Source organism: Porites lutea, chromosome 9 (assembly GCF_958299795.1).
Source record: "Porites lutea chromosome 9, jaPorLute2.1, whole genome shotgun sequence".
Lineage (NCBI taxonomy): Eukaryota > Metazoa > Cnidaria > Anthozoa > Scleractinia > Poritidae > Porites > Porites lutea.
The window spans coordinates 20,954,236-21,026,324 of NC_133209.1; the positions used below are offsets into that span (position 1 = coordinate 20,954,236).

The 72,089-nt window shown below is 38.1% G+C and overlaps 4 protein-coding genes and 3 long non-coding RNA genes across 8 annotated transcripts; 2 read left to right on the top strand and 5 right to left on the bottom strand.

Moving 5' to 3' along the window:
• Positions 1 to 11,770: 11,770 nt before the first annotated feature.
• On the top strand, positions 11,771 to 12,745 carry LOC140949025 (substance-P receptor-like). The gene has a single exon (XM_073398280.1). It carries the CDS (start codon positions 11,771 to 11,773, stop codon positions 12,743 to 12,745), a length of 975 nt encoding a protein of 324 aa, XP_073254381.1.
• A 1,823-nt stretch (positions 12,746 to 14,568) lies between these two features.
• On the bottom strand, positions 14,569 to 15,348 carry LOC140949026 (uncharacterized). Its single transcript, XM_073398281.1, has one exon. The coding sequence runs from the start codon at positions 15,346 to 15,348 to the stop codon at positions 14,569 to 14,571; it is 780 nt and encodes a 259-aa protein (XP_073254382.1).
• A 4,964-nt stretch (positions 15,349 to 20,312) lies between these two features.
• LOC140949027 (QRFP-like peptide receptor) lies at positions 20,313 to 21,455 on the bottom strand. Its single transcript, XM_073398282.1, has one exon. The coding sequence runs from the start codon at positions 21,453 to 21,455 to the stop codon at positions 20,313 to 20,315; it is 1,143 nt and encodes a 380-aa protein (XP_073254383.1).
• Positions 21,456 to 26,274: 4,819 nt separating this feature from the next.
• Positions 26,275 to 27,392, top strand: LOC140948734 (neuropeptide receptor 22-like). Its single transcript, XM_073397999.1, has one exon. It carries the CDS (start codon positions 26,385 to 26,387, stop codon positions 27,297 to 27,299), a length of 915 nt encoding a protein of 304 aa, XP_073254100.1. The 5' UTR covers positions 26,275 to 26,384; the 3' UTR covers positions 27,300 to 27,392.
• A 5,874-nt stretch (positions 27,393 to 33,266) lies between these two features.
• LOC140948660 (uncharacterized) lies at positions 33,267 to 37,360 on the bottom strand. Of its 2 annotated transcripts, none has more exons than XR_012167068.1 (3): positions 37,194 to 37,360; positions 35,245 to 35,434; positions 33,267 to 33,460 (listed from the first exon to the last, which is right to left on the bottom strand). It is a non-coding gene; the product is annotated as an uncharacterized lncRNA (long non-coding RNA). The 2 variants fall into 2 exon arrangements; XR_012167069.1 differs by having other exon boundaries at positions 35,245 to 35,488.
• A 4,652-nt stretch (positions 37,361 to 42,012) lies between these two features.
• Positions 42,013 to 45,093, bottom strand: LOC140947205 (uncharacterized). Its single transcript, XR_012166928.1, has 2 exons — positions 44,889 to 45,093; positions 42,013 to 42,186 (listed from the first exon to the last, which is right to left on the bottom strand). It is a non-coding gene; the product is annotated as an uncharacterized lncRNA (long non-coding RNA).
• Positions 45,094 to 61,532: 16,439 nt separating this feature from the next.
• LOC140948599 (uncharacterized) lies at positions 61,533 to 62,589 on the bottom strand. The gene is made up of 2 exons (XR_012167060.1): positions 62,259 to 62,589; positions 61,533 to 61,752 (listed from the first exon to the last, which is right to left on the bottom strand). It is a non-coding gene; the product is annotated as an uncharacterized lncRNA (long non-coding RNA).
• Between the last annotated feature and the right edge of the window lie 9,500 nt (positions 62,590 to 72,089).

Here is a 72,089-nt window from a genome sequence, read left to right on the forward strand (position 1 = left end):
GGACGTGTAAGTCATCCCAACATAAGTTGAGTGTCGGCTTTCGGGAATATATCGGATTTTCTTTTTAATTTTGTGCTCTTCTTTAAACCCAAAAAGCAATAAACAATATTAGTATCAGTAGACGAGAAGAAAAAGTGTATATCACTCCTCATACGTATACTTTATTTAAGCTTGAAAAGTTATTTGTATTTGAATAAGTTCTCAATTTTGTTCTTGAGTCTAGAACTGAATGACTTGAAACGATAACAAAATAAACAGGGATTACCTCCTTTAACCTCTATGGGTTAACAAACACAGTTGCTGTTCTTATGCATGTCCTAATAAATAATCATTTTTTTAGTCAACAACCTTTTACTTTGTGCAAAAATGGATTGTGATTTTAACATGTTACGGATCATACAGTTAAGCAAGGCTTTGTGTTCCCAAGTAAAAGGAAAAAGGACTAGTTGTTGTTGCTGTTGTTGTTTTATTTTTTTATTTACATTGTTTTTTCGTGGTAAGATGATACCTGCAGTTTTAAATTATTCTGGAAAATAGAAGAAAAAAGCAAAGTTAACGCTCTTCTCTCATGGTTTCTTCCGGTCTGAGATTTTCACAGCCCATCATTCTTGCCGCTTCACAAACCAGTAAAACGCCGTTAAGAATCTTGTCCTGAAAAATAGCCAAAGCAATGATTAGTTTATAAATATGTCATTTTAAAATTACTTTAAGATTTATAACTTCAAACTCGGGGTGGATTCATTTGCAACATACCCGTGTTTTTAGGCTTAAAAACAATAAAAACATTCCAGGGGGAAAATTCGACAGCTATACGCGTATGTTGCAAATGAATCAACCCTCGGTTAAGGAATAAATTATTTCCCATGATAGGCAAGCTACCCAAAGTACAGTTTAGGGGAAGCCCAAGAGGGATTAAATCAAGGTAACTCGATGGTCCGTCAAGGAATGGCGAGGTGTAGATATTATGATTATGGTAATGGTAATGATACTAAATTAAGCACTCGACGGATTTTAAGTTTTGAGAAAAGACGTTCGAAAAAAAGATGACATTTTCAAGTGATTGTACCCTTAACATCTTTCTATTTTTGATAGCCAAACGTATAATGTTCAAGTATAATATGATGATTCAGTGTAGTAAAAACAAAAGTTGCATTTGTCGTTGGTTTTCTCTTCCTTTTAGTGTGATTTGTTGCTCTTTTGTTTGTTTGTTTGTTTTTAACCGTACATTAGTCTTTTTAAGGTGGGTCTGCCCTGCCCGAGTTGAGGTAATGAAAAATTTTGAAGGCCCTTGGAGGCGAAAACCACCAAACCTTTTTTTCCTGAGTTTAGTATTTTTCTCTTCATTTTGAATAAAAGTCCAGTTTTTATACGAAAATGAAAACAAATGTGGCAAACATGATCAAGCCTGTATTGCAGGTTTTCACATGACGTCACCAAAATTCAAACTAAAGGAACTATCGATCGTGCTGAATCTTTACTTTCTTGAAGTATTAGATCAGCTAACAACTAATATTTATACCAATATTCACTTCGAAAGGGTTCTTTTGTACGCTTGAAATTTCGAAACTTTTGCGTGACGCGGGCGGCCAAAAGAGCTGTCACCTAGGTTAAAAAAGTGACTTATTTTGGGTGATTTTACTATCGGAACAGTTCTTGTACCAGAAAAATTGTTACTTTAATGTTCCTCGATAGTTGAATTCACATTTTCATAGCAAAACTCAGTGGCAGATGTTTCTGTTAGTTCCGGCCGCCATGTTCAGGTGCCCATACGGATAGACACCAACCAGCTGGCGTCTCCTCAAAAATCTCTACAAATTTGGGTTAAACATTTCTCCTGATATCTCGCATATGAAAAATTGCGCTGACCAGAGTCTTGGCGAGAGTCTTAATATATTTACGTCCTTCCATTTCCCAGATTCTGGACTATTAAACGGTTTTGATTTTTATGTGAAGTGGCGTGACACTGAAAACAAGCAATTGAAAATTATATTCTACTGCCAATCAAGTTGCATAAAGTGAAAACCGTAATCCTCATTATTGTTACCAAATGTATTATTATTAGTAGTATTCATTATTATTATTATTATTATTATTATTATTATTATTATTACTATTATTATTATTATTATTATTATTATTATTTATCCGATCTCTTTATCAAGTAAATTCAAATTCATTGTCAGCTTTTTCTAGCCTGCCTTCAGACGCGTCCTCATAATGTTTCTTTTGTTTCCCAAGTCACCAGCTTTTTCCCCTTGAGTACCATCACCGAATGAAGCCTCATCAAAGCGACATGTTATTTTTCTCTGTAATCTTACCTCCTTCACAAAACCAATCCCAAAGTCATTCAGGCATTCTAAAACTGGCAGACTATTCACCCTTTTGGAAAATCTGCACTACCAGTCGGGTTCTATCTAGGATATTTGAGAGGTAGAAGCTTCCCCCAAAATGCCCAGCTTCCCCCCTCCCCAAAAATATTGTAAAGGCTTGCGGTGATGCGGTTTTGTTCGATGTTCGATGTTTGGTGCGGTATTACGATTTCACAAAACCAAGGGGTTTGCCGTATTTAAAAATTTTCGGGTAATTTCAATGCGGTTTGCGGTTTTCTTATGTTATTCTGTGCGGTTTTGCCGTATTCGTACCCCCCCCCCCCCCCCCTTACGTCCCCCGCTCATATTCCTTTCAAAAAATTTCCCGGTAATGCCCCCGAACCCCCCCTAGGAAGCTCGTGGCCTTCGGCCACTCGGGACTTCTCCCCCAAAGGATAAATCCTAGATACCGACAACCCTGACCAGTAGTCTTTTCAGTATCCGTACCTTTTGCATGATATCACCTCTCTTCCTTTTACCCTGGTTGTTGCCGTGGATATAAGGCCCCGTATACCCATAAATCACCTGTGTGCTCCACAAGAAAATCAAAGCGCATAGTAGTATTGAACAGGTCTTGCCTTGCATCTTAGCTTGTGCTCAAGCGTTTTTACAAATTAAAAGTGCTTTGGTATTAATTTGGGTTCTTCCTTTTTATAAGAGGTGCGTTCCATGTCGGGAAGTTGTATCTAATTGACACGTACATAACGTCTCACTTGCTAATAAAAATGATAATATTAGGGAGTTGTAACACTCGCGCCCTATTCGTTTTGTTTACTGAAGAAACTATTGCCTCTAATCGTGAAGTAATTTCTTTTCTTGTTCCAAGCAGCACTATGAACTGTGGCAGTCAAAGTACATTTTGGTTTTACTAAAAATCAATTTGCTTTCAAAAACAAGATACAAATGAAAGCCGGCCTTGCTAGCAAGCTACAAAGAGCATCCTGTTGCAACAAATGAACTCTGTAATAGCGTCCGCTCTAATAGGAAAATCTTAATTTTGTGAGAGTCTGGTAATTTCGTTTTCCAATTGATTGTTCAAATAAGGTTATTGGTGTTTGTTTTAGATATAGACTGTAGCGGAATAAAATCCGCCTCTTCGGATAATCGATTATGTGAAATTCCCGTAAAATAAAGAAGATGAATGAATAAAATTTTTTAAGAACCTCTTTTTTGCATTCTATCACCCTAACAAAACGTAATGTTTAATGGAAAAAAAAAAACAATGGCAAAAATAAAATGGCAAGAAGACTGATAAAACCAGAGAAAATGAATATAACGTAACGGGTGAAAGGGGTATAAGTACATTATTAGCCTTTAAACATTCATTCACTTCGTTACCTGTCACCGGTAAACATGTAGGAAGTAGGATATCCTAATTTTAATTGTACTCTCAAAGTATAATTAAAACACATATTGGTTTTTCCGCCTTTTGCGACGTCTGCAATATAAGAATTCTTTGTAATTCGACTTTATCAAAAAGCTCATTTGTACATTGTGATTCCGTCCTGTAACATTGCGGAAATAATGTTATTTTGTGTATTTTATTGCAATAATCGCTGCTGCCCAGATCCTACCCGACTAAGGCGTTTACTTCTTGGCTGATGTATATTGTAATAATTGCATTCTAGATTGAATAGAAACCGAGGAGGATGATGATTCCAAACAATATTTACATAGCACAGGACAAAAAGGCAGAAAAATATATATCAATAAAGGTAAAACAAAACAGGCACCAAAAACAAAAATCGTCTGCGTCTTCGGGGGTCATAGTTGGCAGAGATTTAGAAGAAACTATTGAGAGGCCGCATAAATCCTGGTCATAAGAAAATGTTGAAATCTTCAAAAAGGATAAATTCAAGATATATAATTTTGCTGTTTTGCTATTGCTGCTGTTGTTGTTTTCTTTTTTCTCTTTCTTTTTAACCCTTGAGTCGGTTTTTTTTAGAACACAGCAGTATTATTAAGACATGCAAGCAGCAAGCAATAAAGGTCTTAATGTCAACATTTACAAGCTTCATCTCACCGTAAAATTGTCAGGTTAAGATGTATTTTAGTGCGCTTCTTCTGTGGGGCTGCATGTCTTTATTTGTTTTTAATCAGGTGTCAGTTTTTGCTTTTTCACTTTTGTTCGTTTTTTCGTGATTTTTGCCCCCCTTCCCATTGTCGTTGTTCAATTTAACCCCCACTCCCCGCCCCCCACCATTCAGTGTCTAATAAAGACACCCATCCTAATCGGTAGTTATTCACCATTTTCACATATACCATAATTTGCATAACCATTGTTTCCAATTTCTCCTGGGTATTACGGTCGTCCCAAGAGAAATTGAAGACAATGGTTATGCAATTGTTTTTGGAGGGATAAACAAGGTGTGTTATGGTCTATGTGAAAATGGTGGATTGGCCGCGGTAATGTAACCGAGACAGTGATTGAAGTTCTGCAAGTGAATGTTTTCGATCACAGCGATCCACACTCTATGTAAAACTGAAAATTTAAAAATCAATTATCCTGCTAGTCCGCATGCTCTAGCATATTTTCGTAAACATGCAGTAACCGGTAACAGGTAATTAATCACATGGTTTTGATTGCAATTCGGGATAGTCTATTTGCGGGTGTTGAAACGCTGCAATATGTATTCTACTTACAGCTATCATTCAAAACTTAAGAAAATGAGTAAGGGTTGACATCAACTTCAGGCTCCGCGAATCATAGCATATGGTTGTAAAACAGATATATCCCAGGAAGTATAAAATTACTAGAAAATGAATATTGACCAACAATGGGTTCATCTCTTGGAAGTATTTCGATGATACCATTTGTCAGTGATGTTGACAAAGGATCGGACAAGATTTAAGAATAGGGAGCTTTAAGCAACGACCACGACGACTTCAGAAGAAACGTCGCTATTGGACCGGCGCTTAACTTGTCAAATAAGAACGATTTTTGTTTCTGGAGTTGATTCTTTAAGGACTTTATCAAGGTTCAAAATGAGATCCCTAATGATTATCCCTACGGATAATCTGGAAATGAACAAAGGGGACCCGCGCAAAAAAACAGGGATCTAATAAACGAGCTGACATCACGCAAATGTGGAAAAAGTCGAAACATCTCCTCAATTTCTAATTTTTTTTTTTTTTAGCAAAAGAACTGCGAAAAACCTGTTTCCGGCGCTTATCCGCAAAATCTTTATGGGTAGATCTGTGTATTATATATACTAACTACTAAGACAAAGAGCAATTAACTGTCCCCCTTTTTCACACGTTTATCAAACATCTCCGCTATTAAGATTGACGATAATGCTATAAATTCTGCACCCGAAATGGCGCAAGCTTTCAACAATGTTTTCACAACTATCGACCCTGACTTAATGGTAAGATACACAAAACAAGTGTCGAATCGGAGTCTTACCTTCGTGCCACTGACAAAGTTGTTTTTTTTTCCCTAAAAGCCCCAAACGTTACAACGATTTGCATTTTGTCGAGTGAAATAAACGAAAGGAAGGCCTCTGGGCTGTGTTACAAAAGTAAATGCGCTCTTTCTATGAATAATCTTTTGGCTTTTAGAAATTGTGACTCTACGTAAATATACAAACTGAAAAGATAAATCATCTTTTATTTAACTAATTTTTATTACGATGGAATATGGACTGCTGATGTTTTGATATATTAACAGTTATCTCTTTTGGAATCAGCAGAATCAGCTTTAATGCTCAGACATCTTTTCCCCAACTTTGATATTGGTTTAATTAATTTCTATCTTTAGTGTTAATTGAACGTTAATGAGTAAAACCTATAATCAGATAAGTTAAAAGGGATAAACTATAAAAACAGCAAAAGTCTGTGATTAATCGGATGAAGAAGAATACGAATAGTGAGAACTAGAGGATAAAAAGCAGACAAGGAACCGAGACAGATAAGAGAAGAAAAGTGAAGGGACAGAGAAGCTATCAGGCAATAAGAAACTCAGTTAAGGAAACTGTAAGTCTATTACTTAAAAATAAATCCTATTGTCATGTATTGCCCTTCCGAGAACGGCTCCATCACCACGAGTCAAGCAAAACCTCTATTGCTTATCACTTGTGGAAAGGTCGTTTATAGTGGTGCAGAACAGTTTGGTACGATCCTGGTATCTCTCGCCTCGTCGCCTCCAACGAGCGATGAAAGCTCCTTATTTATCCGTAGAAGAGTTTTGGTACGAACCCGGTCCTCTTTGCCCGACCGAGTAATCCAGCTTCCGCAAGAATTCTATACCGTCTCTCCAGTTGCTGAAATCAGATCTATTTGGTTCAGTCGTCCTTTTTGTTTGTTCTCCATTCTCCTTCACAAAAATCAGAAGTTATGGCTTTTTTTTTTTCTGCTTGAACTACAGACTGGTAAATAGCACGAAAAAGGACAGGACCAGGTGCCCATTGTTACAGAGAGACATGCCACCTTCCATGAGCTTTTAAGAGAATGACTTTTAATCCCTGCTATATTTATGTGTTGGTTAACAAGTTATATCTTAGTATGCTTATTTTAAGGCCAATCTTTTAATCAACTAACTTTAAGAATTTATAGCCTGCGAACGGCAGACGTTTCTCCTCGCTCATCGCCGCTGAGGGAAGTTTCTCGAGGAGGAAGCACGTAATTTAATCTTAGGTTATAACGCAAACTTAATATATAGATTTAGCCAGGGCTAAAAGCGAGGCTCCATTAATATATTTATAATTTAAATTAAACAATAAACTTGTATTCGAATTCCACAATTCAGTTAACTTTAAAGCACATTTATGTGACTTTTGAGGGAAAGGATACCTGATTTTAGAGAAAAATAATTTGCGAACAGCCCAAGAGTGAACCAAATCTTACATCGAATTGATAGCCTGATATGTACACCCAAAAACTGGTAATCATCTTCGATCACATTTAAGAGCCATAATGGCTTTTGATCACCGTAGATTAATTAGGCCTGGAAAAAAAGATCAGGCCAACTTTTTTGCGTTCTACAAGTTTACTTTGCAAAATCTTGCCAACAAATCTGGATGCGTGTAAACCAACCTTTTATACCATTTATACATCACATCTAAGGTGAAACAGTAGTATGAGGCACTGTTTTTATCATACCGACAGACCTCGGACAGAAAGCAGTATTTCATAATACAAATTGCACTCATTCAATATTCATAAACTGTTAAAAAAATTTCCAAAATCACCTATACAGTATGTGGTCCTTGGTCCTCGTCTAAAAGTCATTAACTTGAATATCTTACCCGAATCTTCACGTAACGAGCTGAAATACTCCCTGAAGATAGCTTTTATGTTCCCCTCGGTAATCCTGAAGTTTCAAGTCCCAGACATAAATATTTTGCTTGGAATTCGAAAAAAGGCGACCGTTTTCGATGGTCCTTGGTCCGCTTCTCAGGCAAGCAGCACGAAAAAAACGTAAAAATGTTATAGTTTCCACACGAAAACGTGATTTTCACAATTATAATTCATGTTTTTGTTTTCTTTTCTTGATGCAATGAAGCTAAAGTTTTTTTCGGAAGATGTTGTGAGAAGATAAAATAATCTGCTTTTCTCTCAAAGACTTCAGACAAAAGTCTCCTCGAGCGTCTCCCACACGAGCGTCGACGAGCGGTTTTCAGCGCGGTCGAAAATAATTACCAAAAACTCTGCATGTATTCGAAGTATTAAAAAAAGAGAACTTGTAGACATGTATAGGGACGATTTTCAAAACATTCTCCGAAAACAAAAGCCGTCGCTTTTTATTTTGCGAAGTTTTATTCAACCAAGGTGATAGGTCGCGGACCAAGGACCGCTATGCGAAATTTGGTGATATTTTTCAAGAGTCAATAAAACAAAAAAAAAATCAGAGTGTACAGCAATATGCTTCCAACAGCAGAAATAAGTTGATCTAAAAACCTGTTCTGCAAAAAGGCACGTCTTCCCGTTGCGTTTTATTTAATTGCAGGCTAAATAAACATGACCATGCAATTTACTGTGCCTAAAAAATCCGAACTTCATGAAAGACAAATAGACCTTGTCACGGTTTTCGACGCCATCTTGACGAGTAGGCAAACGCGTGAGAAATTACAGTGTTTGTATGAGAATCTAATGTCGAATAATTTCCTTAAAACGGCTGTTCTGAACAAAATATTAATTGTAAACTAAAGCTACAAAGCAAAGGATTGTCCAAAAAAATTTAGGGGCGTACCTGTGCTTAAATTTCTCCAGAGGCTTTCTTTAGATTTTCCATATATTCGTCTGTAATTTTCCCGGGACTTTCTTACAGACAAATGTATAGAAAATTTTAAAAAGTGGTTCTAGGTCTTCTAGTGCATGTAACGCCCTCAAACTTTTTCGAGAGAATCCTTAGGAGTAAAGCTTTAGTTTACAAATCATATTTTTTTCAGAACAGCCGTTCTACGGAAATTATTCGACATTAGATTCTCATACAATCACTGTAATTTCTCACGCGTTTGCCTACTAGTCAAAATGGCGTCGAAAACCGTGACAAGGTCTATCAGGGGCACCCAACGGCAATTTTCGGGAAAATATCTGTTCGGAAGACGATTTGAGATCTAGAATTTTCGGAGCATTTGTTGTAAAATTTCTTGCTTGCCTGCCTCTCCTAGGATTTTCGAACATCTACAAGATGGTAGAATTACCCATTTTTAACGGATTTTGACCCTAAAAAAGGCCACCTAGAATTTTCGGGAGCGTTTTCCTGGCTGAAAGTTTCTAAAAGATAAGTTTTTATCCCTATAATTTTCGGATCACTAGACTTTCAGCTAGGAATTCCGAACAGATGAAAAGTTTTTAGGGGATAAAAATATGCCTATATCTACCGTTTGAATACTAAAATACGCTCAACAATGCTTTGTTAAGTGGTTTTGAACTATATCCTCGTTGGGTGCCCCTGGTCTATTAACCTACCTGTCAACAAACTTTAATTTCGCATCTTCACCCACAGCAAGAAGGCCGAAACTTCGTCATAGGAAAGAATGCTAATCAGTAAATCACGATATCTTTCATTATTCAGCTTATTTTTTTCTCGACGAAATATTTTATCATTTTCGGAAAGGTCGCAGACCAAGGGCATCGCGTACTTGCGCGGACCAAGGACCACATACTGTACGGACATCCGGTTCTCACTTTTAATTTTGTAGTGCGAGCTGTGGTGAGTGTTTGAATGGACATTAACAGAGTTACGCTCCAACATAAGAAAGAATTTATTATGTTTTTATTTTTTATTTAACTGTTTAACGCGCGGTATTTTGAGTACTTCTGCAAGCGATGTTCACTGAACGACTGAAAACAATCGGCACAGCGATTAAAATTACAAGAGAGACAACCAAGAATCAATAAAAGAAATATAATTCGGAGAAACATGTACAGAGACAACAATTTTCATGCAGGAAGACAAGTATTAAAGTATCGCTAAAAATCTTGAGTCTTCAAGCTACAAGCTTAAGTTTATGTTTTAAACCGGCTTCCCGGTGTTTGCTGTTTTCAAAGACGAACTCGAGGCAAGAAAATCGCTCAAAGCTTTCTTTTCCGACCAGAATTATAACTAAATATTCTTTGGAACGTTTTCTTTCTATTTGCGGTGAGAAATTGTCTAAAAGCTTTTTAAAGTTCTGTAAGCTTATATCAAACCTGATACTCGTTCAGATTATTGTCTCAAATCTTACAAACGTGCATAAACTAAATACCCGCATAAACTACGCTCGACTTCATTAAATTAGATACAAAAAACAAACATCAAATACAATAATTTCTCTTGCTTACTATTCGAGATGCAGCTCCCGAAAGGTATCAAATATTAACATCCTATATTAAAGATGTGGACTTGCCAAGACACGCCTGAGACACCCCTCCCTTCCTTTTGATAGTCTACCCTACCCCACCCGTACAGTCTGTAGACGCGTACGTATGTACGCTCGGTCATTCACGTGACAACCAAACGAAAAGAGGTTGACCATATTCCACGAGTTTGGGCTCTGTCCCACGCGCGCTTCACGCGCGCGGGAGCCCCGCTATTAGTTTATTATTTCAATAATTATGTCTTTTAAAGACACGTTGTCTTGGTAAGATCAGCTCATAAGTCGACAAAACGATTTCTTTAATAATACACTGAAAAATTACGAAGACCAATCGGAACCATTTTCAGGACGTGAATCGCAAGATATTTATTGCTGGCTTGAGAAATTCGAGAATCAACTTAAGTCCCGCGGTCGCAAACTAGATTCGGCATGTTTGGCCTTCAGTTGAGCTTGTAATTTAACAGGCCTCGCGAAGACCTTTTATTTTTCTCTCGAACCGGAGACAAGAAATGATTTTGACCTCTTATCTACGGCGTTGAAAAGTCGATTTTTCTCAGACGATTTGAAATGGCGCTTAAAGCAGTCGCTCATTTCGAGACAACAGGGTCTCAATGAATCTTTGGATTCTTATATCGAATTTATCGATACCACTTGTCGACGACTAGGTGTGTCTCAAGTAGATCAGTTTTACTATTTTGTTAACGGGTGGCATGCAGACATTGATGGGTCAAACGAAAGATTATCTCACAGCAGTTGATTTAGCACGCTACACGGAATCAGTTGACCGCACTATTGCAGATAACCATAGCAGCTTTCAACTTTGTAACTTGTTACGTGACGATTTGTGTCAGGAAATACATGGCGGAATAGAATCTTTATGGGAAAGTTTTTGCCCAAACTTAGGAAGTCGTGATAGGAATCATCAGTCTTCTACGTAATCGTATCGTCGTCGTTATACTGGTGGATTCACACCTCAGGGCCCCATCTGCTTCAAATGAGTAGTTGGCCACAAAGCCCGTAATTGTACTAGTCGGCCACATCGTTACTACACTTCCGAACCTCGACGAAAAACGCCCAATCATCATGATACTAGAAGTTTTTACACACCCTAAAAGTTTGGATACCGCCGAAATAACCTCAACAGAAAAGAAAATATTACAGGCACTTTGAAAATACAAACAATGTAGCTAAGTATTGTTTCTTGCGCGTATGAGATGTTAATTCGCAGAAACACTCCTAAAGCCTTCTTTCCACACGAATATTGGCAATTGTGAGTTCAAGTTTCAAACCACCGTGATTCATTTGTCGTCTAGCTAGTGAAATTCACCAGATGCATACCTCTGTGATCTTTCAAAATGTTATTAGTTTGCAAGTAATGTTTAATGGAGAATAGCGATAGACTGAAGATTTTGAATACGAATTTTTTTACTAACAAAAATCCTTTTTTTATTTTTTTCTTGCTATGAAATAAAGTCGCCCCCCGGCAATTGCCAGTTTTGTAAGTCGTGGGTGCAACATCGAGGAACTCTCATTCTGCCACTAGAACTTTCATTTGACAAGGCCATCTCCAAATCGAGAGGCTGTCTGCCGCAATAAAAAATGGTTAACAATAGTACAGCGAAGAATGAATCAAAACCCGGGGCAATATGTGCTTTTCTTGAAGATACATCTGCCCAAGTAAATTTGAAGGCCTTCGCTTATTGTTTAATAACGATCGGCTCTTTACTTGGAAATTCGCTGGTAATTTTGGTCATTCTCAAGAATCGCAAAATGCGATCTCCTATAAACTACCTGATAATAAACATGGCGTCTTCGGACATTTTATTCATTGCATTTGTCATACCACGTTTGATCGTGGCTCTCTACTCGGGCCCTTTCAGGTGGTTTGTGAGTGGAATGTTCGGCTCCCTCCTGTGCAAATTGGATTATTTTGTCCCGGATATCGCAACAGCCGTTTCAATACTTAGCCTGGTGGCCATTGCCTTCGACAGATTCTACGGAGTGGTTTATCCCATGAAATCTGGTCTTATCAGCCGTGGTAAAATATGCGGTTTGGTTTTAGCTTGCACGTGGTTCATAGCTGCCTTGTTACATCTGCCTTACTTTTACGTGTACAAACTCTCTAATGACTCCTTATGCCGATACAGCTGGGGTCCTAACGTGGATAGCATACAAGCGTCGAAGGCGTATTTTGTGGTACTGTCAGTGACCTTGTTTTTCTTCCCAGCCACAATAATCATAATTGTTTACGGTATTATCGTCATTTCCCTTTGGAGAAAGAAATTCCCCGGCATCCAGTCATTAAAAGATAAAAAGAGAATTTCCAAACGCAATCGGAGGGTTTTGAAGATGGTTGTCGCTGTTGTGGTGGTGTTTATAAGCTGCTGGCTGCCTGTAAACGTTTCGATTTACCTATCTCTATTCCATTGGGGATTTTCTCCGCCTTGCTACATCAGCACATTGTTTTTCTGGGTACTCTTACTGGCATATTCTAACGTGTGTATAACACCATTTTTATATTTCATTTTTAATGAAAACTTCCGTCAAGGATTTAGGCATGTATTTTTTCATTGAAGAAGCAGGTTATTTCCGACGAAACCGCCGTTCGACCCGACGTGGAACTCGTTCATATGCTGTCAGTCACACCTCTTTGAAAACACAAGACGGAAGAAAGAAACTGTAAACTGAGGAAAAGACTATAAAAAGAAAAAAAAAAAGAAAATATTTTCATACAAATGAAGCAAGCTGGCTATACTTCGCAAAACTACTAAGAAATCTTTACTAACAGATATGCCAAGTCAGTTGAAAAAACCGCATTTTTTATTAGAAATTGGCACCGTTATGGTGTCCTGAGCAAAGTGCTTTCGGATTCAGTTTCAGTAAGTGCTATATGTTTATTATGTATTTCTATAAGAACGCGAAAGTGAGGAAAAAGACAAATCGGTCAAAACATACTGACTAACTGACTCATGCAGCCAAGCCTAATAATTGAGCTTAAACTTAAATTGATTTTCAACTCAACTTACTAGTTCAGTGTTAGTATAACTATTGGCTTATTATTATCCGAAATATTTCTTTTTTAAGACCGACTTTAATTTATCGCAACATCAATTCATGCTAAAGAGGCAATTGCCATATGATTGTTCTCAGCTACACCGCAATTGCTAAAAAAAGGGCGCTATGTTGTAGGAAACCCTTGCTTTAAAGTTTAGTGAATCACGTGAAAGCTGGAAGCATGAATTTTCAATTTCTTACTGAATTTTCTAGGGGTCTAGAGGCTTCATCAAACAAAGCAAAAGTTACATATTTCACTTTATGTTTGGTGTGAAAAATGTACATGTGTTGGTGATTGAAGGAAAAGAAAATGACAATGATTTTAATTAGAATATTTAATTTTATGTAACTTAAAGAACTCTTACATTAATTGCTTAATTTTTAAATACAATTTAGCTATGTCAGCGTATTTTTTTTTTTTTTATTGTAAATAACTTAGATATATATACTTTTTACTCAAATATTGTAACGTAAGATGTGTATTTTTTTATCTTGTGTGGAAATAAAGACTACAATAAGACTAATGTACTATACTAGGTATACTTATGCGTGACAAACTCTTGCGTGCGCTTGGTCCTACAGGTAGGAGGCGTGGAGCGGCTAATGCCAGATCTAAGATTATAATTATGCACCACCTCCTCCTGTTTGGGGAGCATAAAATGCAAGGGGTGATTCTGATTTCGGAGTCTATCAATATAAACCTGGCATAGATGGGCGCGTCTGTCACTTAGAGCTGTTAAATTAAGGGCATTTAATGCCTCGTTGTAACTCATTAATATCCTTTCCAGTCAAGCGTTTAATATGATTCCTCCAATTCTTACTAGATGAGTGATCAAGCTCGAGATCCGCAACTTTATTCCTATAGTAAAGACGCTTAGCAGACTTAATTTCTTTCTGGACGTTATTCCTCCACATCTTATAGGTGCTAGAGTCCTTGCCATGCTTAATAAAGGCCTCTTGCCGCTTTTTAATGGATGACTTTAACCTCTTTGTTATCCAGGGTCTATCTGAACTATTGATTTTAACAGTTCTCCATGGCAATAAAAGCTCAATAGCCGGCCTTTTAACTCGGAAGAAAAAAGCTGGAATTTTTCCTTACACGAGGCCGCTTCAAGAACATGGGTCCGGTCCTTCTCTAACATCCATCTACCAAAGGGTCGCCAGGCGCTTTCTCTCATATCTCTGACCCGCACTTTTCTATTAGAAAGCTTTTGTCGTAGCCGCGATTAGCAAGGTAATCTGTAAGTTCGTAAGTTTGTCTGGGTTAGAGCAAATGCGACGGAGGCGAAGTGCAAGGCTAAAAGGAATAGCGTGTTTGGTATGTTGAGAGTGGCAGGATGACACTAGTAAATACTGGTGTTTGTCAGTAGGTTTAGTATAAGATCTGTCTCTATAGAGCCATCCTTGACTGAAACCATGACATCAAGGAATGGTATGTTACTAGGTGAATGTGAACAAGTGAACTTGATGGTGGAGTGTAAGTTATTAAGATAATCAACAAATACTTTCAGTTTCTCTGGACCTGCAGTCCAGATCATGAAAATATCGTCGATAAATCTAAGCCACAAGTATGGTTGATGGGGGAAGTTAAGGAGAGCGTCGCGTTCAAATTTACCAAGAAACAAATCAGCGTAGGAAGGAGCCATACGCGTGCCCATACCCGTGCCGTGTTTTTGAAGGTAGTGTTTGGAATTAAATGTGTAGTTATTCATGGTGAGGATTATTCGAATGAGGTCGCAAATGGTTTCCGTAGGGATATGTTTATTAGTGCGTTTTTGAAGGAAAAAACGACAAGCATCAATTCCTTCATTATGTGGGATGTTAGTATACAGTGACGTGACATCAAGCGAGACAAGCAAGGCATTATCAGCAAGAATGTCAATGGCGGTTATTTTGTTAAGAAAATCAGTGGTATCTTTGACGTATGACGGTATAGTGCAGACCAAGGGTTTGGGATGAAAATCAACAAACTGTGAAATGCATTCAATACGGTGATTGCTGGAAGAGACTATGGGCCTACTGGGATTATTGAGTTTATGGATTTTAGGGAGAATATAGAAACGTCCCGGTTTGGGATCCTTATGTAACAGGTATTGTTTGTTTTTTTTTGTCGATAAGTTCATCGTTGAGTATTCGTTTGACGTATTCTTGGGTATAGGTGAGCCGCTGTAGGTTTAAAATCCTGACCCTAAAATACATAGACTCGAGCGAAATTATCAGATACCCTGTTTCGGACAGAGAGGTCAAAACCCATACCCTGTACAGCGGCACATCCCCGTATAGGCCATATTTATAGGAGTGCCCTCCCCCCCGTGGCCCCCGGGAATGACAGCAGAGTCTGTATCCCAGACCCCACCTCCGGAAGAGTCGCAGCTAGCGCCCCTCTGCAAAAACTTTGCTCACGAGGCTACGCAGGCTAATTATGAACGGGGGGGGGGGGGGGTAATCCCTTAGGTATGTGCCGCCCCATCGGGTAGGGTTTTTGCGCCGTTTTGGTCGGAAAACGGTTGGCCTGCGTAGCAGGCGTCGAGAGAGGATAGGGAGGAAAGGAAAAAGGGAGAGGGATTGGGGAGAGAGGGCTTTTCTCCCTCCCCCTCCCCTTTTTGGGTCTGCCACGCAGCTTAGAAAACGAGCTAGTATACACTTTGCCCATTTTGGTCTGGAATCGGGTATGGTTTGAAACGTATTTATCGTTTCAATTCCGAATGAGTAAGAAAGAAAGAGGAATATGCGAATTCTAAATGGATTCTTCGTTTTCGCTGTCACGCAATAAACATGGCGTAAGAAAATAAATTGAAACTGTTCAGTGGAAGAAGCCAAGAAAGTGAATGTTGTTAAAGACTAATATCTGAACAGTTCGTCCAAATCTCAGGTCTTTGTGCCACACAGTTTCTGAGTTATTTGCCGAAACATTTCACGCACCTTGCTTTGTAGGGCTTTGTATGGAGACGCCTTATTGGTGGACAGAAACTGTCCACCAATATGGCCGCCGGAAATCAACAAAATCATCTGGAGTTCACTTTTTCTACGAAAGCTTTTCCTTTTCACTCGAGAGCTAGCATACGTACGCATAAACACATCTTTTAATACTTGAAATGGTTAAACTGCTGAAAATCAAGAGGACAGACTAAATGAAACATGCTTCGGGGCTGGAAACTTGTACAAAGATTTATTTCTTATTTGTCTTCAACCTAGTGTAAATAAGAATACGTAAAACCTCGCTTTTTCGACTTTGTAATCTGATGACGTCACTGTGAAAACCATCAATTTGAAGATTTTTTTTTAATGCGTTCTAATCTAAGTAATGAGAACATAATTTCTGCCTAAGGGCCAGGTCTCAAACAGGTATGGATTTTAGAGGTCTGGTCTGAAAACGGGTGTGGAAAATTATGTTTTTTGGTTTGAAATAGGGTTTGGATTTGGAGAACTGGGTGGCACACCCCCACCAAGAATTCCCAGGAGAACCCACCCCGCATGCATGTTTTTATCGATTCATAGCATCGAGAATAATAGCCGCAACTGATTTACATATAAAGGGATGAATGGTTTCTTTAATAAAGGAACAAGACGTCAAGTAGAGCACAGATTAGGTCAATGATAAAAACAACAGGCAGTGAAAGGATCTCAGCGTGTTGCTACTGTCACAGTTTACCTTTCTGTCCAGATTAGATCAATACCTTTTCATTAACATTTAAAGACGGTAATGAAAATAAATTATTCATAGGATCTTCATACACGTAGGACTCACTTAATATGTCATATTATAAAAATGCCCTGCAACTGCACGGTGTCAATATGCAAGAGTAACGTTGAATCTAAAACATAGAGAGATGACCGAACAAGATTCTTGGAATGGGAAATAATGAGCTCAAGGTAAAATTTTGCTTTTAAGTTTATTAGCAGAAAGGACGAGTTTATTCTACCAGATACCAGATACTATCTGGATTCTATCTAAGGTCATGATATTCGATTGTTTAGATGCATCCAAGCAAACAGTTTTGATCAAATTTACTCGTCCACGCTGAACGAGTAAATTTTTTTTTGTAGTACACTTCGTCCATGAAGAAAAGCAGACTTATTAAAGTGCATTTAAAAAAAAGAATAACAATCCTGTTTTGGCCACAACTCTACCTCGGTTTTAGTTGATTACGGTTTCCATGCGCTGTCATTTTTGCTTGAATAGCCTGTGTTTTATATCTCCGTCCCATTTTCGTAGCTTTTTACTCATGTAGGTACGAAGGACGCGACTGCAGGCAGCAGGTCTTGTAGCAAGCGTGGATGTTGTGGTGAATAGATTGCCCGGGATAGACTTCCGGGGATAGACTGCTTCAGTGCAGTCGGCCTTTTCTCTTAAAACCAGACTAGTTCTTATCTCAGCCAGCCTGACTGAAAACAACGATGAAGGATCTTAACGTAAGGGATTAGTACTAGTCGGATCATTGTGGGTCGCGACTTCGCTGGCTTGGCGCTCGCGGACTTGGGTTCGCGGAGTACTTTACATCTGAGAGACCGATCACAGTCTATGTCTTGAATTATTTATAGATCCAGGCCGATAAAGCCCCAGGCACAAAGTTAAAATCATTCTCTACGAGTTTTATTGGAACCGGCTTGCCAGTCATAAAATCTGACCTTAACTCAGCTCGGACACCACACAGGAAGGAAGAAACATACAACTTCAAGTGAGATTAACCGATTTCATTTAACTTTCAAATTTGTAGCTAAATGCAGTTTGAGTGGCAAAAACAATATTTTCACCACATTAAATTATACTGTGTTTCGAATGTTACGCAACGACGCCGATAGTCATATTTAATTCGAACTTAGGCTACCTGTGGTCAAAGACTCTAAGGGAAATCGAAAGAAATCTGCGCCAGGATTTATGGGCGCCTCATTACGAGAAATCTAAGGCAACGAAGTTATCATTATAAAGCAAAATTTAGCTCAAGGTAAGAGAAACTCTAGTGGAGCACAAATAAGTTAATAAATCACGACTGGATGGTAATTGGGTATCCTTTAATAAGTAATTAACAGGCAATTGAATGGTAATAAACATCTTCGATGCAAAGTCATTTATGTAGTAATGTACAAAGAAGGAGTAATCAAGGAGTTCACAACGAGTTGTGAACAGACCATAAATTTTCAACCAGTCAAAGTAACGATCCTTATTTGTTTACTTGATACAGTGAAATCTCGATTTTTCGAATCACCTTGGGAAAAGAAAATTGGTTCGAATTATGGGAGGGTTTGCTAAATCTGCAGGGGTAGACCGAAATTTATGGTGTTTGACTGGTGAAGGAAAGTTAGGTCTGGTTCGAATTATCGAGAATTTCGGAAAACCGAGGGTGCGATGTAGAAATCGGGATTTTGCTGTTTTTGTTTGATTTATGATCGATCACTGTTTGTGAGCGGAGACAATAACAGTCACACGCAATTAAAAGTGATTTAAAAAGGTTGCCTTATGCCCCGGGATGTAAGAAAGACTAGTGCGTTCGGCAATTGAGCCCAAGGCATCCGAAAGCCATTGGCTGTCCCTTTGAACTTTGGTATTCTACAGTTACAGGAAGTTAAATATAAGTTAACTCACAAGCAAACTGTGAATTAGAGCACACAACACAAGCGTTTAGATTATATACGGAATTGCCAATCTTGAACTCAGTCGACAAAAGAACATATGCTTTTTTGAGTCCGATTCGCTCGTTTTTATTTCGTTTTTGGCCCAATTCTAATCGGTGAGCAAAAAGAGCTCAGTTGCACTTGCAAAACAAGTTGCTCGATTATGTCCCATTAACGATTAACGAACAAGCTAGCTAGCGAACTCAAAACAAACAAAGCAAACAAAAGGTATGCTTATAAATACAATGCTTTTAGCTCATTAACCTCCTTAGCAGCCAGTATCCAATTACTCTTTTGTCGAAAGCGCCTAATTGTTCTGTTCCAACAAGATCAATCTTCTGCCGCACGAATTGGATTTTGAAAAGTAAATAAATAAAAGAAAAAACAAAACAAAGAAGAAGAAGAAGAAGAATATATCTTGAATGCTCTCTTACGACCATCTTTGTCAAAACCCGTTTGAAATGTAACTTAAACTATGTAATGAAAAGCTATCGTAAGCGACCGTTCCCGTAACCGACCTCGACCACGTTTGGGATTACTCAACTGGAAGTTTCCTTTATTTTTAAGCTCTAATTAGCGACCACTTTTAGTCTTATTCATATGAATTAATATTCTAACTAATGAAACTGCACACTGTGCTAATGGTCTAAGAAACTGGAAGTAAAGGTTAGCCATGTCTATATCAGATATTAAGGCAATAATAATAATAATAATAATAATTTACCAATTTATATAGCGCATATTTACATTTGCTGATCAATAGCGCTTTACAATCATATGTTTAAAAGAAAACGAAAATACATTACCGTGAGAATAAAATAAACTAAGTTACAAACTATAAAAATACTTTTTAAAAAGACAGGTTTTAAGTCGAGATTTAAAACTGTTAAGTGATGTTGCTTGACGAAGCTCCACAGGTAGCTCATTCCAGAGTTTCGGAGCAGCTGCTGAGAATGATCTTGCTCCCAATGTTGTAAGCATCTTTCCCTTGGGATGGTCCAATAAGAGCTTACCAGTAGAGCTAAGATTATATAATGAATTCGATTTTATACTAATAAGATCGCTAACATAAGTTGGCGCTAGGCCATAAATACATTTGAAAGTCAAAAGTAATCATTAAACATTAAATTTCTTTATTTTTTGTTTATGAATTATAATAGATTCTGAAGCTCTCATAAGCGACCACCCTCTATTGTTTTACCATGCGGTAGCTTAAGAGAGCTCGTTCTCGTAAGCGACCAGCTGTACCACTTTTTCGAATTTCCGAGGTGGTCGCTACGAGAGCTTCGGCTGCAACTTGCCTTAAAGACCACCCCACCAACCTAAAAAAATGCTAGTGAATCTAATTGCATTGTTACCACAAACCGCAACGACTTTACCCTAGTTGACCCTAATCAGCCTAATTGATCGATTAGTTGTTAGATTTTGGGACAATCGACTCAGGAAACATAGCGAATGGTGTGACCAGGCTTTATCAAAGCCTGGTATCATAACAATCATACAAAAGCTCATTTTGCTCTTGACTTGCTGTTATTCTTTGTAAACAGCGTGACTTCTGATCATTTTTCGTCCAGTCCGTCACTGAGACCACTTTTGCTTCTGTGCGGACGGTTTGGCGAGGTCGCACTTTTTGATGACAAAACAACGCTCTTAAACCATCTCTGTAATTTGTACTGAAAGCAAAAATGACATACGGGTTTAGCGCATTGTTGGTGTGTGCCAAGATAACAGTGTAGCTTGCAATGGTTCTGGCGATACATGACGGGCGGGAATCCCATGAGAAGAAAAATAAATACACAACGATGTTAAAAGGCAACCAAGACAAGATAAAAACAACGACCACCGCAATTACAGTGTTAAGGACATTTCTGTTTCGCCTGTTCCATGAATTCCTCAAATTGCTGGAATAATTTATGACTGTGTTTTGGCCCTGTCTTAATCGCACGATAATGGCGCAATACAGGCAAATCATAGTAACGGTGGGAATAAAAAACAGAAAACAAGATAATACTAGGAAATACGTCCTGGTAACAGTTTCCTGTTTGTAAAATGGAGCCCAACTATAGATGCAAAAGGTCTGGTTGTTTTGCAAAACCAATCGCCATGTGTAGATGTAAGGAGTGTGGAATCCAAATGCCACAACCCACGTTAAAAAAAGCAGAATGGCTCTTATTGAAGTAGTGATGAAGTATGGTTTTAAAGGGAAGACGATTGATCGGAACCGATCCACTGCAATAATAACTAAACTCTGAATGGACACAGCTGTAGATACATCTTGAATAATGTAGGTGGTTCTGCAGAGAACTTCCCCAAGCAATCCGCCCATATGCCATTCTTGTGGACTAGACAGTATCTCTGTAATCCTACGAGGAACGACCGTGACGGCAAACAAAAAGTCTGAGAAGGCCATGTTGAGGATAAAGCAATCCACAGTTGTGCGTAAGCCTTTTTCCCTGTGGAAAACCATGGCGATTAAGGAGTTACCAATCAAACTGAAGACAAATATTGCAATATAAGCCAACATCTGACCGATTTTTGCAGTGGCATCCAAATTAAAGGAATCAGAATAACATGAATTGTCAGAATGATTTTGAGGCAATGTTCTATTGCTTTCCATAACTGAAGAAACAGGTCTGAGTAGAATTTTCGGTAGAAATGTTTTCTAGTACCAAGGATCGGTGACTTATTTCATCCGGTAATTAAACTTAAATGGACAGGGAATTCTTTTGATTTCCAATTTTTTTTTTTTTTTTTTAGCAAAAGAACTGCGAAAAACTTGTTTCCGGCGCTTATCCGCAAAATCTTTATGGGTAGATCTATGTATTATATATACTAACTACTAAGACAAAGAGCAATAAACTGTGCCCCTTTTTCACACGTTTATCAAGGATGTTGCCACCCGCAAGGGTGAATCCGTAAATTAAATTTAATGCTCTGTTTGGCGCAAGCCACACTTTGCGCAAACAGAATTCAATTTTGAGACAGATTTATGCAGACCATAGGGTTCGGTAAATGCAAAATGAGACTTACATTCGCAAACACAGATGGCTCACAGGTGAAAGTCTTAATATCTCGATTTCCCTTGTAATTACTGGAATCCTTGATTAATCAGCATTGCTTTCAGATAATAATTAAAAGTATAAATCAAGAAAATTAAACTCAGAATCCAAATGAAATAAAAAATGAGACCTATTAACTTAAAGAAATCTACCAATAACAAGCACTGAAGAATGGCTCGAGTATTCCTGTGATGCAGTGAAAGCTCGATATAACAAAGGGCTAAACGAAGTTTCGCTATATCGAGGTTTTTTTCATATTGCTTAGGTAAAAAAAAAAATAGTTTGTTATATCGTTATATAGAGTTTCCACTGTACATAAAAATACTGATGTCCCTATTTTTAAATGTATACAGCTATCATTCAAAACTTAAGAAAATGAGTAAGGATTGACATCAACCGTCAGGCTCCGTCAATCATAGCATACCGTAAAAATCCGAAAATAAGCCCCGGGGCTTATCTACGGAGGGAGATTTGCGTTTCAAAATCGATTGAGCTACCCTTATAGATGGAAGTAAATTACCGTAAAATTCCGAAAATAAGCCCCGGGGCTTATATTTTCCAAAGGTCCCTTTTGAGGGGCTTATTTTTGGAGGGGCTTATATTCGGAGGGGCTTATGTACGGAGGGAAATTTGCGTTTAAAAATTGATTGGGCTAGCCTTATTCTTGGAAGGAAATGTACCGTTTTTCTTTGTTTCACTTTGTATTTGAGGACGATTTTCCAAGTACAAGCCCCCGGGGGGCTTATATTTGGAGGGGCGATTTAACGGAGGGTTTGTTGCGTTACCGGTTTGGGGGGCTTATATTTGGAGGGGCTTATTTTCGGAATTTTACGGTATGTTTGTAAAACAAACAGATATATCCAAAGAAGTGTAAAATTACTAGAAACTGAATATTGACCAACAATCGGGTTCATCGCTTGGAAGTATCTTGATGATACCATTTGTCAGTTATGTTGACAAAGGATACGATTTAAAATAGGGAGCTTTAAGCAACGACCAAGAGGACAGCAGTAGGAATGTCGCTATTTGACCGGCGCTCAACTTGTCAAATAAGAACGATTCATTTTTCTGTATTCGAAATCCTTAAGAACTTTATCAAGGTTCAAACTATGCGATGCCTAATGATTATCCCTGAGGATAATCTGGAAATGAACAAAGGGGACCCGGGCAAAACATGGGACCTAATAAACGAGCTGACATCACGCAAATGTGGAAAAAATCAAAACATCTCCGCAATTACGATTGATGATAATGATAAACCTATGCACCCGAAATGGCGCAAGCTTTCAACAATTTTTTGACAACTAAAGGCCCTGACGTAGCAAGGGAGGTAACCAAAAAGCAAATGTCGAACCAGAGTCTTGCCTTCGTCCTACTGACAAAGTTAAGTTTTTTTTTTTGCCTTAAAGCCCCCAACGTTACAGCGATTTACATGTTAACGGGTGAAATAAACGAAGGGAAGGCCTGTAGGCTGGACAAAATTCTCTGTAAGTTATTAAAACTGGCTAGTGGTATTGTTGGGCCCTCACTGTCAAGTATATTTAAGATCCCTGCTGAAACTGGGCTTTGTCGAGCGAAATTGGAAGGTGGCTAAAGTAACCCCTATCTTTAAAAAGGTACTAAATCCGATCATAACAATTATCGACCAATATCTGCATTACCCATTGTCTCGAAAATTTTCGGAAAATAATCTTCCAACAACTGTACGATTATTTAAATGAAAACAAGCCGTTGAATAATTACCAGTCTGGTTTTCGCTCGTTGCATAGCACCTTATCGGCTTTACTTGAGACCACGAATAATTGATCACTTAATATTAAATGGCGTCATATTCACCGATCCTAAAACGGCTTTCGACACAATCGACCATGAAATTGTTTTGGTAGCTACACTGTACATGTGAGACAAAACCCATGGTACATAGAGAGATGGGTGTGCAGATAGTACCCATGTTTAGGTAGCTATTTATGACGGAAATGCCGCTACCACAATTGGTAACGTATGTTTAAGCCAGTTAGGAGAGTATGTTTAAATGGGGCTAAAAAGAGGATGATCGATTTACGTGTAGTTGCTTAAATATTAATTAGAGTTCGGAGTTTTGTCAACGAAATCTATAAACAAAATTTCGCAACTAAATCTTCTATCTTCGCCAGGAACTAATCACACTTCGAATATACCATATATATCATATGTATTACTTGAAACATAATTCTCTTCCCATTTTCAGGCCTCATGGGCCTTTGTTACACGGCGGCCATTTTGTCCCGGGTTTTACCTTTCTAGTCTCGCTCCCAAGTTTTTCACCACGTGGTCGAGGGTGGTAAGACAAAGCTTTTTTTAGTCTCTCGGGACAATATGGGTGCCTTGTGAATAAGGCCCATTTGTATGAAGAAAAGTTATACCGGCAAAGAGGGTCACCCTCCAGGCCGAGTCAACTTTAACGAAGGTTTATATGAGAAAAAAACGTTGATCCCTTTGCTGGAGCTTGGAGCTCACGCATGCTCTGATTGTCAACAGCAGAGCTCGACCATGCTTAAGTTTAGTTGTCTCGCCTTGATCGAGTTGACTGGGAGGAGCGAACCAAACTGTTTATATGGAGAAAAGTTGGCCGGTTTGTGACCTTAACAACTAAACAGGGTCACCCGACCAGGGAAGCCAATTTTTTGTTTCTGAAGTAAACGATTCGTTAAATTTTGCATTGAAAAATTGGCCCTCACAAGGTAGCTCGTGTAGGTGACTGAGCCTTTTCCCCCGGAGGACAACTTTTCTCAACACAAACGGAAGTTAGCTTCTTGCTTGCGGTTCTATTTTATTGGCAGTATCCTCTCTCTTCGATAAATAGCAAGGAAGATTTAAACGGCAGGCTAGATTGGCTAAGGCCGATTTTACATCTCAGCTCTCTTGCGGACAAGCTTTTTTTTTTTTGGTAGAGTAAATAACATGTAAATAAGAGCAGCTGGAAAAAATGAACAGATTATCCATTCGATCATTTAGCGCTGGAAAATTTTCAAAACTAACACAGTGAGCGTGACAGTGTTCGGTATATTGAGACCATCTTCTGGCAAATAATCAGTACAGGTGCACTCACAGTTGGTCAGAAACCGGGTTTTAAAAAAGGGATAAAACAAAACAATCTACCACTTTAAAATTTTGTGGTGAATATGCACATTTTTATTTAGCATTATTAATAAATATTCTTGTTTGGATAAGAAAATATTCAAACAAAAGTGACGCCAAAAGAAACCTATTTATCTGCCTTAACTTTTTGTATCTTTGTGGGAGGCCCCGCCAATCGTTCAAGTGACCGCATGGAGGCGTGTTTATCCTTGAACAACAAGGTTTTATTAATAACCAAAGTTACTATAGTTTCATCGATCCTTAGAAAGTGAGCTGAGAGTTAAATGATTTCAAGGCCAACGGGATTAATATAATAACGAACTTAAAGAATAGTGGTGTGAAAATTACAGTATTCAAGCTCTTAAGAACAAACAGTGACAAAAATTGACGTCTCGATTTTCAATTCCAATTTCCACGGAATGTTTTGTTTAAAGCAATACAAAATTACGTTTACAAATTAAGCGGTTTTTGTTTTCTTTTGGTTTGCTTTACTAATAGAACCATATTTTCTCGCTACAAGGAAATTAATAATTTAAACCAATTACCTCACGGAATAACAGGAAAGAGAAAATTTAAAGAGAGTCCAAAAATTCGTATTTTGAGGGATTTTAGCATCAAAAATTCATAAGATGGAGCATGGGTGTTTCAGTAGTCATCGAACACATCATACTTATCTTAATGACTTGTTCAGAATATTTTGTTGAACTGTTTATTGCGCATTCGCCTAGCTTTTTGTTTAAACTGCCTAAAACTAATGTCACATTTGTCCTTTGAAAATACAAACAATGTAACTAAGTATTGTTCTTGCGCGTATGAGATGTTAATTCGCGGAAACACACCTAAAGCCTTCTTTCCACACGAATATTGGCAATTGTGAGTTCAAGTTTCAAACCATTCGTTTGTCGTCTAGCTAGTGAAATTCACCAGATGCATACCCCTGTGGTCTTTCAACATGTTATTAGTTTGCAAATAATGTTTAATGGAGAATAGCGTTAGACTGAATATTTTGAGTACGAGTTTTTGTACTAACAAAAACCCTTTTTTATTTTATTTTCATTTTTTTTCTTGCTAGGAAATAAAGTCGCTTCCGCGGCAATTGCCAGTTTTATAAGTGGTAGATGCAACATCGAAGAACTCTCCTTCTGCCACTAGAACTTTCATTTGACTAGGACATCTCCAAATCTCTGCCGCAATCAAAAATGTTTGACAATAGTACAGCGAAGAATGAATCAAAACCCGGGGCAATATGTGCTTTTCTTGAAGATACATCTGCCGAGGTAAATTTGAAGGCCTTCGCTTATTGTTTAATCGCGATCGGCTCTTTACTTGGAAATTCGCTGGTAATTTTGGTCATTCTCAAGAATCGCAAAATGCGATCTCCTATAAACTACCTGATAATAAACATGGCGTCTTCGGACATTTTATTCACTGTATTTGCCATACCACGTTTGATCGTGGAGCTCTACTCGGCCCCTTTCAGGTGGTTTGTGAGTGGAATATTCGGCTCCCTCCTGTGCAAATTGGATCATTTTGTCCAGGATATCGCAACAGCCGTTTCAGTTCTTAGCCTGGTAGCCATCGCCTTCGACAGATTCTACGGAGTGGTTTATCCCATGAAATCTGGTCTTATCAGCCGTGGTAAAATATGCGGTTTGGTTTTAGCTTGCACGTGGTTTATAGCTGCCTTGTTACATCTGCCTTACTTTTACGTGTACAAACTCTCTAATGACTCCTTATGCCGATACAGCTGGGGTCCTAACGAGGATAGCATACAAGCGTCGAAGGCGTATTTTGTGGTACTGTCAGTGACCTTGTTTTTCTTCCCAGCCACAATAATCATAATTGTTTACGGTATGATCGTCATTTCCCTCTGGAGAAAGAAATTCCCCGGCATCCAGTCATTAAAAGATAAAAAGAGGATTTTCAAACGCAATCGGAGGGTTTTGAAGATGGTTGTCGCTGTTGTGGTGGTGTTTATATGCTGCTGGCTGCCTGTAAACGTTTCGATTTACCTATCTTTATTCCAGTGGGGATTTCCTCCGCCTTGCTACATCAGCACATTGTTTTTCTGGGTAATCTTACTGGCATATTCTAACGTGTGCATAACGCCATTTTTATATTTCATTTTTAATGAAAACTTCCGTCAAGGATTTAGGCATGTATTTTTCCATCGCGAAGAAGCAGGTTCTTTCCGAAGCAACCGCCGTTCGACCCGACGTGGAACTCGTTCATATGCTGTCAGTCACACCTCTTTGAAAATACAAGACGGAAGAAAGAAACTGTAAACTGAGGAAAAGACTATACCAAGAAAAAATATGATTTTAATACAAATGAAGCAAACTGCCTACACTTCGCAAAACTACTAAGTAATCTTTACTAACAGAAAACCCAAGTCAAGTTGAGATAGCCGCATTTTTTATTAGAAATTGGCACCTTCAAGGTGTCCTGAGCGAAGTGTTTTCAGATCCACTTTCAGTAAGTACTACTACTAAGGGCGCGAAAGTGGGGAAAAAGACAAATCAGTCAAAACATATACTGACTAAATAACTCATGCAGCCAAGCCTAATTTAGCTTAAACTTAAATTAATTTTCAACTCAACTTCCTAGTTCAGGGTTAGTATAACTATTGGTTTATTAATATCCGAAATATTTATTTTTTAAGACCGACTTTAATTTATTGCAACATCAATTCATGCTAAAGGGGCAATTGCCATTGTTCACACCTACTGCGCAATTGCTAAAAAGGGCGCTTTGCTGTAGGAAACCCTTGCTTTAAAGTTTAATGAATCACAGGAAAGCTGGTAGTATGAATTTTCAATTTCTGACTGAATTTCCTAGGGGTCTAGTGGCTTCATCAAACAAAGGAAAATTTACATATTTCACTTTATGTTTGGTGTGAAAAATGTACATGTGTTGGTGATTGAAGAAAAAGAAACTGACAATGATTAATCAGAATATTTAATTTGATGTAACTCAAGTTACACCTTTTTAAGCACTTGAAGTAAAATGTTAACATTATTTCACAACTATTAGACTAAGAGTTATATAGCTCGTAATAGAAAATGACAACGATAATTTACAAATCCTTTAGAATTGGTGTGAACGAACCATATGTATTGGTGCTTGTATAGAGCTGAAAAGAGAATCTTTCTTCCGTAACCTATTCAAAAACTGAGGAGAATGTCGTTCTGCTATTGTTCTTGCATTTAGAAATGGTGAGAAATTCTAGTCTTCCCGGATAAGGTGGAAAAATCGAAGGCCCTGCCTCTCGATCACGGCGCCTTTATCATTCTGGTTTTTATGGCACGTAAGTGAACCCACCCTGCTTTTAAATAAAATTTTCGACCCAGATAGTTTTGACAACCTTTCCTGCATAGACCAGGTGGGTAATGAAGGGGTAGACAACAATTGGGACTACAATTGGTGCCCGAAAATTCTCGTTTAAGATCACAATGAGTAGAACAAAAATATACAGGATTGAGGTTGCATGATTCTTTAGATACGTACTCGAAAGGCGAATATAATAACTCCAATTCAATCAGTCAATTTTTTTTTTTTGCCGTGGTGTTAAGAAACGTTCTGGGGACAAAATTTGTCTTGATCAAACTGCATAAATCACTGCATGGAAAGCTATGAAAGACGTCCTCTAAAAATTAACTCGCAGCATGTGACCCTGATGGTCTAGTTGGATATAATTGCAGCATTTGACACAGTCGATCATAATACCGAAAAATTCCGAAAATAAGCCCCTCCATTTATAAGCCCCCAAACTCGTTACGCAAAAAAAAAAACCTCCGATAAATCGCCCCTCCAAATATAAGCCCTCGGGGGCTTGTACTCAGAAATTGCCCTCAAATTCAAAATAAAACAAAGCAAAAATTGTACAGTAGCACATATATTTTTACATTTGCCAAAGCACTATAACGTGTGCCAAATGATTACGGTCAAAAAGTGTCACAGTATATTGCTGTTTGCGTACTTCACTCTTCAGTTTTAACTTGGATTTCCTGGGTCCATAAAGACAAAGTACGTGCGTGACTGTGGTTTAGAAAGATCTACGTTCTCAATGCGAGTTTTAGTAAAACCTTGCTTCAAATTACTGATATTAATTTCCTTCCAACTATAAGCTAGCCCCATTTATTTTCAGACGAAAATTTCCCTCCCATTATAAGTCTAGCAGATTTTCAAACGCTTATTTCCCTCCGTATGAAAGCCCCTCAAAAATAGCAGCCTTTGAAAAATACAAGCCCCAGGGCTTTTTTAGGAATTTTACGGTATCTTGTTGGAGCGACTGCGCGGCATACGTGTGAAAGTGCTTGACTGGTTCAGCTCATATTTGTTGAATCGGAGCCAGCAAGTCTCCATAAATGGGTCGCTTTCTAGACAATTCTCCCTTGAATGTGGCGTACCTTAGGGTTCTTGTCCAGGACCCTTGCTGTTCGTCATTTGCACTTCCTCGCTGTTTAAGGTTATCGAGTGTCACTTTCGCCGACGACGCGCAGCTCTACCTCAGTTTCAGAGCAGATGACAGTAACGCATAGAATGAGGTGCTGTGTGCTAAAGAGGAGTGCATACGTGACTTACGAACATGGCTGATTGAAGGAAAGTTGCTACTAAATGACGATGAAACTGAATCTCTCGTCATCGGGACAAGCCAGCAGTTCAATAAACTTGGCCCCTTAAGTCTGCAAGTTGGTGATCATAATATTGATCCTTCGTTTAATGTAAGATACTTGGAAGCCGTTATTGACAATTCACCAAGTATGAACAAATCTGTAAAGCCTGTTTCTATCATATTCTTAACAACCTTCGAATTTCAAAATTTTTGTCAAAGAAATGCCATCAGACATTAGTTCATGCTTTTGTGGCCTCAAGACTAGATTACTGTAACAGTTTACTTTATGGGCTGCCCAAATATCGGATTTGTAAGCGTTAACGAGTCCAGAACACCGCGGCAAGACTAGGAAGTACCAACGTATCTCGCCAGTTCTCTCTAATCTTCTTTGGTTGCCAGTGTCTTATCGTTTCTTTTTTGAAATTTTAATTATTACTTTTAACGCCATTCATGGCATGCCATCTAACTACATCAGCGATTTATATTTAGTTAGCATTAGATCCTGGGCTACATATTCATTAAGATCGCACTTCACTCCATTGTTTTAGAACATCCCTTAGGGGCATATGACTTTGTTGGCAGCTTTAGGCGCTAGATCGTTTTCTGCTGCCACCCTACATTGTGGAACAGCTTCCCCGCGTATATCAGTGACTGATTGAATCACTGTGTGCTTTTAAGAGATGTCAAGACATATCTTTTTAGATTAGGTTTTATGTAGTTTTGACCAGATTTTACTTTATTTTCATTTCATTTTATTTATGTATTTTTATCAGCATTTTTACTTTTTATCCGTTTTATCTATCACGATGATGACTGGAAAGCGCTTTTAATCATTTAATAATAATATAATAATATACAATATTTATAGAGCGCTAATTCCCAATGGTCCAACAGCGCTTTACATGATAAAAATAACAACAAAATCCTAAACCTACAAAACTACAAAACTACATTGTCATCCTATAAAAACATCATCATTCTATACGACAACATCATAACCAATTTTAAAAAGCCAAGTCTTGAGCTTAGATTTAAAAGAAGAAAGGGAATTACAAGATCTAAGTTCGAATGGAAATGCATTCCAAACAGAAGGTGCAGCAATAGTAAAAGGTCGGCCACCATAAGTTTTAAGATTAAATTTAGATGTAGAAAGTAAAAATTGATTGGAGGATCTAAGAAGTCTGCCAGGTGTATAAGGCTTGATGAGATCAGTGATATAGCTAGGTGCAGCACCATGAAGCGCCTTAAATGTAATTACTGCAATTTTGAAAGTTGTCCTTTGTTCAATTGGTAGCCAATGAAGTTAAATAAGCAACGGCGTAACATGCTCATATCTACTAGTAAGGTGAATAAGCCTAGCAGCACTATTTAGGACACTCTGTAAACGTTTCAAGATACATTTAGGCTGACCGTAGAGTAATGAGTTACAATAGTGGATCCTTGCAGTAACAAAGGCATGAATTAGAGTTTTACATGTATCGTAAGAGAGAAACTTGCGAATCTTAAAAATGTTGCGTAAATGAAAAAACGAAGACTTGCAAACAGCAGTAACGTGCGGCAACATCGATAGAGAGTTATTAAAAAATAACCCAATATTTTTAGCAGTAGTTGAACAGTCAACAGTGTCAGAGGCAATCACCAGGTTTTTTAACGCAGGACGTGGGCGATAGGAGGATGAAAAAACTATAATTTCAGTCTTCCCACTGTTCAGCTTCAGCTTGTTATTTAACATCCAAAGGTCAATATCTTTAACACAATCTTCAAGAGCAGATGTTCATGTTGACAAATCCTCAGGCGATGACGTTTCAAAAGATAAATATAGCTGTGTATCATCAGCATAAAAGTGATAAGATAGACCATGAGATCTTGTAATATCACCTAAGGGGGAAGTGTACAAAGAATACAGCAAGGGGCCCAACACGGAACCCTGAGGTACACCATAAGGTAAGGCATGCACATCAGAAGAGACATCTTGAATTCTGACATACTGAGTGCGATCAGATAGATATGAACGAAACCAGTCCAGTGCCTGGTCACAAATGCCAAAACGGGTAGATAGTCTAGCAAGGAGAAGAGAATGATCAACTGTATCAAGAGCAGCAGACATTTATATGTTAAAGGCGCGATATAAGCAAATTTATAAACTATCACTATTATTATCTTCCGTTTCCCTCTTTTATCTCACCTGCTGGAAAGGAATCGTCGTGAAAATTGTCAATATAAATCGGTTATTTCACGGAAATCCAGGGATACATATGGGTGCGTTCGATCAATCATATCAAATCCACTGGAACAGAGAAAGACCTGTTTGGCATTTTTCCTTTAACAAAAAAAGCGAGAAAGCTACAGTCGAACCTCTCGGTACGGACACCTCTCTAATACGGACACCTATCTATTACGGACAGTTATATGTACCGACAATATTCTCATACATTTATTTTCCAAATCCGAACGCTGAGGCAAAAAATTGATCTGTGAGACACTGGCAAATCACGATATTTTGCGATAACAGAGTTCAATAATTGTTTTATCATTCGATCACCTACAATGTAGTTTTTTTTTTAAGGAATATCTTCGGGAAGCGAAGCAATCTGCCTTTTTCACGCGAGAGCGATCCCAAGACGGAGAAAAGCGTGGTTTCATTTACACATGAGCAGAATAGTATTTGCAGCCAAAAACAACTGAACGACATTGCGCATGAGCACACCATTATTTGTAGGCAGTTATTTGCAGGTCACGTGGTGGGCTCTCGGCCGATGAAAAGGAATCGAATGATATACCATTTCCGGTCGGCAGTTACACAAACATTGACACTTTATCAGTCAGCGATACCAATACCAGAACATGTCTTAGGCGAAGTATTTCGTTTTGTTCCAAACTTCGTATGTACAGCATGTAACTGAGTACATTAACACTAATCAATTTAGATTCAGAAATTAACAAGACACTTAGTTTTGGGCTTGATTTTACTTACTGAACACTCTAACCTGTCAGTGGGTCTTAAAAGTGACGTAATCATAGTGACCTCTCTAATACGGGCACTTCGCTCTGTCCCTTCGGTTGTCCGTATTAGGGAAGTTCGACTGTACTAAATTTCTCAATCGGAGTAACTGTAATGCCAACAGTTAACCCGCCCACGTTAAATCTGTTTTTCTCCAAAGTACAGGCACAAAAGTTCTGTTCGATAATTTTCCTCCCACAACAACAGGAAAAGGAAGGTTACTGAAGACCCACCTGGTGTATATATGGGAGACATTTTTTTTCCATCCGTTTCGCTAGCAAAATGTTATATATATTCCTACCAACAGCTTTCTTGCGATTTTTCTTTACGCCTACGGTTATTCACCTTGAAAATGTGCCCTTTTAAATTGTTAATTAAAAGAAATGAATAACTGAATCTGATTGTAAAAAAAAAGGTATGAGGGTCATCCCCTACAGGAATGCGGGAAAGGTCTATTAAAAGAGCAGGATATTGAAGTAAGATTGAAGAAAGTATAAGCTTTGATGTGAATATGGGGCATATTTTACCAAGCTTTATGTTAATACTGGTATTCTCACCTCGTTCTGACAAGCAGAAGTTTTGAAAAACATTTTGAATGCCGAAAATCTTCTGAAATAAGAAATTTCTGAACAAATATTTACTTTTTCTCAAGGAAAAAGAAAAACTGATGTTTATTGTAACGCCATCAAATAACAGTTACATCTTACAAGTTGAAAATTTATCTGTCTTGCCTTTAGCTTTAACTTATTTACCAAACATTTTTATTACATTAAAATAATTTGATCCTTTATATTTCTAGGATGATTTGAATTCACATGTCGTGTGGCTTTCTGCAGAAACAAAATACAAAAAGAAATAATAATTATAACAATAAGAAGAAGTAAGAAATAAGTAAACAACAAAAAGCGAATAAACAAGCAATAATTCGTTGTTTTCTGTTTACACTTGAGATTAGGCAGTCTTTTGCGAATTGCATTATGGAACTTCCTACAGCGCCGCCTTATAATAGCCAATGAAATAAGCTAGGGCTTTCCACAAGGTTGCTTAAATTGGCCTTGCTTCCATATTTCACAATGTTTTAGTAGACATTTTATGAATTTTTCCGTTGCAGTCAAAGCAGTCAAGCGTTCCCGTCGCTAACGAAGTAATGAATTCATTAATGATTAATGATTTCGGTTGTTGTTACATTAATCCATTTATAAAATGAATAATCCGATAGTCAAATTGGATCTCGATTCATTGACTTGCTACAAGTCGACCTCTCGTAAGTACTTAGCGAGCAAAATCTACCTGTTATTTATTCTTGTCTGTTGTGTTTATTCGTATTTGCTTCTCTTTTTCTACCGTTTAAGACTGCGTTTTTTATTACCTTCAATCAAAATAACGGCTAGAATAGACAGACCGCAAACGCAAAGAAACTGACAAACGCCGAGGATCGAAATCCACCAATCACCTCACATGCACTGACTTCAGTGTGACCATCATGTTTTTTAAGAGGTCAAGTCTGTTGCACTGATTTCTGGCGGCAAAATGCCGTACATGTAACAGTTTCTTTGGGTTTGCACTTCAGAACTTGCCCGCCCTCGACTCTTAGAAAAGAAAAAAAAATTATGATGTCGACTTAAGGAACTTGTGTAGCTTTTCAAAAAACAGTGATCAAATCAACATTCGATTATTGAATCGAGGCTGAATGTGAATATTGGATTGTTCATCTTAGGAATGGATTATTGAATCAACAAAAAAAAAGAAATCATTTTGCCATTTGTGAATTCATTTGTTCGTTAGCGACTGGCTGTAAAAAGGAGCTATACCCTCCCCCCCCCGGGGGGGGTTAAATCTTGTGTGCAACCGGGATGCTAGTTCAGCGGGTTTTTAAGGAACATTTCAAAATGGCGGAGGAAGATTCAGACCCGACTGACTTAAGTGTTTCAGGTGAATAAGATCATTCAAGTCTAGACAACAGCAAAAACAATTTTATTGGCTCATACTAGAATTTTTACAATTAATATTTTATGAATTTTTCATGCGCAGTCTTTACACCTTTACTTAAGGACAAAGTTAATTTAGTAATGCTGGTTACGCCGCAAAGTTGAACAAAAGTGGTTAGAAATCTTACTTTTAATTTGTTGTACAATTTGCATATTTTGGCATCAGACAGAATAAAGGAAGATTGCAACAAAAAGTATTTTTAGAGCAACTTTTGAGAAACTTTCGTTACAAAAAACAACTTTTGAATTTGTTTAGCAACGTTTGATTAAGTTTTTGAGAAATTAGTGGAAACGTTTTGGGAAATCTCAAGAAACTGAAGCAATTAAGCTAGATCATCTCCAAAACACTCTTATGGCAATTAGGCATAACACTGACCAAGTCGTAGATGCCACCGCAAAGTGGCCATCTTCTGTCAGTGAAAGAGCCTAAAGAATTGGGCAAGTTTACCTTCAACAGAGTGAAAGACTGACGCCATAGTTTATCCCCCGCCCCACTCCCAACACACAAAAGCCTTAAGTTTGCCAAGTGCAAGACATACAGAACCAACCCGCTGGTTTTTTGTTTGAGCATTCGGGTTCAACTGCATAACTTTTTGTTTACGAATTAGGATTAAATGAACACCTACCTGCTGAGAATTGTTTATTCGATTTTATTTGTCTTGGCCAGTCTCGTCCTGTGACTCGTCAGGGTATCAGCTTTATCCAAGGCTCGCTGTAAAGGAAGTATGGTGGATTTGAAACGTCTGTACGAATCCGTGGCCTCATCTCGCTTGCCATTACAACCCCATCTTGAACAAGGAGGAAACCAACGTCTTGCTGCAAATCGTTTCAAATCTGCATTAGCGAGATTGATGTTTGTATTGGTTGAATCTGAAATATGATAGTCTTTGCTGAACCGCCAGTCTGGGTCTGGACACAGAGGTCCTTTGCAGCTAGCTATTCATTCTCCTGGTACAAAACCGCCATGCTGGAGAGCAAGAGATTCATTGAAAGAACACAAACAAAGGAAATTACAATTTTCAGTGATGTGGTCTTTTTGTTTATTTTGACCCAGTTTGTCCTTTGCTCTTTATCATGGCGGTTTTGTACTACTTGAATTACCAGCTGCAAAGGACCTATGGCTTAAAATACTTGTTTCGATCCTTAACCACATGAAGTTTTACTTGTTTAGTCGTTATTCCGTCAGTAACTAAACGACATCCCATAAGGTGTTACCTTGAGTACTTATCATTTAGCCGGAAATTTTCAGAATTGTGGACATAAGTTAATGGTAAGGTCTACATTTTTCAGAAACTCCAAAAAGAAAGAAAATAGAAAACAAAAGGTTCTATTGCGAAGAAAATTTTCCTCTAAGGCGTTCGAACACCCATTAACCTTCTTGAAAATTCTTAAATTGTTATGTCACTTGCTATAATTTCAAAATTTCTGGATTCTTCTAAGGTTATAAATTATATATCTATATTCAGCTAATGTTTTACTCTGTACACTTATACATGGATAGAGGGTTATTCGTTTCGGTGAAAGGGGAATTTCTGGCCAACTAAGTGAAGCTTAGTTATTCATCTCTGAGAGACTGGTAACAAGAGTACTTAATAATCACCTTTAAATCGGAAAGCCAGAAAACATGGCCTTTTTGTCCTTTTTGTTCTCTTGTTGAAAGTATTATGGATAATAACGGTTTTAAGACTCGTATTTATTTATTATAAATTCCACACCTTTGAATAATACAGTCGAACCTCTCCACGACGGCCATCTTGGGGGCAAAAGAAAGTAGCCCTTGTCTAGAGGTGCGGTGGCCGTTATGGGGAGGTGGGGGTTAATATGACATTTTCTCTTTAGGGAGTAGAACAAATTTTTGGTAGGGAGTACAAATCAAATTTGACTTCTTCAACAGTCGCTGCATCAGTCGAGATTTAGGGACCTTACGAAACTACGACGACGACGGAAACGGCAACGTCGAAAAGTCAATCGGTTTAGATTAGCAAAACAACAACTCTGCACGAGCACCACGCTTTTTTGTACATTTCTTTGCCGTCCCTGTTCAACTAAGACGTGAAATGACCCAATTTTATGTTTACTTGAAGACGGCTACGATCAGGTGATAAATTCTACCACCTCTGTCTGAACTCGGGCGCGGTCCCCTCTCTCCGGCACTTTTAACATAAATTTCCTCCTTTTAAGTAACTGGGTGACTTGGGATAACCGCGAAATTGTTTGAAAGGATGCGAAATCTATTTTAGCGACGTTTTCAGGGACGTCACCGTTGTCGGATCGTAAGGTCCCTATTTTGGCAATTGGGGACACGCTTTACTGGCCGTTGCCGTAGTAGAGAGGTGGCCGTTGTAGAGAGGTTTAAATCAGAGTCAATGTATCGACTGTCCGTCGGGACAAAAAAGTGGCCATTGTAGAGAGGTGGCCGTTAGTGGAGGTTCGACTCTAACTACATAGAAATGCAGAGAAATGGATACTATACGAAATATTCACAAATTTCATTTAGCGACAAACGAGAAGGCTTTCTTTTCTTTTCACAACTGGAAACTCGTCGGGGAAAAAAATATGACAAAAACGCTCTCACCTTTGGGCAACGCGGATTGCTCCCAATTTCCTACTCCGAGTGCTCTTTCGTGTGCATTTGTTTCACGTTCATAGTCACTAGAAGCTATTCCAGGGGTATAAACGAGTAGAATTAAAAGATAGATAAACCAATAATTACAAAGAACGTTAGATGCCATTTTCAGATGGTAGAAACTAGAAGGACCTCTTGAGTGAGGGAGCTAACTTCGGCTATGGATGATTCTTTTTATGCGTTTGTACTGTTTTCCGATCCGGTGGCATGTAATTATGATATTTGACTTCTCCCAGTCGCCGCTTTTTATCATTCTTTTGTTCCTGTATCTTTCCCAAGCGGGGGAAACAGGGGACAACTTCTTGTAGCTGTAGACAAAAGATCTAACAACAGATTATTAATTGAAGCAATTATTTCATCTTAGTCTATGTGCACAAAGAACATGAGATGTTTCGTTGGAATAATATGACAATCAAGAAAGGAGTCGATAAATAAGAGTAAACACTTATTTAGAACAATGGGGCTTAAAATAATCACGGATGCTCGTGTGACAAGTACACACCATCTGAAAGTAAATAAGCGGTTACTTTAACGATCACTCAAGGGCACGCAAGGGAAATACGTGTTTAAGTTCAAAGTCTCGGGTAGATGACAATTCTGTGCTTCTAAGTTATTCATTCTACAATAGGCTTTACAATAGTAAAGTCAATGTCACATTATTCTTTTAGGTCACAATTGAACTAAAGACTTTCAGTAGACTTGCTCATTTCAGCAACTGTTTTATTGTTCAACTCCAGGGAAATGATTGTTAAATTCGACTATAAATTGGGAAACACTTCATTATTGAGTCGGCAGTTTTAGAGAACTTCAAATGGTGATAATTATACCCAAAAATACATAACATAATAACCTTTCAAAAATTTTGATGATGATACTTTTCTATTGCTTTATATCTTGGGAATTAAATGGTAGAACAAAAGTAATTAATTTTGTTGTATCTAAATTTGATTTGACGACATGTCAAGTTGTTAATAACAACGTGCTTACTGGAGTTCACACTACATGTAGTTTATCTGGCTGGAAAGCTAATCTCCAAAGACGTTGCGCGGTTTTCCTTTTCTCCTAGGCAAGCAACACACTTCTAATAATCAATAGCGGGTTTATTATAAATAATTTCTTTAAGCAGGAACTTAATGTCGATGCAAGAAAATATACCCCAAATTTTCTTTTGTTTTATTTACGGCCCCTTCTTAATAACTTCAGTAAAATCAGTCAATATTCCTTTTCCTGAACTCGAAAGGTAAGGAAATTAATTTACCATATTTTGGCAAGCGGCATCGTTTTTACCTCTTTTTGCTATTTCCTTCTGCACCTCTTGAATTAAATAAATGTTTCCTTAGATGAATTAAACAATACCAATTTAAATATTATATATATTATTTTTTTTGTTCGCAGTTTGCCTCAGACACGTCCTTTCATTAACGCAGGCAAACACCTGCTAGCTCAGTGCTTCTCAAGGTAATTTTTGCGACTGCGCATGCGTGATGTAAAAACAAAAAGAAAGTTATACAATTGGAATAAAAATAATAAAAACAAAAAAATTGAAAATTTTGACTCCACTACACAACATCAACAGACAAAACGTAATGGCAAATAAGTTTATTTTTGGACGGCTTGGCGAGAACCAACCCTACAAAGTACTTATGTAAATACAATAATAGGTGATTACTGGGGAATACCTAATGTACAACACGCGTAAACTAGCTTTCACAAAAAGAAAAAACTCGTGCTACAAATGGTCGCTCTTGACCTGAATCACCCAGTTAAGCACGCAGGCTTAGTGCCAGTTAGGCTGCCAGTTATTCTGGGGAAACTAATTCATAAAACTCTGGCAACATATAGCTGGCACAGGGAACACGGTAGGAGCACAGAGGCTAAGCAAAAAGAAAAACTGCTATAACTGGTCGATCTCGACCTAAATCCCCCAAATAAGCACGCAGGCTTAGTGCCAGTTAGGCTGGGGAAACAAATTAATAAAACTCTGACAACGCGTAACTGGCACAGGGAACACGGCAGGAGCACAGAGGCTAAGCAAAAGAGAGATCTGCTACAACTGGTCGATCTCGACCTGAGTCCCCCAAAGAAGCACGTAGGCTTAGTGCCAGTTAGGCTGCCAGTTAGGCTGGGGAAATTTAATAAAACTCTGATCAACGGATAACTGGGACCGGGAACACTTCAGGAGCACAGAGGCTGAGTGCCGGGAAAACTGGGAATTATCTCCACTAATGTACCCAACAAGGCACGTAGCCCAATAACCAGTAAGGCTGCCATAAAAGGCTAGGGCAGGACATTGAAAGTAAACAAATGGATAACGATCCTGGCTAGAAGTCTGTAACATTGCCTGCAACCTAACTGCATCAAACGAGACTTATGTCGCCTCCTAAAGCGCGGTTCCGGGACCGCTGACCTAGACATACATAGAAACTAAATATATCACGTAAAGGAGCAGGTGCAAAACTGAGATAACTAGCTGTACAAGTACATAAAATAAGAAACGGGAAAAAACTGAAAACTAGCAGAGCTGAGCTACCGCTTACAAACTGAAGTAAATGCGGTCAGACGGAGGCCAGAAAAAACCTGCCCAAAAAAACCCCGAAGGGAAAAAATGCGGACAGGAAATCTGGGTAGGAACCAAGGCTGAAGCTCAAAGCCCTTCCTACGGGACTTTACAATGTCATCGAGGATATGTTGCTCCTAAAAATAAATAAAACAAAAATAAAGAAAAACCAAAGAGAGTGTGGTTCGTAAGCCTAGATGACGTACACGTGATATACGCAGCCTTATATACCCCCGATATGGCTACCCATGGTGCACCCGGCCTAGTACCCAGGCCCTGTTGTATCTCGTGCCGTCAAAATATTTATTTCTGTCTTCTTCGCTGGCTCATTCGTCAGAAATAACATATTCATTTATTAGTTAGTAGTACTGCGTTAAAGTTGTACGTTTTTCTAATACCTATATCCTTTTTGAAAGCACATTGACCCTTGGCTAATGACTAACATCTTTAATCAACTTGTTTTGTCTTTTTTTTATTATTATTTCTGTTCAATTCTGTGTGAGAAAAGTTTTTGGCTTATATTCTGCCAAACGAAATCAAAATCAAAACAAACAATGCAGTCATAGCTTAATTCCACCACAGTTAGTAATGGTTTATTTCCACGTCGGTATCACGTGTCCTAGATTTTTGTCCCGTAAAATGAACGCAAAAGGTTACATTTTGGTAAACTTAAATTTCTCAAACTCCCAAATAACATAAAAGAAAACAGCAAACAAAAAAAACAAACAAACAAAAAATGGACAAATGGAGCTGAAAGAAAAGGTACCAGCGCTCGCGTGGCGTGTGTTTTTCCTTCCAAAAAAAAAAAGAGGAGATAGAAAAAAGGCATATTGGAGGCTCGTGAGTAAACTGTACTAATTTTTTTCCTCAAGTTTTTTTCTTTAAGAGAGACAGTCTTAAGGTATTCATCTCTCTCTCTTTTTCGCTCTAACAGATGAAGCTTTTCCTGGTGCAGGATAATAGCTATCATTTAATTAAAACTATTAGAATTCTTTAAGTTATTGTATTTTTTTCGCTTGAAAAGTAGCGCAAAAGTCATGTGATTATTTAAATTGGCTGTGTCACGCTGTCTATAGTTCATTGGGTTAATATTTCCTAATAACTCGTCTTTATTTGCTCAGGAACTTGACGTAAGCGAGACATTACTTGTAAAATCACAACTTTGTACCAAACAAACTATCTCTCCAAGAGCATTATATCAAGCGTTTCAAACTACAAAAAATCAATTTTTATAAACTGTTAGGCTTACAAATTTTCAAAGACGGCAATAGCAATCGGTTTTAATTTTCTTTGTCTACCCGTCCCTCCGTTTGTATTTGCTCTGTTATTTATACCGTCTTTCAAAGTTTTGAGTCGTTATTTTTATGTTTCGTTAAATTTGGTGGCAGCTCTTACTGATTTTTTTTTAAAATTTCGTGACAGGGCTCCTTTAGTTTTAGAAAGAAAACACGGTGTGGATTTTGCTAGGTGTGGTCAAATGAGAGGGTCAGAGGGTTTTATTTGATCAGGTTAAGGTGGGGGAGGAGTGGTTATTAAAATCAATCTATATATAGAGGAAATATTTCCTTATTCTCTCCCCCTTTCCCATCCTCAACCCTCTCTTTACAAACAAAACTAACGCCGACGCATCTATTCTAGAAGTCTGCAAATTGTCAATCCTCTGTTTTTCGACATTTTTACATTTCTATATTTTTTTACCACCCCGTTCCTTCCCACTCGGCCTTAGATGTATCTAGTACGGAATTCACAGTACGTTAAAATTTTTGTCTGTGAATGGTAGAGTTAGGTGGCGTTCACACTTGGTGCGCGGGCAGAGTGCCCGTGTATGTTACTCGCTGGTCACTAATGTGAACACACGTTATTTTCAAGTACCCACGGTAGAATCCGGGCACGGTTGCGGTCCGGTCCCAAGTACAAGGTCGAGCTCTTCTACTCGGGCACAATAGTGGGCACTGGGTCCCTGTGTGCATACAGGTTTTGTTAGTTTTGGGATCGTCTACTGCTGTGTACTTACTGCTAAGCTCGGCATGTTTCAAAATGGCTACATTGCGCACGTCACATATCAAGGTGTGAACGCAAACACATTTTTGTGCCTTTACCCAGGCACTGGTTCCTGGGGAGCAAGTGTAGACAGCCCCTTAGCTTTGTTCTTAAAAGTGCGCGAAACAATTTTGCACCTGAGACACAAAAAGAAACTTGCTACGTGAGATCTAGAGTCATTAAAGAAGCAGCATTTATTCCATAATTTACCCAACTTTTACAACCCAGCTTTGGAAGGTTCGTTTTATAGCGTTATTTGGTAACTGGCCTCCACTCGCTTGTTCTCCGTGTATCTGAATAGTCACAATCTGGTCCCCTTACAGGTCGTAGCCGATCCCGCGTTTTCTGTAAGAGGGATAATGATAAACGTATATTAGGAAGATATGTAGCCACCTTTATGCTGGCATATTTGGTACCTATATAACAGATCGATTATCTAACATAACGAGAATATGACGCATATGCATCATAACCAAACAAATAAATAGAAAGTTACTTTACAGAGCAGTGGTACAGGCAACCCGATCACACCATTTTAACGACAGGGTCAATAGCGGGTAATAGTGTTTGAGATTGTTTTGTTTTTTCTTCATTTTCTTTTGCAAGGTCGGTGTAAGAACAATTAACTAGTCGCTTTGAACAAGAAAGGACCTCTCTTGTTTTGAATGATAGCACGTAAGAGACTCTTGAAAATTTGGATGGGGGTTTTATAAAGGTAAAGAAAAATAATAATGTGTAACTTATTATTTTTGTTACTATTATTATTATAATTATCATTCATTATCATCATATCATCATCATTGTTATTATTATTATTTTTTAGGCAGTAGTTTGAACAGATTTTACAGCGTCGTAGTTGTTTCTCGTCAAAAGGAGCTGCGACAATTTATTTGGTATTTACAATCCTTAAAAAGCATTAGCTGAATCATTAGTTCAGTTTTATTTTGATTACCCTAATGCTAGGAATCAACTATCTTAACCCTATTCAGACCGGACAGTTTTTCGCTTCCTACGACCTGGGAGGGGGGGGGGGAAGCTCCTTCAAAACCGACTCTTCGTTTCAAATGACGTAATCTGACGTCATTGTAACGTCATATTGTCGAATTTATTGGCAGAATCCAATTTTACTCAAATTGCACATTAAGCAAACATAACATATTAACATAATATTTTATTAGCATTCCCATACACAGCAATGGTATTACTTTTAAAATATGACAATTTTAATTTTAATAATATTTAAAATAATCAAATAAACAGGTAGCATTGATTAAAAGTTGTAAATAGAAATCTCTATTTCCCGTGCGTTTGTTTTATGGAATAAAATCTCTGGGTTGAAATACTTCCTAGACATAGTAGCCAAGTTTCTTTTTTACAAACATTGCTATCGCATGAAGCGAAAAATACTTAAATAGTAAGTTGTTTGATAAATCAAGAAGTCGTTTAACATACAGTGTATAACCAACCTTTAAAATAGCAGTGATGTCATGATTACGTCAGTTATTACTAAAAAGGAACTGGAAGCATCCGCGATCTTGGATCCGACAATTTGAATGATTAAATTTATTCCATTTTACTTAAAACCCGTATAAATCAAGGAATCTTTAATGACAAACTTGATCTGAGTATAAAATGATGTTTAGAAAACAAACAAACAACAATTCCGAGAGAAATGAACACTGTTGAAAATTCACCTCAGCATCTGCCATTAGGTATTGTTATATTCCTAGACTTTCACTCAACTAAACAGGGACTACCATTGGTTGATTCTTGGTCACGTGGCCTTGACTAAAATCAAATGTATCCCGATCGTGATACATTAAACAATGTATCCCGCTCGGGATACATTGCAGCACGTGATCAAAGATTGGTGGAAAGTGGTGTGACAGAAGGCGGGAAAAACACCGCCAGGTCTAGCCCGAGTTTTCTTTTTCGTGAATGAACACAACAACACAAAAACGAAGCCTCAAGCTAAAAAGCAACGATTTTTAAAGTTATCCCAGAAGTTCCCAGAAGAAAAACAGCAGCTAGTGGAGGAAAAAGATGCAGATAATATGAGGAAAGTACTTTTGTTTGTAAATCATTCATTCAGTGGTTTTGAGAATTAAATTTGTGTTGTTATAAGTACCGAGTCGACTGTTTTGGTTCGCTCCGGTTATTCTTTTGTTGCTATTGAAGTGAAAGTCTAGAAATATAACAAAACACTTAATGTCAGGTCCCTCGGGAAACCAGTTAGTTTTGTTTTCCCTCGAGTCCTGATGTTTCCCTCGACTTCGTCTCGGGAAACATCAGGACTCTTGGGAAAACAAAACTAACTGTTTCCCTCGGGATCTGACATTAAGTGTATAATATTACCTCATGTTTTTTTCTCAAACTAGTCGCTTAAAATCCCGGATTTCATCAATAATGACAATAACGTTGATAAATTAATGCTTATTTAAGTGTAATATAATAATTCCGTAGTTAAAAATAAAATGAACACCTATTTTAAATTTAAAAAAAAAAACATGGCTGCCAAAACGCATTTGCCATGGTAACACCAATATTGACGCATACGTCGCGACGACTTCAAGACGTTCCCAGATAATTTTTAGGAAAAATGGAAAAGTCGGTAAGTATGGTGGTCATAGCTTTAACGGTTTTGAAGTAACGCAATTTTTACGCGAGGGGGGGGGGGGGGGGGGGCGTGGGGAGGGGCGAAAAGCCCATCCGGTCATCCGGTCTGAAAAGGGTTAAACTCTCGATACCCTGGATGGAAATGGATTGCAGCTTTGAAAAAAATGGTTAACTATTTGAAGTTAGTATTCCTCCGTTATCAAAAAATGAGTGCCATAATTGATAGAAAAAATTGCTCATTGCGTGCCTTTCGAGAGAATCCGGCACTAAATATCATCCTTTTAGAGTTCCAAGTACGACAAAAGATGGCTGAGACAACATATTTAGAATTCGGTTAAGCGTTGGAACTCGCTGTGCTCAAGCCTTTTTTTTCTCACTCTTGAAACGTAAGTTGCTGAGGAGGAGGGAGATGAATGAAGGAGTTCGAGTACCTCTTGATTCACCATGGTTCTCTTTCCGTATTTTCTTCGCCTTCTGGGTCTTGCAGATGGGGGCCCGGTCCATGCTTCTGTGCAAGAAAAGCTTTGAAGGTCGATAACAAAACATATCACTGCTATTGCTACTCCTAGGCTAAGAAACATGATCACACTTCGTTCAAATGCCTATAGTAAATTCAGGCAGCACTGGCCTACGACGGCTTACTGTTCCACTTTATAGCCTTTTAAAATCCCACCTGCACTAGCTTAAATTGAACTTCAAAACACAATTAAGACTTATGTGCGCTTGATTAAATATTTGTCGAAGTAAAAATGTAGAACTACTTATTTTTCATTCTCCTTAAAAACTGTTTTCAACTATTTTTTCACTGTTTTGCGTAGGCCAAATTTAAAACTAAACACCAGATATTTGTTTAACGGTAGAATGCCCATTCAATTCTAGTTAAAGGGTACAATTTCCCATATGCGAAGAAGGTTGTCATGTCAATTTGTTAGTCCATCTAATGTATCATTTTATGGAAGCCTTTCCTACTTATAGAATCGCGTTATAACAAACACGTTATTCATAAGACTCTTAAATGTGATCTGTCGTTTGGCAGACGACATATTTCACAAAAACTACTTAATGTCTGGTCGTGCAGTCATAGTTTACCTCGGAACGTGCGAAAAACAGATTCAGAAAAGTTACGTATCGATCATTGAGTTATTATCAGACCCTAAGATTCCCAAAAGCGACCTGTCGCTCTACAGACTGAGCTAACTCTAATGCAGTATAATCCATGGGGCAATAATTGAAACTAAATACCCATCAAGAATAAAAACAGCAAAGGCGTATGTTCATGTAGTTTTTTACTTTGCTCACTAGTGGTTTTAAGAGTCACAAAAAAAGTCAAGAGAGTTAAACCACTTTTATTATGCGCTTTGTCTTTTAACACAAATTCTGATCATTACCTTAACAGTGTCCCTCGAGAACTAATTAAAATGAAAAGGATACTGACAACAACAGTATCCGGCCAACACTGGTCCGAGTATTTCGTTGCTTGTTATCTTGAACGTCTTGGTTACCATCCACATGTATGGTATTTTGTACGTGACGTAACTGATTTAGTTACTAACAGAATTTCTTGCATCAGCAGCTCCAACTCATGATAACTTTGCCTTCTCGGAATTATAACTATTATCATTTTTTTTTTTTTTCATTCTTTCCTTCATGCTTTTCGTAGTTGTCAAAAAAGCAGGTGTGAGTGCGATATAAAAAGGAAATGAGCTGTCGGAAAAGAAGTGTCAGCAAATTAATGTATTGCTTTCTTTGGCTTTTTTTATTTAATGATGTCTTATTACAAGGGTGACAAAATTACAGTTAAGCCAAGAAACAAAAGGTCGAAAGTTGAATTCCAAAAAGAACGAGAATAAATGCCTTTCTTGGAATTTGCAGAACTAGAGACAACACTTTCAGTCTCAGCCTTATTACCCCCAAATATGATGGATTACGAGAGCAAATAGCCGACCATCTTACTGAGTTTCATCCTCCTAGCGATGCACTCTGCAGGGTACGTACTACTAAACTTGCGCAACACCAGCCGCAAAGCCTTACTTATTGTCAACGAGGCAACCGAGCTAAGAAGTGAAGTTGCCTCGGCGGCAGATTCAAAATCCAGCGCAATGTAGGTAAAAACTCTCAAATTCTGCGTAACCCTCTAAAATTTGCATTTTTCATTATATTTGGGTGTAAGTTAGACCCCATATTTGGGCAGTGACGTTATGATCTTGTATTTACAACTCCGTGGTTCGAAATTAGGTGATCCCGTGTGTAGCTGTTTTTTTTTCTGTTCAAAAGGCCCTAACAGGTGAGCAAGCTTTAATACGATTTCTAGTTTGAAAGGGCTATTGGTGCTCTAGTTTGCTTTATAAACTGCGTTCAAAGCAATAGCTGATCAAGGAATAGGGTTTTACGCTCCAATTTTTGTCAGAACCAGCTTGTTCTTCGCAGCTCGATTTACATTGAAGTAGCGTGTTCGCTTATCTATTCAGAACCAGGGTTTTTTGAGTGTTACTGAATTTCTTGCGGTAGCTAATCAAGGAATAGGGTTGTATTCTCAAAACGTTTATCAGAACCAGCCTGTTCTCCGCAGTTCGATTTTAATCGAAACGGTCCTAACCTCCCTTGAAGAATGCAACTAATTTGCGGACCTTTTGTTTTAAAGACCATCATTATAAATCATTTTACCTTTAGAGGGACTCTTTGTCCCGTGCCACTCGATCATTAGATCTTTGTATTTTAGTCAAGTTTATATTCTTATACCTCGGATACATTATGCCCCATTCTTGTGCTTTTTACACATTTTGCTTACACCAATCCTTTCATATGTATATTACCATGCGGAATATAGAGGTATTTATATTTTTTTAACCCAGATAATACCGTTGATCGGCGAAAGCTCGGAATTTAATTTTAATTTTTAATTGTCAGTAGCAGTCAAAGGCCTCACTTGAACTATATTTTACTTTCTAACGTTTATAGTTTTGAATTTACATAAAATATAAGTGCTGACTTGTCAGTTCTAATTTACCAACAAAGCTTCAAGCTACGTTGTTATTTTTTAATAGAAGTGAAAGCTAGGGTGTACCAAGGTTTCTTCTAAAGTTGAGCGCCATCCTTTTTTATAGCGAACTCTAAAATTGCGGTACAAATGGCGAAGATCTGGATAGGCACATTCTACAAAAGATAAACGAATTCGCCTCATTGGCACTTGCCCGAAGGTTTCCCCCTAGTTGTCGCTTTATTCTTGTTTTGCAGTTTTACACGTCAGCTTGTTAAGACTTTGTTAAACCTTGTTCACGGCTTTCCTCCACAACGATCATTCTTTCAAACTTGCCTTCTACGAATCATTAGAGTTAAAGATATATTTACTGGTTGGCTCGAAATTTCCATCTTTTGCCTTCAATGGTTGAGTTCGAGACTGATCTACGATACTTTTTGTTTCAAGAACCTCTCAGCTCACACTCAATTAGTGGGCATTCCGCGGCGTAACCAGTATCACGCGTGGAACTTCTGACACTGACTCCCTCAAGTTTTTGTTGTTTTTGTTCTTGTTTTCCTTTTGTTGTTTTGTTTAGTTTTTCCTTCATATATCACTATTTCACACCTCATTCCTTCATCTGTGGCTTTTTTTTAACGTAAAATACTGCTGCACTCCTATCTGAATGGCTGGGATTATGCAAATTTTCGAGAAGCTTACCGTACCACTTGCAGTTGGCGCAACGAAAAAACGAGGGGCTTTAAGCAGTGCTACTATACTACTACTACTACTACTACTACTACTACTACTACTACTACTACTACTACTACTACTACTACTAGTAATCATATTGTACTAGGAGTAATCGAAGCTTAGGAGAGTGCGTTCGATATGTTTGTCAGGCGTACAGGTAGCAGTTAAGAGGGAAGGGTGGTTGCGATATAGATAAATATGATTATGGCATATTTTGAACATAAGGGTTGCATATAGCGAAACCTCGACTTAAACTGTGTATCATTATAAGAAGGTTTTGAAAAGATATCGTATGGTTCGGTGCCAAGTGCTTGTAACCGGAGGAGATATTGGCCAGAGTGAGTCGGGCGTGTAAATAGAACATTTTGTTTTACTGGCGCGATTAGAGGGCGCAGTTACTCAAAGGCCGATTAGAGCTTTACCCTGGATTCTTTTTCTTTCTTCAAAAACATTTCTTCGCATAATTTTCTCTGTTATTTTTAACATCATCCAATCATCAACTTGTTGACAAAATGAGTTAAATTGAATTTACTGTTTTAAAAGCTTTCACATCTGAATTCAAACTTCGCACTAACCCTGTAAAAGCCTTCAATGGAATGTGTGTGCGGCTCACGTCAATAACTTTTGCAGTAATTTGGTCGAGCGTATTGATTTCAGTGACTCGAGAGTGGCGCTACTGTGCGCTACGTTTTTTCTAATAAATAACATAGAGGTAAGAGTTCGTTTGTCCGGTGCTGAAACTATCACAAGTCATGATCAAATGGCGCAGCCGAGCTTCACATCTCGAAAGATTTACTTTGTGGCACAACGGCTGCCGTTCTACGCAACTCGGTAGATTTACATTGTGACACAACGGGCGCCGAACTAAACCCGGTTTGATGCATGCTCCAGGAGCAGACATTTTCCAACGACAGTGAGGAACCATGCTGAAAAATATGAAGGCTTATAATCCAAAGTAAAATTTAACAGCAAACTTCTAAAAGACGAACGCTTTGGACGATTCAGCAAACACAGATCGATGAACGCTTTAGGAAGACAGACCTTTGAAAGATAAACGCCGAGGACACAAGAATCACCACGTGAGTTAGCGCGTCAAAGTGAGGCAAATGTGTGTCGACGACGAAAATGCAACCACAAAAAATCCTCCCTTATTAATTACACAGGACATCCAATAATGCACAAAACACCCAACACAAATTAGGGGTTGCGTTCTCGTACCTCGAACGCAATTATATTTATTATATTATATTATATTATTATATATTAGTATTATTATTACTTTTATATTAGTATTTGATATAAAACTAATAATAGTCCTAATATATAATAATATAATTACAAATATTTATTAAATACTATTACACAATGAGTACTAAGCCAATAAAGAAAGAAATAGACACCCAGGCGTAAGGAAATCAGAAGATGCACAGTAATCTTAGTGCTTTAATTTATTTGCCTTGTCCGTGTTTATTTAATACATGGTTTAGTTTTTAGTAGCATATAAATCCATTTTGCGTTTGCTATCAAAGAGTCATCACTTTCTTCCTAAACTGGGATCGTTTTCTTGATGATGGGGGAAGCGGTGGAGGTGTCGACGGAGGGATGGTTGGTGCATTGCAGAGAATACTGCGATAAGTGTTGCATTCACGCTGCGAAAAAAAAAAAACAATGAAAGGTGAAAAATAGCTTCAATCATTTAGTTCTAAAGCATAGTACGTCCCGCCAGTTATGCCCAAGCTTAGCCTTCGTGCCAGGCGCTAAAAAAAAGGGGGGAGGGGCAGGCGCACACGAGAGGTAAGGGATCCCCATCCACCTCCCTTTTTATCTTCGTTTCCATCATTTTCGACGTTACAAAGGTTATATAATATAAAGTTCTACTTCAGAGTGAATATATTCATAATTTAGTCTGACTAAATTTGAGTAGTTTGAAATGAAGGTCGCAATATACATGATGATATCAGTTTATATAAATGAAGGGTTTTAAAATTTATTTCTACTACTCACATTATTGCCTGTTATACCAGTTTGAGTCAACTCAAGGCTTGCCCTATTGTTTACCCAAATTCATTGGTTTGGCCTAGGACATAAATGGGGTGGCCTTTGAATCCAGTCTTGAAATGGAAACAGACTGAGTTCCCGGGGAGGGGAGGGGGGGGGGGGGCTAGGTACTGCCATATATGGGCTATATAGGTATGTGCCGCTGTGAAGGGTATGGTTTTCAAGCAGTTCACTCTAGGATAGGGTCATAAATCAGAGCGTTTGGGTCTAGAATTGGGTATCATTTTTCAGGAAACTGATCAGTTGGCTGAAGATTTTATCTAGAGTAGGGGCTGTGGTATAAGGTTTTATTTTGACTAGACTGTGCTAGTGACCTCAGTAGTTTCTGGAAAACAGCTACTCTAGAATAGGGGGGATTTGGCGAGTTTACTCTAGTATAGGGTAGCAAAATTCAGCTGAACTAGCTCTGGTATAGGTCAAGGGTTGCAGGGTGCCAGCGGCACATCCCCTCCCAGAAATTCCTAAAGTACCCCCCTGGGACTGAGTGTTCCAACATTTTGGTTTTAGGCAACTCAAGCTACCTTGCAACCCCGTTTTAAGAAACCTCTGTATAACGAAGTCCTCGGTATAACGAACGATTTTCTTCAGCCCGGCCAAAATTACAGTAAAATGTATGGAACAGAACATCTATTTAACGAAATCCTCTTTATAACAAACCCAATCCACAAGTGCAAACGTAAACTTTGCCTTGATATAACGAATAAATGAAAGTATGTGATAAAAGATGAATGCCAAACAGACCAACAAGGATAAAAGTTATTTTGATAGTAGTTTTAAGCAGTTTTGTTTGCCCGTTCTTGAGCTTCTAGTGCTGTAGCTACGTATAGCTCCGTTTCGGTACTGACATGTTATTACAGGGTAATTTTTCAGATCCAGAAATGCTGAGTTTTGTAAATTAATTATTAACTTTACCCCGCATATAACGAACATTTTGGTAGTTTTTCCCAAAAATTCGTTAAATGGAGGTATTCGATGTAACGAACCCTCGATTTAACGAACAAATTTCGCCAGTCGACGTCCCTTGCCACTTCGTTAAATCAAGGTTCCACCGCAGCTGGAGCCGGGTCACCAAACTGCGGCTATAAGGGCAATGACTCTGTCGCCCCACGTAAGGGAATCCGAGAAATTTTTGCTTGTGGATTCCGGAATCCCGGGCTTTGACATCCGGAATACAGCTCCTGGAGTCCGGATCCCACTAGCGACAGGAAGCCGGACAAAGAATCGGGATTACGGTACCTAGAATCCGGAATCCACGGCGTAGAATCCAGAATCCAAGACTGTCTTGGATTCCCTTACACGGGGCGAACTCTGGGAAGCTGGAAAAACTATGACTCCTGTCTTGAAGTCTTCTCATTCCTATAGTCTAACTCAATATAAAGTTTTGAAGACAGAGAAACTCCTGTAGAGTAGGAACTGTTATTTCACAGTAAGCTCACAGTACAAACAACGTCAATAATACGTTAGTTTGCAACCCTAGATAATGATTAATAACCAAAGCAAGGGGCGTGAATCATTTCTCATCTTCCTGTAAGAGACCAACCATTTAATTTTTGATAGAAAATAACGCGGTAAGCAGTTTCTTCCGTGTGAGCCAAAGCACCCACCCACCCCTCTCCCGCATCCAAAACTAAATGGTCTACCCCTTCTATTAGAAACTTCAAGGACAGAGGCATCAAGACTGGGGATCTTATATACATCAGTATTACAATCAACGTTTTGAACATCAGTGCAACTAAAATCAGTACTATTTATTGAAATGTAAATGTAAAAGGTCAGCAGTAAAACAAACAAGCTAAGAAAAATAAAAAAAGAAGAAGAAGAATAAAGCATGTAAATAAATAAACTCAATGGAAGTTGCATCATAACATAGATGGTATAGACTGCCGGTCTGAAAGATGAACGTTTTCGCTCTATTGGATTTTTACGGCTCTCCATGTTTTCCTGTGGAAAAGGGAGAGGATCTAGAAAATATAAATCCGTTCATGCAAAGACTGATTCTTGAATGAAAATTGTTCCCTTAATATTTGAAAAATGGGTTAATAATTCTTTTTTAGCCCAAACTAACCTTGGAAGGATGAGACGGTCGCGGCCACCAAATTCCAAATCTCCGTACGCGTTCTCTACTGGTCGCATCATTAACGTTTGAACTTTCACTTGCTCGCCTGCAATACGCCAGCCGACCTATCAACGACAAATAGGCCGAAATATGGACCACCAGTAACAAAACAAAGAAAATCGTTGTGATAGCACGAGAAAGACTTGGAGTCATCGTTTTGCGCATACCGTGCTGATTTGCGTCTACCCGCAGTTTGTGCATTTGCATTTAAGTGGATGAGCAGAACTAATATAATATTTGTTCGCCTCCGGGACAGTACGCTAATTATTGAAATTAGTGCCTTTTAGATAAAACAAATAGATATACGTTAAACTAATAATTGAAGCAATGATGCTCTGAGAAGTTTAGCCATGTTGGTTACGGATTTTAATTGTTTTTCGTTTCAGATTTCCCGAGGTTTTCATAGAGTTAATAACCCTCTTCAGCTTGTGCAAACAGAAATAACAAAATGAACTACTCATTGCCAAAGGAAATTTAACCTGCCTCAGAGCTTAACAGAAAGATTGATGCATTAAAAGCTCCCTCGACCTATTTTTCCGATACGTTTTGATATAAGCTTAATAAAACATCCCTCTCCTCTTGTTACCCGAGGCCTGATATCAACAATTTGCAGGGAATTTTTCTTGCCGTCATATGGTAAACTGCTACTACTAACAAAAGGAGACATTTAGGTCAGATGGGTTTCATTTGGATGGTGTCATAACTTATATATTGACGACAATGAATTCCATTGCCTTTCTCCTTGATATTCATTATGGGAAAAGAATATAGGCTAAGATGTATAAAAGAATTACGCGTCACATTCGTGGATCGTAGTTAAAACCCCTTTTCTCCTTTTGCTGACGTGTCAAACTGCCAGAAAATAAGTTTTTAGAAAAATCTTCCCCTAGAAATGTCCGACCCATACTGGTACCAAGCTGATTACCATTTGCTAGCACATTTCCTCCCCACAATATACAGGTTTCTGCTTCAGTAATGAAAAAAAAAGGCAACGATGAGAAGATACAGGGAATGAACAAACTGGGAGGTTTTCATAGCAATATATCTTATGTAAACTAGTAGGAAGAAAGATGAGTGAAACTCAAACACAATTTGTTTGTCTTAAATAACTCTTTGGTATTTTTACTTCTTTTGATTAATGCTGTGCATGATCAAAAATGTCATTCTTTGTCGTCATCAACTGTGTTGCCTCAAGAATAAAATTGAGAATCATTATCGGATAAGAATTTCAATTTCTTTTCCGTAATTACATTTATGATTTCAAGCTTTTTACGTAGTTAAACCTATTATGAACCATTTTGAAGTTTTGAATCTTTTTAGCCCTTAATTCACGAGACCAGAAACCATAAATATTCATGCCACAATCTCTGGGGAAAAAGGATCATTTCTCGCATTATTTTTAGATCTATTTAAAGCGCTTTTCAAAACACGCCAACTCTAAAGTTCAAAAGCCTCCTTCACAATTGTGTCTTTCGCGGCTGTCAATCATAATTACTGTCTTGAAATCTCAACTGGATTTATTTATGAACAAACAAACTCAAAGTAAAAGGTCAGCCATTTGGCAAGAGCACTTGGTAAGAACGTCTAAAGACCAAGTCCCTAGTGTTACTTAGCAACCATGAAATATTAGTGCTCAATATCAACACAATTACGATCGCCAGTAAAGAACCTTAAAGCACAGAAGCGCACAAAACGGGTTGAAATCCACCACTCACAGATCACAAACTTTGACCTTTTGAACTCGTTGAAATAAGCTTCCGTTTCCTAAGAGGTACGCTAAAATTATTGACGGCAGCGAAAAACGCAAACGTCAGTTACCTTTTGAACTTCAGAGTTCGCGTGTTTTTGAAAAGCGCAGTAATATTTTAAGACGAAATAAAGTAACTGTACATAACTACAAGAAATCATGCACCCCATAGTGATCCCACAAAAGCCGTATACTGGATTTTGTTTCACAAAATTCTCAAGCAACAAAGTCCATCAACATTTAAAAAGGAAGTAATCATGATGGTTTTAATACCACAAATTTTATCTGTAAAAAGACAATACTTTTTTTCCCAATGGCCATTAAATGGCGATAGTAGTAAGAGACTACGCAATTTTGCATTTTTTTTAATTCACACCTCTCTACTCTATTGTTGCACTACAAATTACCTTGTAAATTATCCGTGGTGTAATTCAGCTGGCCACCAATAGAAACTTTAAACTGCACCTCTCAGCAAACACCTAAACAAAGGATTATTTAGGGAACGTCTTAAACAGTTTATGAAAACAAGGCCAACGCTAATTTTGATCAAGTTGTTTTTATTTGATACCAAATGAACATTTATGTCATATATATCTTCCACTAGCTTCTGCTTCAAGGAACACTAAGTGGCCTGGAACAAAATCACGTGCGTAAATCTTCGCTGTCCTGTTAAAGCATTAAAAAAAGAATAATATCATTGATATTCGTCTGTACGTTAATGCCTCTCTCGTCCAACTGTAAAGAGCAAGCTAAATAAAGCATTGCTGGTAGTTTAAACACTAGAAGATAGCTTCCACAAAAGTCACTCTTATTTCATGTTAGTATTAGATGGCACTATTGGGCTACGGGTTTCTGGATAACTTTGTGAGGTCTGAAAATGAAGAAATGATCGTCGCAGTGAACGCAATTCATGCAATTGCGTAAAGAAGCCTGAAAAAAATTCAGGACTTCAACGGGGTTTGTAGGGTCTACCAAACACATCTCAACTCAACACAACTCAACATGCGCTGCAAGCTAATTTCCTCAATTTTCGTGCTTAGATCAAGTTGACGATGGTATATTGATAAAAAATTGTGTTTTGTGGGTCGAAATCTGCTTCTTGGGAGGCCACTAGCTTATCCCACAAAACATATGCGCAAATTCATACCCCTATAGACGATCACATACAAGGGAAGGTCTCTGCAGCGTTACTTCTTGCTTTTTTTTTCTGCATGTGTTATAGCATTTTTGATAGACTAAAGCTGTGACGGGCTCCTTAAGTTATTATACAAACATGTTGAAGCCTAGAACGACCTAAAACAGGCTGAAAATTCTGATTTAAATTAACATAGTATTCTTTGGCATTATTTGGCATGCTTGTCTGAATTTTCATCTCAAAACTGGGATTGGGTCCAATAGCATGTGTGATCTCAGAAACCTATTACCACCAAACATTGCCAGCAAACTGCGCACAGCTGCTAAATTCCTTAGAAAATGAGTTTCTGTATGTTTATAAAATCCATTTTACCATAAAAACTACGAACGAAGATTTGAATTTTTTTAAACATTTCGTTGCTTCAGTTACTGTTTAGATTAGATGGTGTAAGCCTTTTTTATTCTTTATTTCAGGTCGTTGACGAAGTCTAAAACAAAGATTGTTCGAAAAAGGACACCTGCCACGTTCACAACGCCAAAAAATTAAACTTGTGATATTTCAAAAAGGAGTCCATTACAGTATACCTGCTTATTTCGAAACCTTCGTGTGTATTCTTTTAAATCATACCCGCTGCTTTCTATAAGCGGCATGCTCCTTTTAAACTCACTCAGCTGGTTTATCTCGTCATCTTTCGAAGGAACGGAACCAATATAAGTCTTTGCTCTTTCCCACAGAGTCAGGAATAGAATCAAAGTAAATAACCTTCCAGGCATCTTAGTAACCTTTGCTTCCTGAAATTTTTCAAACTTTCGTCGTTTGTTATGGTCAAATAAATTGAACTTATGGGTTACATACTCCATTATTGATGATTATTTATAAACGGAGAATAAACATTCAAGCGGACCGAGAGGGCGAAATGTTTACATTTCAGAACTCAATTTTGTCTTTAAGTTAATGATAAAACATGAAAAGGTTATCTGGCTTATGTGCTAGCTGTCAACTATTTTGCAAAGCCAAGAGAGCCTTCACCATCTTTGATAGTAAAGTGCTCCAGCAAAAAGTCAAAAAGCTCTTTATAATTTCTTTCCTTAGTCGCTTTTTGGTTCGTTTCCGTTTTCATTCGTATACCACTTACTCATTAATCCCCTAGTGGAGCTATCACCATTGATGGCAGATAACACTCACCTCTATCTACAAAAGTGTTGATTATAATGAAAATGACAGTGACTGTTATTTGTTTACGAGTGTGTTTATTTTTTGCGATACTGCTTCTTTAGTAAGGGGACTTTTAGCAAAACGCGCAGTGACTTTAAATTAGCCGGGCGTGATGAGATTGGGAAGGTGTGTTAAACTCTATTCGAAGATTCGTATTATTTTGGTTTCGTTTATTAAGTATACATTTCAAACATACAATCTCTCTTTTTGTTTTCCATTTTGCCTTGCCCTAAAGGAAAGAAAATTCCTCTTTGTAAACATATTTAAGTCTTCAAGTAAGCTGCAGATGTAAGCCATCCGCTGACTTAAGGTTGGTAATTTGACCATGGCCATTCTGGTTTCTGAGCCGCGGTTGAGCAGTACATCTTTTGGAGGTTCAAGCAAACTCGATCTTGAAATCTTACAAACTGTTACAAGTGAGAGAAGAAGAGTTCAGTTAGTTACATGAAAAGATAATTGACTCTTAGCTATGTTTGAAATTGAATAACTGCAAAGTTTAGACAACCGCATAAATATCCCAAGAAAGACTAAATTACACACTTTGTTGAGGCTGTAGTCAAGATAAGAAAGTATCACTATCACTTCGATTAAACTGAGCCGTTTTCAATTGCCCATTTTCTTAACGCTAACGATGCAAAGGCACACATATGTAACATGCTGTTGTAATATATGTAATATGCTTCCATGTTTTGCTCGCCAAAGGAAACAGCTATTCGAAAGAGTAACTGCCAAATTTTGATAAATTTGTAATAGAAAAATCAGTTTCAAAAAGTATCCATATATAGGTTGTCCTTTATCTGCCAATGTCTGTTATTTTTATTTTTATTTTTATCATTATTTCTATTTTTTTTTTTAAATTTTTTGACGAAAGACGTTTTTCTCCTTTTTTCTTCCCTTTTTCTCTCCCTTTTCGTCTGTGCACTTAAATCTTTTACAACAGACAACTATGTTTTACCTTTTTAAATCTTTTCCTTAATACCCTGTTCTTAAATAATTGAACGCACTCGTCTGCAAATCCTGTCACTGTTCTGTATGTTCCTGCATCCAAAATGCCGATGTAACATTCATCTGGATGAAAAAATGACGATAAAATAAATAGGGCGAGGATTGTCACAGCTTTTTTGCTACCCATTTTTCGCAAAGAACTTTTTTTGCTACTTAAGTTGCACCAGTGTATCCGGCGAATATTACAAATGCACTCACTTCAGCATTGACGTTTTGAAAGCAAATATCCGTTTTTACGTTATGCTTATTTCAACAATATCCGATTTCATAACGTTAATTTTAATTTCCACAATGACTTTTAGCTATGGCAATGATTTTGTGCAGAGGCAACTGGCGTATAATTCCCTTAACTTATTACTGGTTTCTTTCGCTCAACATCTGTTTGCAAATATAGGCAAGTATGAAGATCAATTATGTGCCCGAGGCTTACCTAAAGGTGCATGAAATTAAATAGGACTGATCGTTCAAGACAGTAAAACGGGGCCGATTTCTTATCTTAAAGATAGAAAGAAATTAAACTACTAACAACTGCTTCAACCTTAAAACGAAGTCAAGACAAAAAGAACAGCAGAAATACCCTACAGCTGTTTCGTAACCAATTTTTGAGTGAAAATACAAGTTTTTCCAACTTCTTTCAGCAATTAAAGTAAAGCTTGTGGATGAAATGATGCAAAGTGCTTATTTATCTGTTATTTTACGTGTCAAGCAAAAAAATTACTATTTATCGCAGTTGTAATCTCGGTAAAATCCAAGATGGCGACCATTGCTGGTTACGTCACAGGCCTCCAGCAGCGCCACCAACCATAAAATATACCTCATCTTGTTGAGAAGCTCAAAGGCTTTCTACCGAAGGCCAAATCGTTCCAAAATACTGCAACATATCAAAAACTCTGGGGAGGGGTAGACTGTTCACAGTCCTCTATTTTTCCTTAAGATCGCCGAGATCGAGCGCTATGTGTTACGGGCTGCCATCTTGAATGAGTGTCAAACTACTTAGGGGGCGGGGGCGGTTTGGGAGGAGGCGAGAAAAATAGAGGGACTGTCATAACATCCTGCAACTCGCGTTCAGGAGGCGTGACAGGAATTTCACGCCTTTTACCATTCATTAATTAAGAAACTCCGCTGGTGATGAAAAACATGCCAGACACATTTAGCATCGATTACGCGTGTTTACAAATATCTCCTTTCGAAACAGTGATTTTATAATGTTTCTGGGCCATTCCTCGAAATAAAATCGGCAAACATGCACAAGAAAACATTTTCCTAATCAAAATACCAAAAATCCTTCGTGTGTTTGCCCAAGATGTGCCTTATGGTATGAAAGCGAACTTTTTTTTAGAAAAGTCCACTTGTCAACGACTTCTCAATGTCGGTAACTTAGACCATTGTCAAGGCAAATTAACATCTATTGTCTGATGACCAATCAAATGCCTGCGTTGCTGGTACAACGCGCTCCGTGAACGCGAGCTGCAGTGATGTTATTACAGTCCCTCTATTTTTCTCGCCCCCTCCCCCTCCCCCCTCCCTTCAGCTATAATCCCCGACGCCTGCCCCCTCGGTACATTTGAAAATCAAGATACCCATGACGGTAAGACGCGGTATATCTAAACGATCTCACGAAAAAATAGGGGACTGTGAACAGTCTAGGGGAGGTGGTCCACCAACCCCTCCCCCCCCCCCCCCACTAGTGGGGGTGTGAATTTGAGGGTACGTCCAAGGTGTTAATTGTCAGTTGCATACATTTGTATGATCGTTCAGGTGGCCAGCACCCATTCGACTGCAACCATCTTCTTGTACTATTTTAAAAACACTCCGTGTCGCTATACCTAACTGTTAGGTGAATATAGTTAATAAATACTTGTTATTTATTCTAAGATCGCTGATAACTTATCGTGAGATGCCTGACTATCTCCTTTGCTTATAGAAAAGGCCAGAAAAAGACGATTCTTACCATCGTCATCATCGTCGTCGTCGTCTTCGTTGTTTTCGTCGCAATCATTATCATTTTTCGTTTTATTACAAAATGTTACTACTTAGAAATATATTCACTTGTACTCCTCATGAGTAGCCAAATATGTAAACACGGATTACAATGTTACTGCCGTGAGTTTGTGCCTATGGCCACATCTTTCAGCAAGTAAAAATGAGTGTTTCTCGTTATTTCTGAAATAATTGTTGGTTAGGTATTCGGTTGTGATCACAGCCATCCGCAACACCAAGAAAAATACCATTAAGAGCTCCGGGAAGCAACTCATATGTCGTTCTCTGTTAAGTAAATAAACTCAATCCATAGCAAGGTTTATTGACATCTGTCACGCTTCTGCTGTCCTGTATCACATGACAGAATCGCGATCTCAAGTGACCTATTTTTGTAGTCATCCGCTGACCAGTTGATGTTTTCTAAACTGGGTATGAGGTCACTACTTTTCTCTAAAAATGCGTATTTTTTTGTTTTAGAATTTGTATACCCTGGAATCTGAATGCATAGATAGCCAGTGTCGACAGGGGAGGGGGGGGGGGGGGGGGGTGTCTGTAGGTTAAGAACGAGAGCATATTTTCATTTTTGCTTGTTGCATGGTTAGTGCTATTATGTCATCCTCTAATAAGTGCGCACAATCATGAAACAAACAAAAGAAAAAAACAATCCTCGACAATGCAACATGAAAAACGGCTTTAGAGCACAGATAATAGGATCTAAAAGAAATCTATTCTAAACAGCGATTCTATGAAATAAATGAAAACTACTAAGAAAGAGGTAAATAAATGCACATTCGATATACAGCTGCAGCAATAAGAAAATAACTCATAATTGTTTAAGTCCATTTAGAGCGGAGGGGAAACCTACTAGAAGTGAAACAGCACAAAGTATGAATATGCCATTGTGGTCAAACTAATAGATGCCTAGTTTCTCTGTTCACTGACCTCTTTCCAGGCTCGGATATCGTCTAATGATATCCTCGTCCTTTGAGCGTAGAAAATTAATTTGTTTTGATCTGTTCTTTAATTGTTCGTTTGTTTATGTTTTGGTTTATTTCCTTTTAAATTTCGTTTAATATGAAGGAAAGAGAGTCTCTACACCAGCTGATAAAAAGGTGAAAAAAGGAAAAATATTTCCTTATTCTGACACGAATAGGAAAAAGTTACGCTCTTAATGGTGAGACTTCAGTGGGTTAACATCTGGACAGCAGTTGGTAAATTTTATCTTCATAATGCACATTTATATGACTGCTTTTCCTTTATAAGATGCACCATAAAATTTTAAAAGGAAAAGGATAATGTTACACCAATGTTGTTAAAAGGCCTGTCTTTTTGCACCAGATAATATATCGCCACCGATGATCGATTACTTCATTTGATACGCCAAATTTGGTGCACCATCGCAACGTTGCATAATTATTTCCCTTCTGTTCTTATCACTTTATATCGCAACAGCCTGTACATAAGACCGCTAACCCCAGTATAGTACTGTCTACTATAGTACGTCATGCACCAATGTGAGCCGTTCCACCACTCCCCACTATCTGTATTGTAATAGACCTCCCTGCTGCGTTCTGTGCTGGGTGGAAGAGGGGGCGGAGGCAGACGCAACGATTAGTGAACTCAACTATTAAACTGATGTAAATTTGCTATCGTGTAGCATGTTATTGTTTTTACAAATAAGTCTTTAATTAGTTGTTTCAATCGTCAATTCCATAACAGAAATAAAAATTGAAATGTCTCATACCACGACAAAAACCAAACTTCTAAGGAATGTTAGATATTTTTCTGAAGACGTTTAACAAGCCGAGGAAGTCTAAATTGTCAGACGTCTTACCACCGCCTGGCACATGCACGTGGCAGGGAGCAAGGATAGGGGGTAGGGACGGCTGACATCTTAGACTAACGTTTAACCTCTATTTAGGAGAATCAAAAAGTTACTCAACTTTTGCACTTCATTTCTCCTCTCTTGGTCCCCTTCCCCTCTCCTCCCCCCCACCCACCACTCTCATAGAAGAAACCAAAAACTTTGTCCACAACATGACTGCCTATTAATTCGTAGAATTCCCAACTAAACTTGTAGTTTGCAGTCAGCAATTTACTAAAATTAATTGCGCGTTTTAAATCGATTTATTTCTTAATTCTTCGATCAGATTATTTTATTTACAGCTCTTGCTTTCGCTGACATTTTGCCTTTTACCTTAAACGGCCATATTACAAGCAGTTTCTTAAGATCCAAACTCTTTTTCCCTGGGGTCAGCGTCTCTTAGTTTCCTTCCTCCGCACCCAAGATTCCTCGCCGCTTCACAAACACTCCTGGCTGCTACCTGAACCTGCAAACGGAAAGATACAAAATTTAACAAAAGTGCTAGCGATATCGTCGATACTAACAGACTTAAAGAAGCTGTATCACGCTCTGAGCTATTTTTTAAAAAGCTACAACTTTTCTTTGCATCAATTAAATGCCTCAAAATAATACTCCAGGTTTGTTCTTTAAGGCTATAGGTAAGCACTGAAGCTGTTTCCTGTCGTTTGTTGCAAAGAGTAGCCGGCCGGGAGGGAGATGGGTTGAACCTTGAAGAGTTAGGCCATTTTTTTCGAGGTTTCGATGCCTTACCTGCAAAAATCATCAAACAACTCTATTATCCGATGGTTAGTGCTCCCCGATAAAATGTGTTTGATATATCTTCTTCATATAACTTTACGAGCATTTTGTGTTTGCGTAAAGGTACTAAGTAAAGACGTTTTCACAGAATTGACCTGAAAAAGCAAGATCTTTGTGACATAGTCTCTTTAGGCTGGTTAAAATTATACTGGGAAGAGAAATACACTTTCAAACCTTTTCTTGGAGTTCTCTTTTACGGCCTGGTGTGAAATTTCCAGTAAATGATTCACTCTCTGCAAACAGCATGGCGATTACCAGAAAAACTATAACAAGTACTTGCCCCTTCATTGTTTTAAAGCAAGGGGAACCTAGAACAGTCAACACTCGGTTAGTTTTGTGTGTACTTGCTAAAAGCTTATGAGCGCAACATAGTCGTGCTTATTTATTCCCTTGATGAATTAACTAATTGTGAAATTGAATCCCCTCCAAAACATCAGAGGCTACCGCTTTTTAAGAGCCCTAATAGACCTTTTAGGTGGTGGATTTTTGCTCTTTAGACCCATAGATGATGGAAGCGATATAGCTCGGGGGCAGGGGTGTGAGCGGGGGGGGGAGGGGGCAGTCCTTATGATGGCCTTTACGAGGAGGCTCCGCCCGAAAGGGGTACCTTTTTGAAGCTTTAAATATAAGAAAGGGTAGGGATTTCACAAGTTAAGGTATATAGAAGGGTAGGGAAATCTGTCATTTGGGTCTGTGAAAGGGCCCAGAAGGACTGACAGGTGAATTTTATGGCTTTATAAAGTCGAGAAAACATTTTGTTTTTGCGATTGATTCCTATTAAAAGACAGTTCATTTACAGCAGTTAAAAAGGATGCAAAGTTTTAAACAAGGTATGTGAAAGAGGAACCTTTTTCGTTAAAATGGTATATAAAAGGGTAAGGGATTAGACCTTGGGGTGGAGCCTCTCCGTATAAACATTTGTCTTTTTTTAAAAGTGTAAAGCGACAAGACAAAAGAAAAAGATGTGATCTCGGATTCCAACTGCGCTTGAGAAATTCTGATTTAAAGTGCAGTGTGGTGCTATTGCCAGTCATTGAATTCAAAGCTCAATTATCTACTGTATAAAGAGGGATGCGAAATCTACGATTCTAACTGCATCCAAACAATTTTTTACATGTAAAACCTTCCTTCTTGCCTTGAAAGGTCTGGAACTAAAGGATCTTTTTACAGAGCTGAGATTTGAAATTTCCCGTTTTTTGTGACCCTGCCAAGAATATGATATCACCAATCATTGTAATGTCCTGCTTTAGGGGCTCGGGAAGATCTGTAAACCATTTAGGACATTTAACTCTTTTTCAAATTCCAACCTTCATGCAACCTGCAACCTGTGACCCGCAACCTGCAAATTACACCCTCCGGATATCGAACTACAAAGATGGCTAAGTGAAATAAATAACGACACTACAAAAATGAAACTACCGGTTATTCAAAACGATAGACAATTACAAATGTGAAGATTACCTACATCAGTTCACCAATACGCGACACAGAATAACTCTAACAAAACTGCGACTAAGCGACCACAAATTAGCCATAGAGACAAGACGTTATTCGAGACCGTTTAAGAAACCTGATTTGCACTAGTTAGTTGGTTGATCAACTTTCGTTGTTAATTTTTGAAAAATTTTGTTAGCACCAGCTGAAAGGGCATATTAAAATTAGGTAACCTGTAAATTTTCAGCCTTATATCCCAAAAGTAGCGATTGCAACGGCCGCCCAAAATTTAGACTGTTCGCAGTTCCCTATTTTTCCGTGAGATCGTCGTGACATAGCGCGTCTTACCGTTAATTGCGGCCATGCATCTTGATTTTCAAATGTACCGAGGGTGCATGCGTCGGGGATTATACATGTAGCTCTAGCTGGAGGAGGGCAAGAAAAATATTTTTCTCGCTTCCCACCAAACCGCCCCCGCCCCCTAAGTAGTTTTGACGCTCATCCAAGATGACAACCCGTAACGTATAGCGCTCGATCCCGAAGATCTTACGGGAAAATAGGGGACTGTGAACAGTCTACCGAAAGTTGGAAGGATTTGTATCAGAAAAACAACTTTTGCCACCCAGTCACGCTTGAATTGTTTTCCATACAAATCCTTATAGATAGTTTTATTACCCTCACGCAACAGAAAAATAAATTGGAAACTGTCCAGTGGAAGAAGCCAAGAAAATGAAATGTTATAAAAGACTAATATATAAACAATTTGTTTAAGTCTCAGGTCTTTGTGGCCCACAGTTTCTGAGTTATTATGCGAACTCTGAAGTTCAAAAGCCGCCTTCACAATTGCGTTTTTCGCAGCCGTCAACCATAATTACGATCACAAGCAACGAACCTTGAAACACAGAAACACACAAAATCGAAATCGAAATCCACCACAAACCATGACATTTTGAACCCATTTAAGTAAAGTTTTGTTTCCTAAGAGGTCCGCTAAGATGATTGACGGCAGCGAAAAACGCAATTGTTAGATGGAGTTTGAACTTCACATTTCGCGTGTTTGTCAAAAGCGCAGTAACCAAAGACGTCCGTTCTTATGGAAAAAAAAAAACAACGTTGATTGCTAATGGTGAGTATCTGAGTGCTTTCAAATGTGGTTTTACACAGGTGGGGACAACATTTTTGCAGCTGTGCTTGGATGCTTTATTCAGCTCTAAGGGCTACCTTACTTCACATCCTTATTTCAAAAAATCGCATTGACCCAATATTGTTCCAATGCCGAAACAAAACAAACCCAACAGAAAACATATTATTCTTCAGTATGCATTTCTTTCTTTCTTTTCTGACTTTCCTTTTTAAACCCGGTGGTGTGCCATTCGCACTTCAATCGCGGGTCTTTTTGAGGAAAGGACGGAAACCTGAACTAAGACAAAGATATCAGCTTTTATTTATTTTAAGCATAAATTCAAACATCGCATTTTAAATCTCTTGAATTTGATGCTTATGTCACAGGACTAATCTCCCCGATTACAGATGTATGGAAAGTTAATGAAAGTTCGATAAATATCCGATCATAGGCTTTTAAGGTTCTTGAACATTCTAAGTGTTTATCGCTAAAAATGAAATATATGAATAACCAATTTACTAATAAGCTTTTCATTTAGAAAGATAAATATTAACAGTGTGCTTTTTAAGAGTAAGACATCTTGTCTCCAACTTGATGTCCCTCGGAAGACATTTATCCTTAAAATGGACATGGTAGTAATTTAACTTAGAAAACTCATTAATTTTATGTTGACAATAGCTTTTAAGAGCAGGAAGCTTTTAGTTCTAATTTATTTTCAAGGCAAACATAATAGCCACGCAAGCAAATAAATAGCAAGCTGCTAAGGAAGGAAGAAGTTCGGAAAAGCAGTTATAGATAGAGCAAGAGAAGAACATCAGGAAGAATGTAGAACTGCCTTGCGAGTAACTAAAATAAACCTTGTAAGTTCAACTGGCTGGTTTTGGTTGAGTTCATCAGAGTTGGACTGAGTTACGAGTTAGTTTTTTCTTCCATTAGCACTAGATCCCACACATGCGAAATGCGGCGTATGAACCGGCGGGCTATAAACAAATATCAGAAAACAAACGTCAGCTTCTAGAGGGGCCGTGCGGCAATAAAGTCACAAAATAGTCAAAACAAAAAAACCGAAATTTTGCCCTTGTTTTAGAATGAAAAATAGTGACATACGAAATGAGCTGAATTTGATTGTTTGATTGACGTGTTTTTGTTTGCTTGCTCCAAGGTGTTTTAAAAGAAATTGATGATAAGGTTAAACAAAAATAGAGTAACGGTTATAACCATTGAAGATCAGCGAAAGAAAGGAAAACAAAATTTAAAATATATAATTGTTTTGTTTTAATCGAGAACTCAATGAGGCACTTAAGGTGTGTGTATATGGCACGAATTTCTTTCGTAGTTTTTCGTTCTAAAATATGCGTAAAATATGTACCTGAAATTAAAAACTGGTCAATAACCTTGCAAAGCCCGATTTTTCACCTTCAAAACACGCGAATTTGCCTCAAAAAAATGTCCGCCCTATCGCGCGGCCAAATTGAAGTATGACGTAGCCTTATTTGCAAATTAACGAGATGGCGGTAAAAAAGAAGGATTGTCGCCGTCGAAGACCCTCTAAATCATCTTCACAATCTTCATTTATTTCGCTATACCTTATTTACAATTTGCCTGGTCCCTGTACGGCGTTTTCCCAGTCCCTCTCGAGAGAAGGCTGCGTAAACTAACTGACGTCAAGCGACTTCATGAACCTTTCTTTGATCCTTTACTCTTTTGCAGTCTTTGGGCCATTTTTAAAGGGGGAAAAGCAGTTTTTGGATTACCAAAATTGATTAAAAGTTTCATGGGCACATATTTTGAAAGTTCACAATCGTTATAGTTAGATGTTATCTAAGGACCAAAATCAGTTTGAAATAATTTCGTTTCATGTGCAATTCAAACTGTTTAGTATGCTCCAATTAAGGACGGTGCCCACTAATGGGAAGTATTTTTTGCCAGATAATGACTATTTGAGACAAGTAGATCATATCAGGGGCAATTGAAATCCAAAAAGAAAACTGGGGGTAACCAGGCATTTTTCAGAGATAACTGTGCTTAAATATGGAACGCTGAATACGGTGAATAGGCATTTTTTAGAAAAATGATAAAAAGCTATTCTTTCCCCAAATTTCAAAGTGTACACGTGAACTGGCACAAATGCAGTGATAATTGTAACAAGGTTTCAAAACTAAGCAACAAATGATAACATAACAAATGCTCTTTATACGTCTTTTTTTGAAATATCAGCCCGACTTGGAAGTTATCAGCAGTTACCCCTCTCCACGCGTTTGCCTTAAAAATAGGGTAAACGACATTTTCCCCGAACCAAAAATTGATCGTTTGCTGAGTAGGCTTATTACTTTCATTTGGTAAGATAAAAATTAGGGGTTACCCAGCGTTTTTAGAAGTTAAATTGGTTGGTTTCAACCTTAACTTAATCGCTTTGGGGGTATTTACAATTTTTCCCATCCCCTCCACGGTCAGTTTTATTCTTGCTTCACTCAACGCGGAGTACTCTGGGATATCCACAATGGTTAACAGTCAGAGAGAACAACAACCCACGGAAGAGAGCAAAAACAGAATATTTCATGGACTCTAAGGAAAACAAATTATACTATTTCATTCAACTGGAGGTTCTCCGTCTCAAAAATTTAACTAAAAATTTTGGAGAAGAGCAATCTCCAAGGTAATAAAGATTACTTCCAGCGCACATAGAGCAGTATGGCGAGCTCAAGATCCAAAGCTGGTGCTGTAAACAAACTACTGTGCTGTAGTGGAAAATAGTCGACAGGGACTCTTAGACAGGTACTCCTTCAGTCGTTTCCTTACCTGTACATGTCCTCAAGATTTTTTGAACTGTAGATGTAAGATGGACTGTAAACCATCTATCGTTTTTTATCATTTTACCGGGTACCTCTATCGAATATGTTACTAAACTTGCATACATTCAATGAGCTTATATCTGTGCTTTGCGCTATCTCTTTCGGGCTTTGCCAAAAGTGTCATATGACATAAATGATTTGCATAGACTCAAGTTCCACACATGAGCTCTCTTTTAAAAAAGCTGGATACTGCGAAAGTAGTTGTACCGAATGCGTTTATGTACCCTCATATATACACTGGGCTATAGAGATCATTTTATATATGTCGTTGTGATTTTTTTTTACTGTAGCATTCTGTTTCATGATCATTTACTATTTTTCGTTCCTAACTGTTAATTTTACACTTAACAGTGTCTGTTAAACCTAAAAAAGTCTTAGAATGGAAATACTTTATTTTACCTTCCATCTTTTAGTTTGTAAACCGCCAAATGGCAGTTATGTCTAAATGTCCAGATTATGTGTGGCGTGAAATTGAGCTGCCGAATAATTCAATAATTTCAAAGCTTAGTAATGCCAAAATGCTTAAATAACAATTTTAATAGTAAAATATTACTATTTTTTCCAAGATGTAAGCGTTTCCTTTGTGGTCCGCAACTTTTTGTGAAGCTGCGATCTCAACAATCCAAGCAATCTTGTGATAGTTTTTTTCTTGTTTGTTCAACAAATAAAAGCCTCGGACTCTCAATAAAAGGGACATCTGTATGTACTCAAACGCTTTAAATCTATCTTCTGGTCAATAATTACATAACATACATAACGTCTTACAAAATTAAATAAATATTCGGGAAAGTGTATAGAGCCGATTAGCCGATAAAACGCGAAGGACGCGAGTGAAAGGTAAGCTTGCAGTTTCTCGATTAAGCGGAGGACTTAGAGCTATTTTCCTTCTGATTTACTGATCCTTGCCTATTAAGGGATTTTTTTAAACCCAAGCTCCAAGACGTGACATCTCGAAGAAATAACTTTTGATGTTTTTGAATTGACTCGTTTGGACTATAAAATGTTCGGTCAGATAGATCACACGGCTGAAATAGCAACATGCGCAAACTTCTTCTGTTTTCAAAGAACTGACAAGGTAAATAGAAATTATTTTTATTCTGTTGAAAAACGACGCACATTTTTCACAAGAAATAACCAGAACCTCCCAGACTTACAGGAGACAAAACGAGGCCGCGTGTCCTGCGTATTGCGCATTTCTTTCGCGTCGCGCGCGACTACCTTGGCATGCATGTGCGCAGTAACAATAGAGGGCACCGTCCTTAATTGAACTAAAAATGCTGGTGTCAACAAAGCTCACGGGCATGACATAGTTATATGCCCTTTGAAGCTGTCATTCATCGTTGGTGAAAAAAAATAAATAAATAAAAAGGCCATGCTGCAGAACAAGGAACGCACGCGGACAAAACAAACCAAGAGCTCGCATCATTCAAAATGTTAATATTATTTGCTTGTCACTCGCTCTCCAGCCTTGTTGCTGATTTTTTTACCACGTGACTAGCAATAAGCAGCCTACTAGTTAGCCGTGGTCAAACGCAATAGCATGCGCAATGCACTCGTACCCGGTCCCGGCCGGGGAAATTTCCCGCGCGAAATTTTAGTTGAAACCATTGCAGAAACCGGTGTCAGGCAAAATATAGTTGAACGATCGTCAGAAACATGCTAAAGTGAAGTGAAATACAAGCGAAAGAGCCGACATGCGAAAGCTTGTCGTCGCCATTTGTTTACTGAATGTCGCTGTTCGAATGCATGACGAGTCCAGGAAAGGAGAAGCCAACAGGAAGAGAAAACTGTACTCAAAACAGTTCCGGAGTGTTGATTGAGTTTTATCGAAGGCAGAAGTGGCACCTGCAGAAGGATCATGGACTTGCCTGAGGCATTGAAAGGCGATACTTGCCGAGGACAAACGCCGTTCCTGTCCATCTTTGTGGGGACACAGTAAAAACCATCTAACATTCCAATCCTCGAGAGACTGTATGCAGCATTTGACGAGGTGGGCAGGAACAACCTGACAACGTTACCGACTACAAACCTCGGACAAAATGGTGCAATATATTATGCAGAAGCTGGCAGTTAAAAAATCTGTTCACTCCAAAAACAAAAGAAAGAGACAATGGTAAACCACACGTAACTAAAATTTTGTTCTCAGCAATTTGAATGCACTGTCCTCTCATTTTAAGTGACATTTTATAAACAGATGCACATATGTACAGAAATATTTTTTCTCGGTTAATGTTTTTTTTTTTTTTTTACCCTCCCCTCCCCTCCCCTCCCCATGACCTATTTCCTTGATTGCCTTTTGAGCTCCCGATAAGATGAGCCAAGGCTTTCAAGATTTTGCTACTGCAGTGTGCTTTGCATTTTACTGATGAGCTGGTCATAAGTAATTAACGTACAAGGGATCTTTGAAAAATTGGTTGGGGTCATCTCTCTTTCAGTTGTCAACAGAAGCAATGGAAGTAAGGGGTGTGCTATTTGATTGATTGAAACAGAAGAAGAAAAAAACAGAATTCAACATTTTCACTTAGACCATAATAATGCACCTTGTTTAAGCCAAACAGATGATCAAAGATCAAGAAAGTAAAGAAAAGACAGGAAAAAATAATAAAATAATAAACAGGTATCAAAGCCTTGAGAGGATAGCTGCCCATCTCCAAATTATGGCTGGTTAGTGAGACCACTTGGCTAACAGGATTTTCTAAAAGACAGTCTAAAATAGTATAAGAAAGAACACAAAATCGCAAATAAAATTGAGAGGAACCTTTATTTGTCTTTTCAATTAAATTAGGTGTTCTTTATGTACATCATTTTCATTCTTTCTTCTCATTTTGCATCCCTTTCTCGTCTATCTGATTCTCTTTCAGGGTCTGGACTCTGTTTTTTTTTTTTTATTGATCCCCTTCCTAACTTCCTGTACAAAAATAAGATAGATTTAATCAAATAAATAATAAGTTCTCAAATTGTTATAATAAAAACAACACTAAATACCAAGTGCCTTTCCTTTTAACGCTATATGAGCTTCTAGCAACATACAATAATTTTTGAATTATATTATTTGGCCAACGTTAAAGATGCATACAAGATCATTAAACACCATGGCATTTGAATCAACATAGAAGGTTGTACAACTGAGACCCCATTTACCACCCCCTTCCTCGTAATTTAAACTGTAAAACTAAGACCAAGCTGCAAGCATTGGATGAACAGTATAGTGAAAACAGAACATTAGTCATGAATGTGGGCAAACGTGAAGAATAAACAATAGTGATGAAATGACAGCATGTACACTGACGTCTGGTCAATTTGCAATGTCAAGCAGTCAAAAATAGACTTATGCTGCTGTGATTATTGAACTTATGTGTGGTTATTAAACTTCTCCTAAAAAATAAAACCTTTTTCCTCTCACAATATGCCTGGGCTGATAACAATAAATAACATTGAGACCATAGATGTTCATGCATCTTTTTTGAGCTTGATTATATGTTTACTGAACTCATATGATGTGGTCATTGAATTTTATGAATGACATTTAAAATAATTATTCATCATCGATACACTTTGTTTGTTATTAATACAGACTTAAACCCTGAGCGAGATAATGTATTTGATGTGAAAAGATAGAATAAGCTTAAAATTAAGGTCGTCAGTCATAAAAGAACAGTTTCATCAAAAAAAACCACCAGATAATTTTACTAAATTTTTTATTTTTGCAGAACGAACCAGAGCTCAAAAGATATGGTTTGTACTGAATAAAAACACCAATCATTAAAATTAGGTTCAAGCCAGTGTTAGTATAAAAGTATTACAGAAAGTTCAAACAATGTAAAACTATTTAAACTTGAGCTTCACTTTCAGCGGCCACTACGAGCAGTTAGGGAATTTTATGATTTACAAAGGGAAGTTTACTCATACTTACATTTCACATTATACGTTCCTCTTATTCTTCCTATTCATCGCCCGCGAACTTTCTTGAAATACAAAGACAATTTCCCTGTTCTTGTCCGCAAGAAGACGTAGCCACATGTATGTAGCTTTTCCAAATCGAACGTAGCGATCCCCACGCAATTCTCCGTGCATGCTCAGACGTTTGACCGTGGTGTGACGTACGTACATACGTACGCGTCTACAGATTGTACGGGTGGGGTAGGGGAGACTATCAAATGGAAGGGAAGGGTGTCTCGGGCGTGTCTTGGCAACTCCACTTCTTTAATATAGGACATTCACAATATGGTCAATTGACAGCTGTCAAAACAGGATAGCCACTGACCAGTATCCCATGACCATATCGCGGGCTCATGTGTCAACTCATCGAGGTGACTTGATTTGTTTTACTAGATCGCGAACAACGTTCAATCTCATACTTTTAGCTAGTTTGGGAGCACAGGAAAACTTTGCCTAGTTCCTGGGCCTCTTATTATGCGCGGCCAATGCGTTTCGAATCACGTGTTCCGAGAAAGTTTTTGAGGCCTAGACAAACTCGGAGAAGTGAGACATTTTGTCTCACTTGGGGCGGAGCTTTTGGAAGCGGGCGAGCTGTCAATAACTTTTCCGCGCTGATGAAAGATGTCCAGCAGCCATGGAGAGTTCAGAGGATAAAGA

Excerpts from the sequence above, each read along its gene's own strand:
- LOC140949025 (XM_073398280.1), top strand. The coding sequence starts at position 11,771 with ATGGTTAACAATAGTACAGCGAAGAATGAATCAAAACCCGGGGCAATA.
- LOC140949026 (XM_073398281.1), bottom strand. The coding sequence starts at position 15,348 with ATGAACTTATCGACAAAAAAAAACAAACAATACCTGTTACATAAGGAT.
- LOC140949027 (XM_073398282.1), bottom strand. The coding sequence starts at position 21,455 with ATGGAAAGCAATAGAACATTGCCTCAAAATCATTCTGACAATTCATGT.
- LOC140948734 (XM_073397999.1), top strand. The coding sequence starts at position 26,385 with ATGCGATCTCCTATAAACTACCTGATAATAAACATGGCGTCTTCGGAC.